The sequence below is a fragment of the Vicia villosa genome, unplaced genomic scaffold, assembly GCF_029867415.1.
Source record: "Vicia villosa cultivar HV-30 ecotype Madison, WI unplaced genomic scaffold, Vvil1.0 ctg.002679F_1_1, whole genome shotgun sequence".
Classification (NCBI taxonomy): Eukaryota; Viridiplantae; Streptophyta; class Magnoliopsida; order Fabales; family Fabaceae; genus Vicia; species Vicia villosa.
In genome coordinates, this window is record NW_026706001.1 from 8,082 (window position 1) to 80,170 (window position 72,089).

Below are 72,089 nucleotides of genomic sequence, written 5' to 3' on the forward strand. Positions count from 1 at the left end.
AGGAACAAATTCTGGGTTTTCGGTTAGGGTTTTAGAAACGACTAAGAAGATTTCAAAAGAGAGTATGCAAGAAGAAGGAGAGACACGGAGCGAAAAAAATATATGAGATGATTTGAAAAGAATATATAGAGACGGATTTGAAAAAAGAAAATAATAAAAAATATAAACTGAACAATTCCAGAATCAAAAGAAATCAATTTTATTAAATGATGAGTGACGTAAGGAGAGAGAACGTGGTAAATGAAATGATTTATAACAGATACCTAGATCGGCGTCTTTTCAACTGCACACTTTGTACTAACCGTACAGACACGTGTTCACCATCAGATAATAGATGACAGCTGTGAATTTCAGAATAGACTTTACACCTTCAGATTCAGATCACTGCTTCTGATCTGATCAACTTTCTCTTCTGGAAACACTCCTTCTGAAGTGTGCTGATATAAATCTAAATGATCTTCTGATCCATTACTTCTGATATACACAGCTTCTGGAGGTTCACTTCTTTGTTTTGCAGCTTCTGATACGACAAAATTGTATCTGCAGAAATTCTTAAGCTGCTTTGTTTCATCAGAAACAAGTTTATCATCAAACCAGATATATATAGATTCGTCCACAATCAATGTTTCAATATTGTATATTCTGTAGCATTTAGAGCATTCAGAATAATCAAGAACGAAACACCATTGCTTTGGAAACAAACAAAACAGATGGTTCCAAGACTAATAAACTTTCTTTTCTGATCTCCTACGAACATAGTTTCTTCAACAGATTTAAGTACCAGAACTTAGAAGACAGTCCTTCTTCCCTTCAAGTGTTGAGACCAACTTGAGTCCAGGTGACATGACATGTTGACTTTTATCTTCTTTGTCGCCAAGAGAATCTGCAAAAGAAATAGTCTTTTTCTTTGGTACCCACATCTTCTTGGGTCCTTTCTTGATAGATTTTCTCAAGTTCTGATTGAACTTGGGTTTAACATTGTAAGCAATAGGAGGAACAGCATGATAATTCTTAATGTGAGTTTCATGATATTTCCTAGGTTGTGTCACATGCTTTTTGGTGTGTGTTATGTGAAAACTTTGAGCATGTGAAGTGTGCCTAATATCATGGGAGTGGCCATACTTGAACTGATCATACAATGGCTTGTATGTGAATTTCATTTCATCAACAGGTTCAAGTTTGTATGGGGTTTCACTCTCAAAACCAATGCCGACTCTTTTGTTTCCAGACACAGCATATATCATAGAAGCTAGCTGACTTCTGCCAATACTTCTAGATAAGAACTTCCTGAAACTTAAATCATATTCTTTCAGAATATGGTTTAGACTAGGAGTGGATTTTTCTGAATCAGAAGGAGATCCAACATTATTGGATAATTTTAAAAGTTTTTCTTTTAATTCAGAATTTTCCAACTCAAGCTTCTTTGTTTCAAATTCAAATAGCTTTTTCAGCTTTTTGTATTTGAGACTAATCTGAGACTTGAATTCCAGAAGTTCTGTTAGGCCGGAAACTAACTCATCTCTAGTAAGTTCAGAAAATACCTCTTCAGAATCTGATTCTGATGTAGATTCTGATCCGTCATCTTCTGTCGCCATCAACGCACAGTTAGCCTGCTCATCTTCAAAGTCTGAATCATCTTCTGACTCATCCCAGGTTGCCATAAGACCTTTCTTCTTATGAAACTTCTTCTTGGGATTTTCCTTCTGAAGTTTTGGACATTCATTCTTGAAGTGTCCAGGCTCATTGCATTCATAGCACATGACCTTCTTCTTGTCAAATCTTCTGTCATCAGAAGATTCTCCACGTTCAAATTTCTTTGAACTTCTGACGCCTCTGAACTTCCTTTGCTTGGTTTTCCAGAGTTGATTTAGCCTTCTGGAGATCAAGGACAGTTCATCTTCTTCTTCAGATTCTGATTCTTCAGGATCTTCTTCTCTAGCCTGAAAAGCGTTAGTGCATTTTTTGATATTGGATTTTAATGCAATAGACTTACCTTTCTTTTGAGGCTCATTTGCGTCCAGCTCTATTTCATGGCTTCTCAAGGCACTGATAAGCTCTTCCAGAGAAACTTCATTCAGATTCTTTGCAATCTTGAATGCAGTCACCATAGGACCCCATCTTCTGGGTAAGGTTCTGATGATCTTCTTTACGTGATCAGCCTTGGTGTATCCCTTGTCAAGAACTCTCAATCCAGCAGTAAGAGTTTGAAATCTTGAAAACATCTTTTCAATGTCTTCATCATCCTCCATCTTGAAGGCTTCATACTTCTGGATTAAAGCGAGAGCTTTAGTCTCCTTGACTTGAGCATTTCCTTCATGAGTCATTTTCAAGGACTCATATATGTCATAGGCCGTTTCCCTGTTAGATATCTTCTCATACTCAGCATGAGAGATAGCATTCAGCAAAACAGTTCTGCATTTATGATGATTCCTGAAGAGCTTCTTCTGATCATCATTCATTTCTGGCCTTTTCAGCTTTACGCCACTGGCATTTACTGGATGTTTGTAACCATCCATCAGAAGATCCCATAGATCACCATCTAGACCAAGAAAGTAACTTTCCAGTTTATCTTTCCAGTATTCAAAGTTTTCACCATCAAATACCGGCGGTCTAGTATAACCATTGTTACCGTTGTGTTGCTCAGCAGAGCCAGATGTAGATGCAGGTGTAGACTTTTCAGTTTCATCAACCATCTTTTACTGAAGCGTTTTTCTCTTCCTGAATCTTTTCTAAACACGGTTAAGTGCTTGCACCTTAGAACCGGCGCTCTGATGCCAATTGAAGGATAGAAAAACACTTAGAAAGGGGGGGTTTGAATAAGTGTAGCTTTAAAAACTTAACAGATAAAAATAAATTGCACAGTTATTTTTATCCTGGTTCGTTGTTAACTAAACTACTCCAGTCCACCCCCGCAGAGATGATTTACCTCAACTGAGGATTTAATCCACTAATCGCACGGATTACAATGGTTTTCCACTTAGTCAGCAACTAAGTCTTCCAGAGTCTTCTGATCACACACTGATCACTCCAGGAACAACTGCTTAGATACCCTCTAAGACTTTTCTAGAGTATTCTGATCCACACGATCACTCTAGTTACAACCTGCTTAGATAACCTCTAAGACTTCCTAGAGTATACTGATCCACACGATCACTCTAGTTCCTTACAACTTAATGTAATCAATTCTAAGAGTATTACAATTGCTTCTTAAAAGCTATAATCACAAACTGTGATATTTCTCTTAACGTTTAAGCTTAATCTCACTAATATATTACAACAGCAATGTAGTGAGCTTTGATGAAGATGAAGATTCTGAGCTTTGAGTAGAACAGAGTTTCAGCAAGTTAATAGGCGTTGTTTTGTGCAGAATCGTTAACCTTGTTTCTCATCAGAACTTCATATTTATAGGCGTTGGAGAAGATGACCGTTGAGTGCATTTAATGCTTTGCGTGTTCCGTACAGCATCGCATTTAATGTTATACGCTTTTGTCAACTACCTCGAGCCTTGTTCACGCTGTGTCTACTGACGTAGCCTTTAATAGCTTTTAACGTTCCTTTTGTCAGTCAGCGTAGCCTGCCACTTGTACTTCCTTCTGATCTGATGTTTGTAAATACAACGTTTGAATATCATCAGAGTCAAACAGCTTGGTGCATAGCATCTTCTGATCTTCTGACCTTGAAGTGCTTCTGTGCGTGATACCATCAGAACTTCAGTGCTTCTGATCTCATGTTCTTCTGATGCTTCCATAGACCCATGTTCTGATTCTGCTTCGACCATCTTCTGATGTCTTGCCAGACCATGTTCTGATGTTGCATGCTGAACCCTTTGAGACAAAGCTTCTGAGCGCTGAATTATGCATACTCTTTATATATTTCCTGAAAAGGAAATTGCATTGGATTAGAGTACCATATTATCTTAAGCAAAATTCATATTATTGTTATCATCAAAACTAAGATAATTGATCAGAACAAATCTTGTTCTAACACATAATACCAAGAAACCTCAAATGGTATGCTTTCGAGTAGAACCCTGTTGATGATGTACATGCATTGCTTCAAATCCCTAAACACTGGAGATATAAGGGAGTGAAACCCTTGTTAACCCCTCTGAGCCTTCGAAGTAGGAGTTTCTTTTCTCAAAATAAAATAAAAAACTCACATTCAACCCAGGGGCGGGTAGTGTTCGGTTGACCTGGTCGAGCGTTCGGAACTCATCAGGAGTACGCATTCAAGGACATAACAATGGTTGTCTTTCAAAAGGTTGAGGAAAGTCAAATCCACAACAGTTATCCCTCGTCTCAAGAGGTCGAGACATCAAGATTATCCCTTACATCAGGATGCCGAACGATGACGATACCACAATGGTAATTCTTCATCTACCAAGAATTTAGGCAGTCACGATCACTTCCAATAAAGCAAAGGTAGTGCGGGATCACACGACTTGTCAAAAAAAAGAAAGAAAGAAAAGAAAAGAAAAAAAAAGAAAAAAGAAAGAAAAAAAGAGAAAGAAAAAAAAAAGGAAAAAAGAGGAAATGATAATGAAATTGTTAATCAAGGACAAAGTCGTGTGATGTTAAATCAGGGGATCAAGAAATGTGAAGTGATTGTCGCGTCTAGAAGACTTCATTGACTCCTCAGTCATTTCCAAACTCCTCTTGAAAGATGAATGCTCGTGTCAAGTTAACTGAACTTAGGACTAGAGAACATCATGAAGGGGGTGGGCACCAAATAATTTGAGCCTAAAAATCTTTTTTTTCTAAAAAAACCGTGAACCTGGACACGTTACAACCCTTAAAAGTCCTAACTGAAGCATGGGTTAATTCGAAAGAAGACTATACACGAGAATACGGTAAACTGACTCCTAGGAGATTTGCTAAAATGCTTGAGTTGGTATCACACCATATTTCCTTTAACAAAAAATCGATGTTACGACATCCTTTCATAAAGTTTCTTTAAACTTCGAGACAAACATACTCTTTGCATTAGAATTATATTTCTCATAATAAACATTCTTTGCATATGAACAAGTGCTCGACATCAAAAAAGTTTCTATCATGAACTTCATATGAAAAGCTGTATCCTCCCAAAGGATGAGTTGTCTTCAGAACTCCGTTGAGCAGAGGCAGCAATGTTTCAAAGTCCGATCACCTTCATGGGCACAAAAGCATTTGATTACTCTATCGAGTAAGTTTTCAATCAATCTGAGGCAATCAGGTCAAGATTCGAAGAATCTCTCAAAGTGCTAAGCAATCAGGGGCATTCACCCAAGCGTAGATGAAGTTACCTCCAACATAGGCCATATAGGGGCATGGATCCAAAGTTCATGATACTGGGGCAAATTGGCTATGATAGCACAAATCTCAAGAAGTCCTTACAAGACCAATTTCTTCAAAGTCCCTACAGACTAGGGCAAGACACTATGCATTGGCATTTTATCTTCACCAGGAGGTGTTCAGTTTAAAGTTCAGGTGTGAGCTAAACAACTTATGAACTTGGGAACCATCAGGGTCGTCATCCCCAACATTGAGCGGAGACTGGAAGTCCAATACTTGTTGGCATCCTTACAATTAGTACGAATCTGCAGAACTGTTTCAAGCCCACTTCCTGGTGGCATTCTCTCAGAAAACTAGCGGTTGTTTTGTCCCTTTAAAGTCAATACTTGCTTGACCCATTAAGTCCAATTCCCGGTGGCACTCTCTCGGAAAATCAATGCCTGTTTGATACTCTGGTCGATACTTGTTTGGTGTTCTAATCACTGCTCGCTTGTCAACTCATTAAATCCATTGCCTGTTTGGAAAGTTTCAAAGCCAGATGTGTGACAACCTGTTTGCTCTTGCATTTGCCTATTGTGGGTGAGCATCACCATCCTCTGTCATGTGAGGAAACCCCGTGAAGAATTCATGCTATATCCTGGGGCATTTTCATCTGTTTATCTCGCAGATACGTCCTTTTGAGTACATCATGACGATGTGTCCGCGGATCTAGCCAAGTGAGAGATCCTTATTCCCTAGCTGAGTGCATCCAGATGAGGTTTTCTTTGTTCCAAGATTCTCATCTCCTCAGCAAAGCACATCTCAATGCAATCTTCGTGCTTCAGAAGTCTTATTCCCCAGTGGAATGCCATCTCCCTAGTTGGATCATGATGGAACGATATATGATTCCCAAACAAGCTCTTAATGAGGTTCCTTTCCCGAGTTCCTCACTTCCCCCAGTAGAGTGTTTCTCTCCCCAACAGATTGACATGTTTTCCCCAAGAGAGTCATCTTATTCCCTAGTGGAGTTGTCTTAACGAGAGGTTCTTATGCCAAGTTCCTTATTCCCAACGGACTTTTCAGCTCATCAGTGGATTAGTATGCAGAAGTATTAATCTTCCCCACTGAGTCTTTCCTCAGTAGAGATTCACATGCATCCTCAGCAGAATCTGTTTCCGTCAAGGATTTCCCCAGTGAAATGCGTCCTACACAAGCAAGTTGATCACTCCCCATCAGAGTTGTCTCCATGACTTGCCCTTATCTCCACATCCCCAGAGTGTCGAGAATTTGCTTCTCCTATGAAGTTGTCAGGGTATTCCCCAAGCAGTCAATTAGGATGTCCTTATTCCAAGCAGGATTTATTCCCCAAACAGAGCTCGCGTCTAGATTTGATCATCTCCAGCAAATTTCTGATCCATCTTTGTCAGCTCGCAATGGTGACCCTTGGTCACTCATCTTGTCCTCCACGTAAAGTTCCATACTCTCTCCAGAACTTCTTCAGCAATTCAGTGCTTCTCCGTTGCCTCCCTGAGCAGCGTCCGAATCATGCATCATTTGCATAGCATTCTCAAAAGCGTATAGCGTCTTCCTTCTCGGGAACGATATTCCGTACACATTCATACATGCATCATGCATAAATCATATCATATCTATTTCTTTCTGCAGGAAGGTTATTAAGATACGAATGCTCCCATAGAGCAATTTGCCTAGTCATTACGGGCACTTTTTCCTGATGTTTCGATTCAGAGAAGGATTGTTTTACTTATTTTCTGACACCACTCATATCAGTTCAAAGACATTCCTATTCCCGATGCCCCCAAATCGGTGGAAGATATTTGTTCCTATCCTGATACTCAGTTCAGTTTTGAAGGAACCGCCTCCGTATCTCTGTCGATCTTCCGAAGGAGCAAGCCCTCTGATGCATCAGATCAGTTGGAAATATCTACTCCCTGACGATTTAGTTCATTCAGAAGAAGAACTCGCCTGCCTAGTCCTGATGCCTAACTATCAGTTGAAGACATTTTCTTTACCCGGCGTACACAGTTCGGAAGAGATATATGTTCCTATCCTAATATTTAGATTCAGATTAGTTGAAGGAACCGCCTCCGGATCTCTGTCGATCTTCAGATGGAGCAAGCCACTGATATCATCAGATCAGATGGAGATGTCTACCTGATCGACTTTGTATTTCAGATGAAGATTGTCCTACTTATTTTCTGGCATCATGTCCAGATCAGTTTAAAGGCATTCTTTCCCCGGTGTACACAGTTCGGAAGATATATTGTTCCTATCATGATTTCCAGTTCAGTTTTGAAGGAACCGCCTCCGGATCCCCGTGGTCTTACGAAGGAGCTAGCCGCTAATTCCCATATTAGTAGGAATATCTACCTAATGATTTAATTGCATCATAAGAGATGTCTGCCCTGATTCCCAGATCATGATTCCCAGATCAAAGATACTTATTACTCGTTGATGTCCAGATCAACCGATGTATCTCCCTCGATTCCTAGATCGACCTAAGACATATGTCCCGATGCAAGTTCGGAGACATCTGCTACGCCTGATGCCTAGATCAGTCGAGATGTTCTTTCTCTTGATGACCATATCATTTGAAGTGTTTCCCCTGCCTGTGGGTGCCCGTTCCTTCTTATCGCAAGTTGGAGCTTATTTAATTATCCAGGTCAATTGAAGTTTTTTCTCTCTGCTTGCGGGGTGGTACATTCTTTCTTATTGCAAGATGGAATCTTCTATTGATCAAGAGCACAAATTTTCGAGTTCATTCTGGTATTCAATCTCCTTCCACCTCAACGGTTCGAAACTTTCATTTCTCACTCGTCAGTTTCAAGAAGTTTGAATAAGGGCAGCTGTTGCACCCCAAAATTTGCCCTCTTTATCGATGCCATAAGTTAGGGATGGCGTTTATTTCGCAATTCAAAATTTAGAAAAATAATAAAACAGTTCTCCTGTGGTTCAAAGCATGTCCTTCGCCTCGGTGCTTATGATTTGTAATGCAAGTTACTTGATCAAAGTTTGGATATTATGTTCATTAAAGTTGATGTGAAGATTGAGGACTTAGAATTATAAAGTTCGGATGTTTGGTTGAATTTATTAGCTTACAAGTTATCATGGTTTCAAGACATCCATTAAAGTGTTTTTAAGTCCTCTTACTCAAAGATCATTTTCAAGGCTTAGTGTGATGCAATTAATTTGGTTTGGGGATCGAATTAGGAATTCATTAAGAGTGCAAGACAATTAGATTTAATGTTGATTCGGGTGTTTCCATAACTTCGAATTTTGTTCAAGATGTGTAAAGTTTTAAACTTGCAAGATTATTGAGTGTTCATAAGAATTTCTACAAGGTTCAATTACAAAAGTTCAAGGCCATTGAATGACCAAATATCCATTACAAAAATTATTACAACATGTAATACAAAAAACAAGTTCAAGCTGAACCATCACCATACGATTTAAGCCGCCCTGCATCCTGCATCTAACAAATAAATCGAACCAGCCTGCATAACAAACCGATACAAAGCTCAGCAGAGGGCAAGAATACAAAGGGACATAACAGAAGTCAGGGGAGGGAGAGAACGGAATCGAAAAAAAGAAAAAGAAACTGAAAAGCAAAAAACATGTAACAAACTGATAACTGAATCGTAACAAACTTGGAAGAGGCTCTCTCTTTCTCGATCCGTCTTCTTCAACCTCCAAAAATCTCTTTAGTTTTCTTCAATTCTCCTCTTGACAAAACCTAAAAACTCTTCCATCTTCACTCGGGAATCTCCAATCTTCACCATAATCAAAACTTCAATCTCAACACTCTTCTTGAATCGAATCTATCACCTCCATAACAAAAAATCAGAAAACTCATAACAAAAGAGGGAACCAATCTTCAATCTTCGTTGATATACATCATCACCAATTCATCTTCTCGGCTGGAACTTGCAAACAACAACAGTATCAATCAGAAATCCATAACCTTCTTCTCTTCACATCACCGTGAATCAATCTCTTGATCATTAAAAGAAAAAGTTAATGGAAAGGAGGAAGAGGATTGAACGAAAAACTCATAGCAGAAGAGGAAAGAAAGGAGATAACAAACCTGTAACAAACTTCTCGAAGAAAATCATCGAACCTTCATCGCATCATCATCTTCATCAAACTTCTGGGAGCTTCAACACTTCCACTTCAATCTCCATCTTCAATCCACTGCAACCTTCATCATCAGCGACCTTATCAATTTTAGAACGCATTGACACCAGCTTCATTTTCAATTGCGACGCGGTCTGCAAACCTCTCCAAGAACAACGTTCATCATCCTCAAACTACAACAAATCAACAGCAATTCAACGCATCCAACATCATCATCTGTTCGACATTCTGCAACATCATCATTGCAAACATCAAGAACCCAAACGAAGTTCAGATTGAAACGCGAGAAGAAGAAGCGAAGAGAGTCAATGGCGATTTAAATTCGAAGCCAAGATGAATTTGAATAGGAGATTAGAAAAGAAGCATAGATGAATTGGAGAAGATGAAAGAGGTTTTGATCCTTGTTTTCACGGTGGCCGCGTGGTGTTCGATTCATCGGAGGGGAAGACTTTCTCCGGCGCCGTCCTTGCTCGAGGAAGAAGAGAATGAGGTTTTCACCTATTTTGACCTAATCCCTTTCCTATTTTTTTTGTTTTAATATTAATGTGGTTTAATCAGTAATAATGTTGTCAATTGATTCATCAATCTACTGTAAATGACATTAACCAGATGTAATTAGCATAGTGATTAACATGAAAATCTGACTCATAGTAAATCTGGTTAAAAAGCTTTGAAGTACTACTAATCTGATGATGGATAAGCTCTTGGGCCTGTTACGAATTGCCAATGCACCTTCCCTTTCTGGCCCGTGTCATATCATTTTTTGGCTGAATTGAAACAAAAAATGCTGTTGGGCTTCACCAGTGGGCCTCAGCGCAAATTCCTTGGCATACCGCTATTTTCAACATCAAACTCCCTCTGTTTCATTTTTATTCATATTGGAATTAGTTGTTTTAACTAGTTTCGTTTCCTATTTCTTTCATGTAATAAAAACATATAAAATCAATTGTTTTGTTAGATTTTTGCTTGATAAAAAAGAATAATAAAAAACACGTAATATGTTCTCTTGTTAGAATTTATTTGTTTTGTTACATAGTTTAGTTCTAATTCTTTGAAAATGCCATGAAAAAAATATGATGTTTGATTAGCTTTCTCGCATTGATAAGAAATAACCAAAAACATGTATTATTTTCTTGTTAGAATTTAGATGCTTTGCTACCTAGTTTCATTCTAATTCTTTGATAAAATGTCATAAAAAACAATTTTCTCTTTTTAGATTTTGTTTTAGGATTTACTTAGAACTTAATTGCTAGTATTTTCTATAGCGTGCTTCCTTGTTGTTGCACCCCAATTTTTGACCTCTGAGATCCCATCATTTTCTAAGTGTTATGATCATTATTATTATACCCCAAAATTTGCCTGCGTTTTTTTTAAAAGAGAAGTCAACAGAATTCTGTCTAAAAATTTGGAGTTTTATACAATCTTGGATTTTTATTTCATAAATATCCTGATTTTATAAATACTCAATTTTTAGAATTTTTTATACAATATTTTGGTTCGCTGTTAAATTTATTCTTACATAAACGCCAAATACTGTTTATCACTTCATACAATGTTTATTTGAGATTTATTTTCAGATAAATAATGCTGACGCAGTTGGTACAGAATTAAAATTTGTAGGCGCGGAGTCCGGGTTTCAGATTATACTGCTAGCTACCAGTCAAACCCGCTATCAGCGCAATTCTCCGTGTTTGTACCATCAGTCAAATCAATCTTTCGCACTTCAAATTTCCAAGATTTTGTTATAGAAGTCTTCTGATAATCACGTGATCAACAGAGACTCAACACTGCATAAAAATCAGGAGAATGAGTTTTTGAGACCTCAAATGGATTTCATGGATCTCAATATGTCTCAAAGTACCACCAGGCAAATTTTCAAACTTCGATTCGCTCGGACGCACAGTCAACAACTCAAATAGTCAACAGACGACCAGTTTGACCAAAAAGTCAACAGACAGTCAAAAATGCAATTTTTTGTCAACATCCATATTTTGTCAAAAGATTCATCATGTGATCAATGGTTGATCATAATTCATCAAGAAAAGTTCAGAAATCGACAAAACTCAAAATTGCAAAATTAGAGTTTTTTACCTAAAAGTCAACTGAACTTTGACCAGCCATAACTCTCTCATAATTTATCAGAAAAATTCCAACCAAAGCTCATTCTAAAGGAAATTCAATTGTCTACAACTTTGATGTTGGGCCCAAAGTCAAGAAATGCTTTCGCCTAATAGATATAAGCCAAAACATTACAGGTCATTTTGAAAGTCAACAAAAAGTAGTTTTTTTGTCAAAGCCCATATCATCAAGATAACTTCTCCAAATGCAAAAACGCTTCCAAAGTGGCTTGTAGAGGGCATCTTGGGCTTTCCAAAAAGTACAATAACACTTTCATAGGATCAAAATTGAGGGAGATATGCCTTGATGAAGTTGACCTTTTTTGGAAAAATGCATGAAACAAGTAATGACCAAAATTTGATTTTTTTTCAAAAAGGCCAATTCTTTTGTGATTCAATCTTGATTCTCATATGTTTAAAGATATTCACAACATATCCATGATTCATGACATTTTTATTTCATTTTAATTAAATTTTATTCATTTAAAGTTTAATTAAAGTGAGATAATTCAAAGATATTATCAAAGATGCTTATGGTTGCCAATCAAGACCAATTCAAGATGCTTAAAGATATTATTGCAAGATTGAAGAGAATAATACTTGAGTGATTAAACTATGGTTAAGTTTTTTAACCTAGCATAAAAGAATATTCCATTCTTTTTCCACAAAATCAATCATGACAATTTCCACTTGCAAGGCTTTATGATCATATCTCTTTGCCTATAAATAGAGCTTCGTTTTCTTCATTCAAAGGAGAGGAAAAAAAGGGGGAGGAACACAAAGAACAACAACAATCACCACAAAGTCATAGCTTAAGTTTATATTTTTCAAAAGTTTCAAGAAACTTGTAAAAATCAAGGCTCATTCAAATAGTCACTTTCAATCAATTCCAATCACTCTATTCCACTCTTGGGACATCATAGAGTAAGTACAATGTAATTTTTAATATGTAGTAGTGTTAGGAGTTCATGAATTGAAAACTCCATATTTATGCATATTTTCAATTTCTCAAAAAAAAAAAGTTTTAATTTTAGTTTTAAGTTGATAAAATGTTTATTTAATTTTTAACATAAAAATATTATATTTCTTTTCATAATTAATTTATTTTGCTTAATTAATTAGTAATTATGTAAATATTGCTTTTTTTAATTATTTTCAACCAATCAAAAAAACTCCAAAATATTTTCCTTTTAGATTTAGGTTTATATTTTTATAATCTAATTCTTAACATAAAAAAGAATATTTTTCTTGTTAAGTTTAGTTATTTGTATAATTATTTGTTTAATTAGCTTGTTAATTAACTTAAAATCAATTCCAAAAAAATCACAAAAAAAAATGAATTAAGTTTAATTTATTTTATACTTATTTTTGTATATTATTTGATATTATTTCTTATCTTTTTCTTTGTCCCGAATTGGAATAAAAGATCAAATATGGCAGAGATTGTATGCAGTTGATTTAAGACTTTTGGAAATTTATCGTGTAGTCGCTATGATTCTATCAAGCTTCTGATAAATTTTCATTAACTTTAAATCCAAGATCATCATTCACTCACCATCGATCTTCACTAACATCGTGGATATACTTGACTAGTTTCAAGATGATTCGCGTGCTAACATACTAACAATTAACTTTAAATTCCGCATTTTATTATATTGTTCTTTATATTTCTTGCTTTATACTTTATTTTATCATTTATAATATTTATGTTTATGCTATTTTCTCTTTGTCCATTTGGACATATTATTTATGTTTCTGTCATTTTTTCTTCGGTTATTTGGACATATTATTTATGTTTCTGCTATTTTTTCTTTGTCCATTTGGACATATTGTTTATATTTCTGCTATTTTTTCTTTGTCCATTTGGACATATTGTTTATATTTCTGCTATTTTTTCTTTGTCCATTTGGACATATTACTTATGTTTCCGCTATTTTCTCTTTGTCCATTTGGACATATTATTTATGTTTCCGCTATTTTTCTTTGTCCATTTGGACATATTATTTATGTTTCCGCTATTTTCTCTTTGTCCATTTGGACATATTATTTATGCTTCCGCTATTTTTTCTTTGTCCATTTGGACGCATTGTTTATGTTTCCGTCATCTTCCTTTTGTCCACTTGGACCATATTTTTACCTTTGAGCTAAAACATTAATAATCAAGATAAAACTTTAAAAAAAAGCACTTTGCACACTTGCACCTCTATGGTTTTCCCTCTTATTACTTTTTTTTTAATCATACCATCATTTAAGAAAAGTATTAAATGCATAGGAAAGGTCTAATAAATTGAGAGTAGATAACTCCTAATTGCTTGCTCAAACACTTTCATTTTCAAACAACGTATTTTGAAAACTTCTCATCTATTTTCCAAACTTTCATCTGGTACTTGAAGGGCATTATTCCCGGTGAAACTCTTCAGAGACCTATGTGACCTATTGTCCATCTTCACTTCTTCTATTTTCAAATCAATAAAGCATTTAAAAAGTGAGCTAAGCAATTAAGAGCCCATGGATAAACATGGATACAAAGGGTGCTTAAAACCTTCCCTTTGTATAACCAACCCCCCGAACCCAAAATCTGTCAAAAGGTCTTTTTTCTGTTCTTTTATGCCTTTCCTAAATATTGGACAAAATAAAAGTCGGTGGCGACTCTTGCAAAAAATAAAAAAAAAAAAAAAAAAAAAAGAGCAAGGAGTCAGTTCGCAAAAAAACGAGTTTACAGAACTGGCGACTCTGCTGGGGAATTGAAAAATCTTTTTTAAAGAGGGGTTACCTTAGAGTTTTAGATCACTTTAATATTTGCTTATACTTGGTTATTTTGTACATACTTGTTATTTCATGCTATTCTTGATATATGTGTGGTTCTGTCACTTGAGATACATTATGGACAAATCCTAACCCAGATTAAGTACACATAAGAATTAGGTGGAGGGTATAGTCATGTATGGCATACAAGGAGTTTAGTCCTTAACAAGCTGTCATGAGAATCCTTTCGCTCAGTGGAGGTTCCTTGCTGGTAGTATATGTTTAGCAAGTTCAGTTGCGAAAACATTATTGCTTTCATTGAACTGTAGAAGCTGAGTTGGCCGTAGAACCCATTATCCCATCTTAACAAGCTGTCATGAGAATCCTTTCGCTCAGTGGAGGTTCCTTGCTGGTAGTATATGTTTAGCAAGTTCAGTTGCGAAAACATTATTGCTTTCATTGAACTGTAGAAGCTGAGTTGGCCGTAGAACCCATTATCCCATCTTGGCCTTTTTAGGTTGTGATGCAGAAACTATTCAGGTGTAGACTTGGATTAGTTGTCATGCGAAGAATCACACGCAGACGAGTTTTTCTTGAGAATATTATTGGCTCACAAGTTCAGTTGTGCAAGCCGATAATATCCGAAAGAAGAATGTGGAATTTGACGTATCAGTAGAACATGTTATGCAGGTGATTAACCCTAGTACTATCCCATATTTGGTTCTTTGACCTCATGCTCATGACGTTGAACTTTGGAACCTACCTTATGTGCACCATGTTTGTGTTACCATTTATGTATATGTGGCATTCATGCATTCATACATTCATAAAAATCTTTTCCTTTGATTTCCAATGAACTCAGAGGTATTTTTTTGTAAACATCGTAAGTTTCATCAAACTCAATGGATCTTGGGTGTTGATGGGGTGAAAACTCTAATCCACCAAAATGGATGATTGATTTTGATGATAACTTGATCAATGCTTTAATCCAATGCTTGAATGTTTGCAAATTAATATCTTAAGTTCTTTGAAACTCAAATAATATAAACAACAATTGCATCATTTGCATACATACATCCAGGTTACCCATGAAACTTATCCTTGTCTGTCTCCATCCTCAGAGTTGTCTGTCTACCGTCAAGTTGATTCCTCCACAGAAGTACGGAACTAGAGCCAACGTCAGATTAAGAATGGAGTATCAAGAGCAACATAACGTAGAGGTCAGAATGGAAATAGAGGATTTGAAGTCAAGTATGACTAAGCTCACTGAAATGCTGCAAGTTTTGATCGCTAGGGGAACCGCCTCAGAAGACTGTCATTGTTGAAGTCCCAAGTGCTGATGTTGACCCTCAACCCACTCAACAACCACCTTCAACATGGCCTGAGTTTGGTTTGCCACCTGATTTTACTCCTCCCTATGAGAAGACTCCTGGTATTGGTCAATCATCACGACCTGTGATGGGTCAAACTTCAAACCCAGTTATTCGTGCTCCTATCATGATTGAATCTCAGCCCATTGTGCATACTGTTGCTCAGCATGCTTATGAGAATCCTTTATTTGAATACCAAGCTGCCAATTCCCAGAATGGAAGCCAAGGGGATGCTGGAGATACTGAAGATGTCAAAGAACAATATCAGACTTTGGAAAAGCGATTGAGAGCCATGGAAGGCAATAATTACTTTGGGGTTGCTGCTAAGAATATGTGTTTGGTTTCTGATGTCGTCATGCCTGCAAAATTCAAGACTCCTGAATTTGAGAAATACAAAGAAAACACCTGTCCAAAAAGCCATTTGATCATGTACTATCGCAAAATGGCTGCTTATACTCAAAATGACAAACTGCTCATCCATTGTTTTCAAGATAGTTTGAGCGGAGTTTCGCTGAAATGGTATATGGGACTCGAGAGGAGTCGTATTCATTGTTTTCAAGACCTAATTGATGCTTTCATGAAGCAATATAAGTATAATTTGGACATGGCACCTGATCGCCGACAACTACAAAGCATGTCCCAGAAAGAGAAAGAGTCTTTCAAGGAATACGCTCAATGCTGGAGAGAGCTTGCTTCTCAAGTAGAGCCACCTTTAGTTGAAAAGGAACTAACAGGCATGTTTATGGATACTCTCTCACCTTTCTTCTGGGAGAAGATGATCGGTAGTGTATCTTCCAATTTCACAGACTTGGTAACCATTGGTCAGAGACTTGAACAAGGAATCAAGAATGAGAAAGTTACTCATGTTGTTGAATCCTCTAGTAGGGCGAGGAAGCCTTATGGAAACTTCCAGAAGAAAAATGAGACGAATGCTGTGTCGGAAGATAGAAGATCTCGTCATAGACCTCATAATGGTGATCAACCTTATGTGGCTGCTGTTTCTCCTGTGCGAGTTCAAGCTCCTCGACCTGAGGTTGCTAACCAAAATCAGATTCGTAATAGGGTTGACTTTGACCCCATCCCTATGACTTATACTGAATTGTATCCTGCATTGGTTCATAAAGGGTTGATCACAACAAGATCTATGCCTCCTCCTCAGAATCCTCTTCCAGAAGGTTTTAGGTCTGATCTTCATTGTCCTTTCCATCAAGGGGCAGCGGGCCATGATTTAGAAAGATGTTTCCCTTTGAAGGCCAGAGTTCAAGAGTTTATTAGATCAAAGATGTTATCTTTTAAGAATGTTGGTCCCAATGTTGTCACTAATCCTTTGCCGAATCAGAATGGCTGAAAACGGGTCAGAGACAATTATCTCCCTAAAGCTAGTGTATCAAGAAAGGACAGCTCATCCTCGTCATTGATTAGTCACTAGGCCCTGTTTCCTTACTGTTTGCATTTCCTCAGTTGTATTGTTTGCTTTTAAACTTTGTTTATTCCTAAATGTTAGTTTTAATGAAATGAGCATCGTATGTTTGAATTCATTTTCATCTACTATGTCTATGTTTATGCTTCTTTTACAAAAAAAAATTCTATTTTGCTTTCTCTATCAAACTTGTGTTTTATGCAAAGATTGGAGGGAGGATGATGACAACGAAATACCCAGGTTGTTGAACTGTATGCTTTCAAATAAAACTTTGCTAACAATGTACAAGCATTGTTTCAATTCCCAAATACTGGAGAAATAAGGAAGTTAATCCCTCGTCAACCCCTTTGAGCCTAGAAGTTGGTGTTTCTTTCTGTACGAAATAACTCACATTTTAACCCGGGGCAGGGTAGTTCCCAGTTAATTTGGTTGTGCATTCTATTTAAAGAGAATCATTCAACGCACCTTTTAACAAGTGTTTTAATCACAAGCTTTCCTCCGCTTACATCAAAGAAATGTTGGAGATGCCGAGCAAAAGTCGATGATGGTTCATTATAATCATTAAGCAAGGTAGTCACTATCTTTCAGAAGAAAAAAAAGTATCAAAAAAAGAAAATCGACGAAAAGCCTGCTAAGTCAAAATCAAAAATGACTTAGGCAAAAATTAAGGCATCCTGCTGACTGTAAGTTCAAAATAAACAGTTCAGGCAAAAGTTAGGGATATCAAAAGAAAGAAAAAAGAAGAGATAAGTCAATAAATTCTTGAACCACAAAATGTTGTGACTATCAAAAGGAAGAAGTGACTGCCATCACTAAGTTTTCTTGGCTTGTGAACTATCATCATTACAACAGATAAAATTGCAGAAGTCTCTTAGAACCTGAATGCATATTTTGAATTAACTGAGTTTAGGACTGAAGATCATCACAGAGATGGGGTGGGTTACAAAAAATTTGAGCCTTATACCTTTTATTTTTTAAACTGTGAACCTGACCACGTTACAACCTTCAAAAGCCTTAATTGAAGCAAGGTTTATTTTGAAAGCATACTACAACAAGGTTGCATAAGCTGACTCCCAAGAGATTTACCAATCATTTATGTTGATACCATATCTTTGCTTTATCTTTTACTTTGGTTGTCTTAACCTTTGTGTTTTGACCAGTGATTCCATTTGCTTTACACATATATAACATCATTCTAAAAGTGACTTTAATTTCAAAAATATGTTTTGAGAATTGCATTAAAATTACCATTCTTGAACGAACATTTTATTTGCAAGTAAGCACTCATCTTCTAGGAAGTTCAAATAGTTGAGAAACTTGATCAGTGATCCTGTTAGGGGCACATTACTTCAAGATCCTGTTGTTCAGATGTTTAATCAAGATTTGTTGATCAGAATATCCTCTGCAAGACTTATACTGGGGCAAGTCTTCCTAACATCCATTTCAAGAGTTGAAGCCATGGTCAGTTCATCCCCAACATAGTTCAACTAAAGCCATGATCAGTTAACTTGCAACAATTATTCAATCAGGGGCAATCTTCTTCAGCAATCCCCAAGCACAATTTATCAGTCCTTCTCAAAGGATCATTTGTTTGATACAGTTATCAGTGTGACAAGAAGTTTGTTCAAGCATCTTCTTTCCAAGCAGAGTTTTCAGAGTTCCCGTGTTGAGGAATCAAAGCCCCAATCTTGTCTCACAAAAGAGTCATTCTCAGTTGTCATAAATAACTACATTGCATTGAGCATTCATCATGCATAGAAAAATTTAACATCATGCATAGAAACAAACTCGTGCTCATTTATATTTTTCCAAGTCTTGTTGTTATCAACATCTTACCTTGAGATCAAAGTCCAACTTACTTAGCATTGACCTTTAATATTATTCAATCACGCTTTACTCTTGATTGATCTTTATTTATATTCAATCATGTTTTACTCTTGATGTTGTTTGATCGTGCTTTACTCTCGGTTGGTGTCTCAATCATGTTTTACTCTTGATGTTGTTTGATCGTGCTTTACTCTCGGTTGGTGTCTCAATCATGTTTTACCCTTGATGTTGTTCAATCATGTTTTACTCTTGATGACCTTTGATGTTATCCAATCATGGCTTACTCTTGATTGCTTTTGATACTATTCAATCATGTTTTAGTCTTGATTGCCTATGATGTTATCCAATCATGGTTTACTCTTTATTGTCCGTTGATGATTATTCAATCATGTTTTAGTCTTGATTGCCTATGGTGATGTTCAATCATGTTTTACTCTTGAATGCCTCTGTCAATTTACACTCTTTTCCAAATTCATTCATGTTTTACTCTTGAATTATTTCTGATGTGGGTTCCAGAAATTTTTCTTTCTGAACGTCTCTGTTGATTTCCTGTCCAAAGTTCCTTTCATGTTTTATTCCTGAAAGCTTCTGTCGACTGTTTCTTTCTTTTGTGAAGTCCGATTCTATTCCTGGATGACTTATACCTTTTCCCCAACGGAGTCTGTTTACTTCTCCCCTGTGGTGTCCTGTTTCCATCTCGTGGAAATCATATGCATTCATAATCATAAGCATTACATTGCATCTCAGGTTCAAAAATTGTGTTTTTATATATATTTAAGTCTCTTCAATCATGTCGAAACGAAGATTTACAATCTTCACATCTCCGGATAGAAGAAACTTAAATAGGGGCATCTGTTGCACCCCAATTTTTGACCTCTGAGATCCCATCATTTTCTAAGTGTTATGATCATTATTGTTATACCCCAAAATTTGCCTGCGTTTTTTTTAAAAGAGAAGTCAACAGAATTCTGTCTAAAAATTTGGAGTTTTATACAATCTTGGATTTTTATTTCATAAATATCCTAATTTTATAAATACTCAATTTTTAGAATTTTTTATACAGTATTTTGGTTCGCTGTTAAATTTATTCTTACATAAACGCCAAATACTGTTTATCACTTCATACAATGTTTATTTGAGATTTATTTTCAGATAAATAATGCTGACGCAGTTGGTACAGAATTAAAATTTGCAGGCGCGGAGTCCGGGTTTCAGATTATACTGCTAGCTACCAGTCAAACCCGCTATCAGCGCAATTCTCCGTGTTTGTACCATCAGTCAAATCAATCTTTCGCACTTCAAATTTCCAAGATTTTGTTATAGAAGTCTTCTGATAATCACGTGATCAACAGAGACTCAACACTGCATAAAAATCAGGAGAATGAGTTTTTGAGACCTCAAATGGATTTCATGGATCTCAATATGTCTCAAAGTACCACCAGGCAAATTTTCAAACTTCGATTCGCTCGGACGCACAGTCAACAACTCAAATAGTCAACAGACGACCAATTTGACCAAAAAGTCAACAGACAGTCAAAAATGCAATTTTTTGTCAACATCCATATTTTGTCAAAAGATTCATCATGTGATCAATGGTTGATCATAATTCATCAAGAAAAGTTCAGAAATCGACAAAACTCAAAATTGCAAAATTAGAGTTTTTTACCTAAAAGTCAACTGAACTTTGACCAGCCATAACTCTCTCATAATTTATCAGAAAAATTCCAACCAAAGCTCATTCTAAAGGAAATTCAATTGTCTACAACTTTGATGTTGGGCCCAAAGTCAAGAAATGCTTTCGCCTAATAGATATAAGCCAAAACATTACAGGTCATTTTGAAAGTCAACAAAAAGCAGTTTTTTGTCAAAGCCCATATCATCAAGATAACTTCTCCAAATGCAAAAACGCTTCCAAAGTGGCTTGTAGAGGACATCTTGGGCTTTCCAAAAAGTACAATAACACTTTCATAGGATCAAAATTGAGGGAGATATGCCTTGATGAAGTTGACCTTTTTTGGAAAAATGCATGAAACAAGTAATGACCAAAATTTGATTTTTTTTCAAAAAGGCCAATTCTTTTGTGATTCAATCTTGATTCTCATATGTTTAAAGATATTCACAACATATCCATGATTCATGACATTTTTATTTCATTTTAATTAAATTTTATTCATTTAAAGTTTAATTAAAGTGAGATAATTCAAAGATAGTATCAAAGATGCTTATGGTTGCCAATCAAGACCAATTCAAGATGCTTAAAGATATTATTGCAAGATTGAAGAGAATAATACTTGAGTGATTAAACTATGGTTAAGTTTTTTAACCTAGCATAAAAGAATATTCCATTCTTTTTCCACAAAATCAATCATGACAATTTCCACTTGCAAGGCTTTATGATCATATCTCTTTGCCTATAAATAGAGCTTCATTTTCTTCATTCAAAGGAGAGGAAAAAAAGGGGGAGGAACACAAAGAACAACAACAATCACCACAAAGTCATAGCTTAAGTTTATATTTTTCAAAAGTTTCAAGAAACTTGTAAAAATCAAGGCTCATTCAAATAGCCACTTTCAATCAATTCCAATCACTCTATTCCACTCTTGGGACATCATAGAGTAAGTACAATGTAATTTTTAATATGTAGTAGTGTTAGGAGTTCATGAATTGAAAACTCCATATTTATGCATATTTTCAATTTCTCAAAAAAAAAAAGTTTTAATTTTAGTTTTAAGTTGATAAAATGTTTATTTAACTTTTAACATAAAAATATTATATTTCTTTTCATAATTAATTTATTTTGCTTAATTAATTAGTAATTATGTAAATATTGCTTTTTTTAATTATTTTCAACCAATCAAAAAAACTCCAAAATATTTTCCTTTTAGATTTAGGTTTATATTTTTATAATCTAATTCTTGACATAAAAAAGAATATTTTTCTTGTTAAGTTTAATTATTTGTATAATTATTTGTTTAATTAGCTTGTTAATTAACTTAAAATCAATTCCAAAAAAATCACAAAAAAAAATGAATTAAGTTTAATTTATTTTATACTTATTTTTGTATATTATTTGATATTATTTCTTATCTTTTTCTTTGTCCCGAATTGGAATAAAAGATCAAATATGGCAGAGATTGTATGCAGTTGATTTAAGACTTTTGGAAATTTATCGTGTAGTCGCTATGATTCTATCAAGCTTCTGATAAATTTTCATTAACTTTAAATCCAAGATCATCATTCACTCACCATCGATCTTCACTAACATCGTGGATATACTTGACTAGTTTCAAGATGATTCGCGTGCTAACATACTAACAATTAACTTTAAATTCCGCATTTTATTATATTGTTCTTTATATTTCTTGCTTTATACTTTATTTTATCATTTATAATATTTATGTTTATGCTATTTTCTCTTTGTCCATTTGGACATATTATTTATGTTTCTGTCATTTTTTCTTCGGTTATTTGGACATATTATTTATGTTTCTGCTATTTTTTTTTGTCCATTTGGACATATTGTTTATATTTCTGCTATTTTTTCTTTGTCCATTTGGACATATTGTTTATATTTCTGCTATTTTTTCTTTGTCCATTTGGACATATTACTTATGTTTCCGCTATTTTCTCTTTGTCCATTTGGACATGTTATTTATGTTTCCGCTATTTTCTCTTTGTCCATTTGGACATATTATTTATGTTTCCGCTATTTTTCTTTGTCCATTTGGACATATTATTTATGTTTCCGCTATTTTCTCTTTGTCCATTTGGACATATTATTTATGCTTCCGCTATTTTTTCTTTGTCCATTTGGACGCATTGTTTATGTTTTCGTCATCTTCCTTTTGTCCACTTGGACCATATTTTTACCTTTGAGCTAAAACATTAATAATCAAGATAAAACTTAAAAAAAAAAGCACTTTGCACACTTGCACCTCTATGATTTTCCCTCTTATTACTTTTTTAAAATCATACCATCATTTAAGAAAAGTATTAAATGCATTGGAAAGGTCTTATAAATTGAGAGTAGATAACTCCTAATTGCTTGCTCAAACACTTTCATTTTCAAACAACGTATTTTCAAAACTTCTCATATATTTTCAAAACTTTCATCTGGTATTTGAAGGGCATTATTCCCGGTGAAACTCTTCAGAGACCTATGTGACCTATTGTCCAACTTCACTTCTTCTATTTTCAAATCAATAAAGCATTTAAAAAGTGAACTAAGCAATTAAGAGCCCATGGATAACCATGGATACAAAGGGTGCTTAAAACCTTCCCTTTGTATAACCAACCCCCCGAACCCAAAATCTGTCAAAAGGTCTTTTTTCTGTTCTTTTATGCCTTTCCTAAATATTGGACAAAATAAAAGTCGGTGGCGACTCTTGCAAAAAATAAAAAAAATAAAAAAAAGAGCAAGGAGTCAGTTCGCAAAAAACCGATTTTACACTTGTCACTACTGATTTGTTTGTTGAGATGTGCGAGGTACTTCGAGAGAGCCTTCGATTGCGATTCGACTTGCTTCGTGTTCCACTTTATTTGTGGGACACGAATTTGCTTCCGATGCGATTGATTTGCGTCGTGTTCCACTTTATTTGTGGGACACGAACCTATTTCCGATGCCAGACAACTGATCTCTCATTCATTGAGATGTATACTCTTGTATTATCTGGATTGTTTCTCTTGCAGGTTGCTCGTGTGGTTATGCTCGACGTGTACCACATGTCGCTCGTGATTTATTTTCACGACGACGCTTTCTGACTCGCTTTGCTTGATGATGGCTTACGCGAAGTATTCCTGACTTCTCTACTTATGCTTGCTAGCTCATTACGGATTTGCCATCCGTTCGATATTGTCTCCTTGTCCCTTTTACCGCTTTCCGCATCATCCTTTAACATGAGAAGTAGGACCTAGACATGCATCTGGCCAAGCCCTCGAAAGAGGCTCTATTTTTGTTGGTGTGTTTACATTTGTGCTTTGCGGCAGGGAGTCACGGTGTAATAAGTCATATATGGCACTCCGTTAAGTCCTCTTGGAAGGTATGCAGAAAGGGTTAGCAATCAACCCTCGCCCAGTCTCATCGAGTCCGTTCAGTATGCGCACGCTACGCGTTGCTCACTTCTGAACCTGCAAAAGATCTTGTTATCGAGTATGTCAGGAAAAGGGTTCATGCAACCGTACCCCCGCCTTTTCTTTAGCTCACGTTGATCGATGTTGACGCTCGGTGTACGCACGCACCGTTTTCCTTTCAGATCCGTGACGGCTTGGTTGCTGAGAGGGACCCGCTCCTCTTGTCTATGGCCCGATCATTTTCGCGAGGTCTAATGCTTGGTTGACTCGGGTGATCCGCTCCCCTTGGCTATGGCGGGACCGCTTTTCTACCATTCGGCCAGTGTCGTTGGTTTGTTTGCTTTACGAGCAGAGCTCGTTTGTGTGATATTATTGTTTGCTTTCACCTTTTTCCCCATAGGTTGTTAGGCTAGCTTAGACTTGTACCCTTTGTATGATAACATTAGGTAGTAAGCTTCCCCCCTTAGCTTAGGTTTTCCTCATGCATCTTTTAAAACACAAACCAAACTCTTTGATTTTCTTTTCTTAAGAGCTTGTTATTTCCGCTCCATTCCTAAGCGTAAGCCTCCAAAGGTCGAGCAGCGGAGTGTGAATGTAACTCGTTCACCTAAAAAAACACAAAACAAACAGAAATTAGTTAGCCGAGCTACGGTAGCTCTGATTCTACAAAATAGATACGTAGGCACCGGGGTAGGGCCCGTGCGAGCACAATCCTTTCTTTTCCCTACATTCTGCATTCATTTTAGTCCAGATTAGCGTAGATTTATTACACACCCATAGTTTTAGACACAAGCGTGGATACCATCGAGTACGATGGGCGCGTGGGGTGCTAACACCTTCCCCTCGCGTAACCGACTCCCTTACCCTCTTCTCTGGTCGTGAGACCGTTGTTTTGTTTCGTGGTTTGCTGGCATTCCCTTCCTTTTTAAGATAAATATGTTAGTGGCGACTCTGTTAATTTTCGCGGTAGCGACAGCTGACGACGCTGCTGGGGACGTCTCGACCTATTGCGGGTCCAGACTTAGCGAGTCGATCCTAGTACTTGTGTGTTTATCTTTGGGTTTTTTATTGCTTTGCATATTTGCCTGTTTGCATTTTATTTGCGCTTTACTTTTCTACATCATATTCTGGACTGTCTGGATTTCTATCTGCGGGTGAATGTTTCAAGAGGTAAAAGACCCAATACCCAGGTCATGAATGATACCTTAAGAACTAGGACTAGAGTGGCCATGATGGACAGAAGGCGTATGCCTGATTGATCTGATCACGTATCCACGGGCAGAGCTTGGTGGAATGAGGCAATATCGTATGATAACGCCTACATTCGATCCCCAGTTGAAGCTCTACCAGAAAATTCACGTAATTTTCCAGGAAGAAAAAGGCTCCAACTGAAATCCTAGAGGCCACTAATCTCAGAACGCCACTCACATTTGAGATAAAGACCAAACCAAAACAAACCCTCATTGGTGATGATAAAAAATACAACATCGCCACTGTGAACCACCAACACCTCGCCGCAAAATAACTATAAAACACCTTAAGCTACCTTAACTGCATGTGTTTCTAAATCAAAGCTAATAAATAGGGTAAAATAGAGGAAACAGGCAGCCAAACTTACTTGAAATGATTACAAGAGAGCTGGAAACGTGAAAGGATGAAGAGCTTGCAGCGGAGACGACGATGGAAGAAGCAACATACGATGAGAATGCAAGAGTGTAGTAAGAGCGTGTAAAAGTCCAAATGAGGGAGGGTTCTAGGTATTTATAGACGCTTAAAACCCTCACATGCCCTGCACGCTCAACTCGGGCAGGGGAAAATCATCATTAAACCCTAAAACCCTAGTCCCTAGGCTAGAAATCATCACGCATTAAATTCTACACAAGGCTCGAGGCGGCCACACACACGCTAACTCTCCACCTTCGTCCATCTGTTCACCTCCCCGTCCAGCCAACCACTACACCTCCGTGTCCCAATTGCCTCGGTCATAACTCTTGCCCCGCTTCGGTTCCCATGGATATCCGTGCAAGACCACTTGAAGTCATTACTTCCATGCCTGGAAGCAACGACTTAGGGGGGGCTCCTGTTCTGGACTGGCCCGAGCACTTTGATTGGACCAACCCACTCATATGATCAGCCCACTCCTCAGGGCACTCCAAGGGCACGTGATCCGTTATGCCCTTCTTCCGATCATAGCTAAGCAGCGGGACTTTTCGGGATAATGTAGTCCGAGCATGCTATCACTCCATGATCGCCAACGACTAGTTCTTATGCCCGAAGGTACTATGACCTAATCCAACAATCTCCTATATTTTGGGCCATGGACTCACGCCCAGACCCACAAATATAGCGTGACCCAAGCTACACTGAAGAGAACACTATAAGTAGCCTTCTACCTCTAGAGGGAAATGTAATCCAAACTTTTCCCAAAATATCATACTTTATGTTGTACCTTTTGTTCTCTTTCTTACTTTGGCATCGAAGTGCCTTGCAAGTACAACCCTTTTTTTTCTCATCTGTCATCGAAGATCAAGCCGTCTGTTGCTGGCCATATATTTTGCACAAACCGAACAAACTCCTTCCTAACTTCCTCACCTTTACCTCCATCATTTTCCAAGTTTTCAATCCTACTAACAAGCTTCCGCCCCTCCGCATCTACCACTTCCAAAGCTACTATTTTTGCAGACCAAAGTTTGCACCTTAATTACTATCCAAGAACTCCCATTGTCTTCCATTATTTCTATAAATATCTGATTCCTCCTTTTGTTCACCATAACAAACCAAAAGGCTCCCGCTAATTTGACGTCTTGTATCCAAATAATTGTTCAACACAAGCTCCTCTTCTTGTTGTCAACCGGTTCCAACCTTGAAGCATTAGGGATCCCACCAACTTTCAACGAAGTCTTTAACTTCCCCCTCACCGTCTTTCCCTTTCCTCATGTTTTTCTTGCAACAAAGCACACCCATCTCTTTCGTATATTTGTACTTTACTTTTTTAGAACTTTTATGATTAGTAGTATTTTCAAGGGAGCATTTCACCATTGTCTGCTTCGAAACAGAAACAGAGGGGTTCAAAGATTGAGGCTATGTTACTACTACACCTGAACCAACATCTTCACCCATCCTAACAATTTCCTTATTGAAATATCCCTTCATTTCGTCCACTATATCCTTGTGCCAGACCTGGGGAACCAAACTCCTCAACTCTGAACCGTTACCTCCTTCTTCCTCCTTGGAAATTCTGGCCGATTGATCTCCTTCTACATTATTTGAGATTCTACTCGACTGTATAGAAATATCCACCGAATCACTGTGGGCAAAAAAAATTACTCAATATTGTCCATATAATTATCACTCTCCAAACCGTCTTCCCATTCATAGAAATCATTAGACCAATCGTCTTCCGAAATGGAAGATTCATTACCAATAATTTGAGATTTAAAATTACCTGATACAATTCGCATAGGGTCGTAAGTATCTTCCCCAAGAGTAAGCATGAACTCCTTTCCGTCAATGTTCGCCTTGAAAATATTCGGAAGTATGAACGAATTAGTCACTTTCACCATAATTCTCGCGACATCGAGAAAAGTTCCTTTTGAAGTGTGGTCATCTATGCAAACAAAGGAGCCCATAGTTTGAGCGAAAGCCATAAAGAAATCAGAATTCCAAGCGTGAGACGGGATGTCGTAAACTGTTAACCACACTACCTTACTGTCATCGATCATCCTATCATCCCACTTCTTGATATCATGAAACCAATTCCTCCACCATGTTTCGCCTTCTCCTATTAGATCTTCAATGAACCCCGCCTCTGATTCTTCGAGCAAACAAAGGTTACCACCCATCTGGGTGACTTTAATTGCAAAGAATCCCTCCATCTCAAAATGAGTCTGAATATTATACCCAAAGCCCGTGATGATAACCTCACTGACATACCCCTTTTTGAGTCTCTCTATTTTTCTCATTTGACTGATTACAGAAGCTTCTTACCTCCTCCACCTTGTTTCCTTCCTTCGAAGTTTCGTTTACAACAACATCACCAAAACTTCTATTATCTCTTCTCGTGTTAACCCGTCCCCTATTACGACTCAGCTCCAAATCAGAATTCAAAGCTAACGCTTCCTTGACATTGGACTTTCCTCCAAACATCTCCTCTCCAACAATCTTACCCCTCTGGAACCTAGGCAAGGTGGCATGGATCTTTTTCCCCGCAATCAGGACATTATCCAGACGAACCGCTAATATTTTTTCATCTTCCGCCTCGACGAACTTGGAAAAACCAAACCGCTTTCCAATCTTGTTCCTCCTTGGAGAAATTGAAATCTCCACCACCTTCCTTAAGCAACCGAAAAGCTCGAATAACTCCTTAGCGTTTGAATCTCAGGGAACTCTGAAAAATAAATTGAGGTCACCGCTAAACTCTGTTGAAATTGGTTTAGATTTCTTCCACCCAAAGAAAAGGTGTCCCAACGAGGCTTCCAATACTTGAACGGTCAATTCTGTTTCACCATCTTCCATTCTTCACTCTACAAATCACTCTGGCGGCCACTCATGCGGTGGTTTCAGTTGAAACCCTAACCCCCTTTTGGAGTGAGGTTAGAGAGAAACGCCCTTTGGAGAGAGAAAAACTTTTTTTGAATAAACACTTGCTAAAAAATTATTAGTAAAAGTTTACATGAAAATCATTTCAACATTATCATATAACCAAAAAAAAATAGCATTTAGTTATTTAAAATAGTTTTAAAAAATTATACTACAAATACTATTAGAAAATTTTCTTGTGTATATGCACACAAACTAATTTTTGTTTATTAATTTAAAAGCATCATGCCATCCAGAAGAAGAAGCTGAACACAAACTGACATTCAATCCTTTCCGGATTATAATTAAAAAAACATATATTTTTTTTTGTGTTAAAAATCATAAGGAAAATTCAAATTTTATTCTATCTAGTAATTTTATTTCTAAAAGACATATTTTTAAAAATAAAATAAAATACATTATATTTAATTTACTCTCTCATCTTCTCAATAATAATAATAAATAAATAAATTGTTTTTAAATCTTCCCAATATTTTAGTTTAAAGACAAAATTATACTTTAAGTTGTTATGTTTAGGTTTTTGTAGTATTATTTTCTTATGAAAAATGCTATTTGTACACTAAAGTGTACACCTACACTGTATGTACGGACGACACTGTTCATGTACGGACGATATTCACCGTCCGTACATGAACAGTGCAATATTATATTAATATTTTTTTTAAGGTTTTTTATATTTTTTTAAATATTATTTTTTTAAAAAATATTTTTTTATGTTTTTTTAAAAAATATTTGACAATACCTGCGGATTTACCGACGGATTTGACAATACCTGCGAATCTACTTACGAATTTACCTACGAATTTGACAATACCTACGGATTTACTTGCGAATTTACCTACGAATTTAGATAAATCCGCAGGTAATGTCAAATGCAGGTAAATCCGGAAGTAAATCTGAAGGTATTGTCAAATATTTTTTTTAAAAACATAAAAAAAATTAAAAATAAATAATATTTAAAAAAAATAAAAAAAAATACGTAAAAAAAAAATTAATATAATATTATACTGTTCATGTAAGGACGGTGAATAGTATCGTCCGTACATACGGTGTAAAATACGGTGTAAATACTTGGGGTGGTGTAAGAATAGCATTGCCGTTTTCTTATTTATCTAGACATAGAGAGTATAATAGTGTATTTCTGAAATTAAATACCCAATTAAACATATGAAGAACAAACTTTAAAATATACAGATTATGTTGATAATTTAATTAATTTTTTTGATGATTGATGTTATTGAAATAAAATAGTATCAATAAATCAAATTACATTACTTGTGACAATGTGATTGTTTTTCTTTTTTCTTACTATGAAGAAAATCAATCATAAAAAGAACCACATCATCATAAGTAATGAAGTTTGAATATTGAATAAATACATGTTAGCAAACTTCTGAAATGAGATTGAGAATGGGTTATCAATTTCTATAAATGGGTAATGAAGTTGTTTGTTTCCTTTAAATTTGAAAAAAGCATATGAATAGGAAGAGATTATATTTATCAATTTTTAAAAAAACTAATCTTGATAATTTTGTTGCCAAGTTCATGGAGCTAGAATAATGGGGTTAGAGAGAATCAAACGCATACTCCCTCGGTGTAAGTTGTAACGTTAAACCAAAGAAATTGAATATTTAGGTAGAAGAGAAAAAAATTAAAATCAATTTAAAAAAAATACTGATTTGTCTCAATAAAAATACGGATAATTAAAAAATACTGATTTTATTTATTTATTTTGGTAGACGTAAAAGTCTATAGAGTAGATAAAATTAAGGAAAGTGTTTTTGAGAAGTTCGCCAGTTGTCTTCTAATAAGAATGTTTATTATTTTAAAAATTATCATTAAGTGGTAAAAAAAAATATCATTAATAGAAATATTTATTTTATTATACTTTATTTAATTTTCAATTAATTCTTTTATTAATTTGTTGATTTATAAATTTCAACATGTTTACATTAATAAATAAATATAAATAAATTCTGTCACAAATAGTTTACATTCATTTAATTTAATTTTTAATTATTTAATTTGTTAATTATTAACAATTATATTTTGCCTTTATTTAAAAAAATTACTATTCTTATTTTTACTTATAAATTTAAATATTTAATGGAACTTTAGGATATATAAATCTATGTATTTCTCATGTATCCATGTTCCAGTTCAATCAACTCTAAATATGATATTTATTTATATTTTTAAAAATACTAAGCAATCCATTTTTACATTAAAAAATGTTCGTGTCTAAAAAAATATAAAAGTATGCTATTAAAGAATTATAATTAAGGAAATGATTTCATTATTTGTTAGTTTTATTTTATTATTATTATTATTATTATTATTATTAAAAATGTTTGTGGTCCTCTAAATATACCAACATTCGTTTTTAGTTCCAAAAATTTTTTCTTCAAATAATGTTCGCATTCTTATATTTTTTCATCCACACTTTTGCACCTCCTATTAACATCTCTTAACTTAAGTTTGTAGAACCTTGTTTTGTAGGTAATAAATTTTTGTTTTGATGATGACAACTGTGAAAGAACAAGATAGATATTCAGCATGATAAAGATGCAACATGATAACAATTATGAAGATTAGAACAAATGATATTCAGCATGACAAAGATGCAATCATAAAAAAAAGTCAACAAATGTACTTAAATCAGTTAAAGATGCAAGTCATAGGTTTGATAAAGGATTGATATATAAAGGATTGACAAAGTTTCAGACGTAGATAAAACTTCAAACATCAACAAAATTTATGACAAAGACAAACAAACATATTATAATTGTGTTTATGTTTATGCTTATTGTCTTTATTGCTTTATCTTTACTCGTCAAAAAACCAAAAATATTTACATATGGAAAAACCATAAAAATCTTAGTTACAAGTTAAAATCATTAATAATAACTAGCGTGATACCCGTGCGTCCGCACGGGTACCCGTTGTGGCCGTGTTATTTTGTTCAATATATATTATTCTAGAGGTAAATGTCATAAAATCAGATGTGTAAAATATATAAATTTCTTTTTAATAGGATGGGGCAAAGTATGGGATATTTTCATAAATAAAAATTATTTTCCCGTTAATTTTCAATATTTCGATCAGTAACTTCATGTTCCCGTAAATATTTAATATGTTTATCAGTAATTCATGTTATTCAGTAACTTCATGTTCCCGTTAATATTCAATATTTTGATCAATAACTTCGTGTTCCCGTTAATATTCAATATTTTGTGAATAACTTTGTGTTCGCGTTAATATTCATTATTTTGATTAGTAACTCCGTGTTCCCGTTAATATTCAATATTTTGATCCGTAACTTCATATTCCCGTTAATATTCAATATTTTGATTAGTAACTTCATGTTTCCGTTAATATTCAATATTTTGATCAGTTACTTCATGTTATTCAATATTTAATATTTTGATTGGTAACTTCATGTTCCCGTCAATATTTAATATTTTTTAATATTTTGATTAGTAACTTCATGTTCCCATTAATATTCACTATTTTTATCATGTTAAATATTTTGTGAAATTACTTCATATTCCCGTCAATATTCAATATTTTGATTACTTTCACGTTACCATTAATATTTTCAGTATTTGAATTAATACATTATTTTTACTTTTATTTTCTTTAATTATACAAAAAATATAATAACTTGTGCGTTCAAAATAATTTTAATATGTTTACTCGTGTGTTCACACGATACTGACGCGTTACCCATGCGTTATTTAGAGTTATTTAATAAATATATAAAGTCAACTTTTTTTTTATAATAACAAATGAAAGGTGTACAATAAAAAACAATAAATTGAAAATACAAAGGCATGATCGTTCCAAATAAAGTATATTGAATAAATTGAGCACGCTTTTAGAGTGTATGCACAAATTGAAATATAAGAGTATATACTTTTTAAATTAATGATAATTTCTAGTGAATCAATATTTATCAACTCTTGTACTCTAAAGAAACAACAACATGGGCAGTAACCATGTAGTGAAATCACTTGTTCTTGGCGGCATCTTTGGTGACCTTGGCTCCAGTTGTTCCTTCCCCACATTCTTGATGATTCCAAAGACAACAGTTTGTCGCGCTAAGAAGCAAAGACGCATGAAACCAAGGAAACCAAGGAAAGTGTGTGTTATGCATTGACTCCGGACTACATGGTTAGTATCTTAAAATAAGATCCCTTTAATAATACTACTGCATGATTGATTCTATATCTCTAAAAGTTGAAAAGGATGAGCAGAAAATGGCCAATGAGGGACTTTATAGACTTGACAACATAATATTATATCTATAATATTATATCTGAAAACAATAGTTGATGTTAACTATTCCATGTTGCATAATATTCTCAATGAAGGACTTTAAGAACTATGAAACGTGTAATAATAAAATATTACAATGCTATCATGAATCATATAATATGTTTGCTCTCTTTTTATAATCCAAAGATGATTGACTTGAAATAGAACCAAACCAAAGGGAATTAAAGAGCCATTGATATAATATTAGTTTCAGTTAGCAAAATAATCATGAGTGGTTTTAAAGTGAAAAGTGTGCATGTATTGGAGTTTATTAAGTTAAGAAGTACATCAGCATGTGTTGAACCCAATATGGAGAAAAAGAACCTGCACTGTTGACGACATGTAAGTATCAACTATGGAAAGAAGATGTTGCGTAAATTACTTTGCAATGTCTCATAGAAAGTCCTCATCATCATTTCTAAAAAACCAAGACAAATGCATGACTATATTTGGTTAAATATTATTATATTATTGCTGGCTATAAAAAGGCTCTGCATGGCTCTGAAATTACAATTCAAGAGTTTTTCCTGTCTTGTGGCATGGATCAGGAGAATTGCTCCATTTCATAGTAATAGTTATCTTCCCAGATATTGCAACCAAACTCAGTCATCAAATTATAAATTATATCTTTTATTAAAATAAAAGAACATGAGAGATTTAAAATAATAGCGACAATGAATAAGCATAACTAATGTCAAGCTAAAGCTAGCCAATACCTTGTGAATTACAGGAGATTGGCATTACATTGAAAAGTTACTAAACATATCTATAAAATACAAACACCAATGTTGTTCAAATATCTAATTTTGAAGAAAGAGAAAGAAGTGAAAACAATAATCTCTATGCGACAATCTTCTCCCTTTTGAATGCCGGCTTCAGAACAGTGTTATGATACTACAGAAAAGTGTAGCTAACCAATACTATAAATAACAAAATCATGTAGGAGTTACAGACTCTTCATTACACTCTTCATTACATAACCATAACCGATGCTGAAGCTGAATGGAAAGAAGCATATAAAGTCCTCATTAAGTTCTTTATGTAACATATAATTATGGAGCATAGAAGATGCATGGACAGAACTACCTTAATGCCAATTATGTAAGACATCAATAGTGGAATATGGAAGAACATACCTTCATAAATCAACAGTACACATGGCGCATCAAGAAGAAACACTTCCTACTCTCAGATTAAGCCACTTGGCAGAACCACATAGAAAGTTCAAAAAGATAGAACTTTCTTATATTATAGATGATAATAATAATAATAATAATAATAATAATAATAATAATAATAATAATAATAAATAGTTAGAAAATTAAATTGTTTGTGTCAATTTTAATTGTGTTGTTTTAATCGGCTTTCTTTTTTTAGAAGTTAATGGCTTTAATAATAATAATAATTCGAGGATGTTATTTGGATAATTATAATTATCATGTGAAAGGGAGGAATGATTGTAAAATTAAGATCACTGATCACATAAATTAATAGCACAGATCAGACGGTGCACTGTGAAGTAAAGGATGTGCAGGGAAAATTCCTTTTCTGGTTGACGGTTATATATGCACACAACAAATTGAACTTCGAAGCAAACTGTGGCAAGATATAGAACATGTTCAACAACTAGGCCCTTGGTGCATTGTAGGAGACTTCAACAATGTACTTCGGACTAAGGACACAATTGGTGGGAGCAAGGTAACAGAAGAAGAATATAATGATCTTCAAAGTATGATGAACATGGTTGGCCTTTTTGAAATGGAGTCTAAGGATAGATAAATTATTGAGAAATATGGCCTGGTTTCAAGCTTATCGAGAAGTCACATTAAGTGTTTTACCTCCCAATATGTCAGATCACTCTATCCTTCACCTCACTACTCGCCAGGAGAAACCATAGTACAGAAAGAGAAAATTCAAATTTCTGAATTGCGTGACCAAGATGGCAGAGTATGGTGATATTGTTGGTCATAGCTGGAACAATCCTGTTTATGGCAGTCCTATCGAGGTGGTATGGAAGAAACTGAAGAGGTTACAAAAAGATCTAGGAAAATTGACCAAACACCTTACATAAACCAGGATTCACCTAGCTAAGGCTAAAGAAAAGCTTACAAACGCGCAACAATCACTTGGTGAGGACAAGATGAATAAAGATAAGATAGAAATGGTAAAAAAATGTACAAAAGATGTCATTACTTGAAATGAGATAGATGAAGATATTTTAAAATTGAGGTAAAAAATTGAGGGGCTAAAATTGGGGGATGGGAATAAGTCTTATTTCCACGTTGCAATTCGAGCCAAACATAATGCAAAAAGTATCGAAAAGTTGCAGCTGGAAGATGGTCCAATCATCTTTGAGCAAAAGGACATCGAGGAAGAAGTTCTTAAATTCTATAGGAACCTAATGGGGAAACAAGCTGAGTCTACCCAAGCAATAGACATTGTGGCAATGAGAGAAGGTTACCAAATTAACTTTGATCAGTGAGATATGCTCACTTCCCAAGTCATGGAACATGAAATTTTGAAAGCTCTACACAACATTGGAGATCTTAAATCTCCCAAAATCGATGGTTATGGTGAAAAATTCTTTAAAGAAAGTTGGAGTATTGTTGGAACAGATGTGATTGCGGCAGTGAAGGAGTTCTTTAAGCAAGAAAAAATCTTTGTGGCAGTGAATTGCACTTTGGTTATGCATATTCTGAAACATGAAGAGGCAAAAGCAAATAGGGAATATAGGCCTATTGTAGGATGTACTACCCTCTACAAAATCATTTCCAAAATTCTCACAGTGAGACTGAGCAAGATCATGCAAGCTATAATTGGTTGTAGCCAAGCGAAATTCGTACCAGGCCAACAAATTCACAATCATATACTTTTGGCATACGAATTCATTAAAGGGTATAGTAGACAGGGAGGACGCCTAGATGTATGATCTAGTTGGATTTCAAAAATCCTACGATATGATGGATTGAAGAGTGTTGGAAACTATTATGAATGAAATTGGTTTACCAACAAAATTTGTTCGTTGGGTTATGCTTGATGTGTCCACAGTCTCCTATGGGTTCAATGTCATTGGGGAGTATAGTAGCATCATGAAGGAAAAAAGAGGTGTGAGGCAAGGGGATCCCATATCCCCTTACTTGTTTGTGATTATAATGGAATATTTGAATAAAGTATTGTATAAGATGCAAAAGAACATTGACTATAATCTTCATGTAAAATGTGAAAAGTTGAGTCTCACCCATTTGACATTTGATGATGATATTCTACTATTTTCTTGGGGGGATCTAAGATCAGTTGAGATTATGATGGATGCCTTCAACAACTTTACGAAGGCCACATGATTAATGCTCAATGCTACCAAAAGTTGTATCTATTTTGGTGGAATGGAAGATACAATAAAGACATAAATCTTGCAGAAGACTTTATTCAATAAAGGATTGCTTCCATTCAAATATTTAGGTATTCTTCTAACGACGAAAAGACTTTCTATTAATCACTATATGATATTGGTTGGTAAAATTGTGGACATGGCAAAACAATAGAGTACTAAGTTATTAAGTTATGATGGTCGCCTCCAACTCTACAAAGTATTACCTTCGCAATTGCAAATTCTTAGTTACAACATCTGCCGTTACTAAAATTTGTAATTAAGAAGATCAGTACAATTTATCGTACGTTTCTATGGACAGGTGGTGCGGAACCAAGTACCAGTTATTTTGCAGTCTATTTTTTTCAATAATTTTTTGATTTTTTTAAATTTATTTGAATTCTCATGATAAACGGATGACATATCCGCGGTCTACACAAGAACCCGTGCGGAGGCCGGGTTTCCCACTAGTTAAAAATTTGTAAGATGAAGCCTAATTTTAGTTGAAGAAATACAATACTTAAAAACAAAGTGCTCTGGTTTGGGATCGAAGGCTGTGTCACTTCACCGGTGACCCCATTCAGAAAAGCTACTTCCGATAGTTCATTCATTCATTCACAGGCAAAACCCGGTGATTTTTTCCACGTTCTATTCTCTTGTAATGCGTTTCTTCCTCTTTCTTCAACCTCAGAAACCTAACGAAATTAGGGTTTCGCACTGTTCTGTTTTAGGTAGGTTGCGTTTCTAGCATTACCGGTGAATTTCTTCAATGACGTCGGTTTACATACCGGTTCAGAATTCCGAAGAGGAAGTTAGGGTTAATCTCGATCAACTTCCCAGGGATGCCTCTGATATTTTAGATATACTTAAAGCTGAGCAAGCGCCTCTGGATCTTTGGCTCATTATCGCGGTTTGTTACTCGCTTTTATTCCTTTTTCTGAGTTTCTTTTTGTATACATAGTATAATGCTCACGTTAGAATTTCTAGTTGCAGCTTATTGTGATTTGCGCTTTTTGTGCAAATGTGCTGTTATGGCAGCTTATTGTACTACTGTTTTTCTGATTCTAGTGTGATGATTTTTCACTCTCCACTTAGGGTCTGTTTTTGGATTAGCTTATTCGAGCTTATATACTGACATAATTATATAGCTTACACACCAGACATGTGAGTTTGTTTTGAAGAGTTTACAAAATCATCTTATGACATGTTCATGAGCTATTTTCAGCTTACTTCCATTAGTTTTCAAGGTAGCTTATGAAAACATCTAGTTTATACAACAACCAAGCCTTATCCCACTAAGTGGAGTCGGCTACATGAATCAACTTTTGCTATAATGTTCTATCCAGGACCATGCTTCTATCAAAATCGTTAATTACAAAATCTTTCTTAATAATTTCTCTTCCAGTCTTTCTAGGTCTTCCTCTTCTTCTAGTTGTTTGATTTCTCTCCATCTGGTTTACTCTCCTTGCCACAAAATCTATAGGTTTTCTCTCTACATACCCAAATCACTTAAGTCTATTTTCTACAAAACATCTTATAGTTTATATGAAGACAATTATGTTTTGCTATAAAAATAACTTAGAAATATTCCTTCATACATGACCTTATTCTTTCTAGAACAGCTTGCCAAGGACAAGAAAGACAATGTTCAACACATAATTTTCCTTATTTAAACACAAATGTCCATTTGCCAAATTTCCTTTTATTTGTTTGGTTTTGAATTTTGGTTATAACTATTGTCAACCTTTCTTCTCAAGTTATTTATATTTACTTGTTATGGTGCTGCAGAGGGAGTACTTTAAGCAGGGAAAAGTTGATCAGTTTCGCCAGATTTTGGAGGAAGGATCCAGTCCAGGTATACTTCCTTTACAGATTTTGGTGTGCGTGCTTTTAAGTTTTAACTTTAATTGTTTACACACTGGCTCTGGAATTGATGGGTTGGTCTATCAAGCTGTTTGTATTTGCTATTTAGTGTAATGAATCCAACAGTGTTGACTTTTTCTGGACTCTTTATGCAGAAATTGATGATTATTATGCTGATATAAGATATGAGAGGATTGCTATCTTAAATGCCCTTGGGGCTTACTATAGCTACCTTGGAAAAATAGAGACAAAGCAAAGAGAGAAGGAAGAGCATTTCATTCTGGCAACACAATATTACAATAAAGCATCAAGGATAGACATGCATGAACCCTCTACTTGGGTTGGAAAAGGTGAGTTACATTTTCTTATGTATTGTGGAATATGTGTTGGGTAGCACCTATAGTAGAAAAGATGGTGGAAAATAGACTTAGGTGGCTTGGGCATGTAGAGAGAAGATGTAGATTTTGTGGTAAGGTGAGTAGATCATATTGAAAGGAGTCAAACAGTTAATGGTAGAGAAAATCTAGAAAAATGATAAGAGAAATTATTAAGAAAGAAAGATCTCGAGATTAAAGATTTGGATAGAAGCATGACCCTGAATAGAATATTATGGCGGAAGTTGATCTATGTAGTCGACTCCACTTAGTAGGATAAGACTTGGTTGTTGTTGTTGTTGTATTTGTAGAATATGTGTAGATTTTAATATGATTTTGGGTAGGACTTGCACAATGAGCAACATAGTGCCCGCTAGATTTATCTTGGATTGGGTTATAGCAATAGCAACAACTTTAGGTATCCTGTAGACAGCCTAACTTAACTTGGAAAATCTCTCTTCTGACACAACACCTATAGAACCCATGTTTTAAAATTTGTTTTTTTCTGTGGTATTTTGAAAGAATTCCATTAGATTTCATCATTTGTTTGATCCCATGTTTAATTTTGCTTATGTATTTGTGGAATATGTATTAATACGACTGATAATAGGATTTTCACAATGAGCAACATAATTCTTTTTAGATTTATCTTGGATTGGTCAATAGCAATAGGTTTAGGCATTCAGTAGACATCCCGTTGTCAAATAGCGGTTATAGCAGCGCTTTAGGGTAGCAGAATTTGGACAAATCTGAAATCACTATTGTCCTGCATTACACTATTTAGTACAAAACATTGTCTAATAGCAGCATACAGCTTTGTTGCATAGCAAAATTTGAACAGACTGCTATTTCTGTGAACCAAGATTGACAACACTCTCACTGAGATAAATTCAGGGTGTATTCTGTTGTTTTTGTGAAAGCTAGTTGTTATATTTGTTGTTGATTTTGATGTCTTGTAAGTTAGCAGAATTTTGCTGCCAGAATGTGTCATGCACTAGTTATACTCAATAAAATTAATTCTGGTTAATTCTTACAGGTCAGCTTTTGTTAGCAAAGGGTGAAGTTGAACAGGCATCTGCTGCATTTAAGATTGTGTTAGATGGAGACCGTGACAATGTTCCGGCCCTTTTAGGCCAGGTATAGTAGTAGATAAGTCATTAAAATTTGTGTACTTACCAAAGATTTTAGCATCTGCAATTTAAAAAACCACAGTCCTCGGTGTTGAGTTGTGAAATGCTTAGAAGTTGTATTATTCTCTTTATTCAGTTATTATATGAACGAAAAAGTTTAGTGATTGAACAGACTCAACATTGATTACATGTTATTATTTCCTTATAGTATATACATCTGTGGATGATTTGCAACAAAGAATACATTATTTAATATTATTTTTGAGGTGAGAAGAAATCAAATAGAGCAAGAGGACGTCCTCTCTTTCATTCCTTTGTGAACCACTCCCATGATTTTTCACTGCCAGGAAGGTCTTGCCACTTAATTTACTCCGCTTATCCCTATACATTATTTTGTAAATCCAAAACATCCTGTTGCTTAGGTTGCTTAGGTTGTGCTGTATAGCCTTCAGAAAGAAAACATGAACGACTGGTGCACTCTGCTGTGCCCTGGCAATTTTGATCTATAGGCTAAGCGTCCTATCCTCTCCTCTATCTTGAGAATCCCATAAAATCATCTTAATCGAGCTTCATGTTAAATTAAGGTTCCCCTATCAATATTTCTCTCTGGTAATTTTCTCCAATTCTTGTTATAGCACGTTAACACTATTAAGCAACTATCTGTGTATTACCAGGTCACTACTATATTTCAAATGCGTTCGTTTCCTCTCGGGTTTTGAAAATTTCTTGTTTCCATCCATTGTGTATCTGTTTTTCTTAATATGTATTCTAAAGCCTGAAGCTAGTTTTAGGTACCTGTGTAACAAAAATGTTCTACATTTATTGTACAACCTTTAACTTTGTTTCTACAGGCATGTGTTGAGTTCAACCGTGGAAGATATTCTGATTCCCTCGAGCTGTATAAGGTTGGTAATGTAGCGCCTCTTTTACTATTAAAATGATGTACGACTAACAATTTATGTATCCGCGTGCTTATCTTATATACAACTACATCTATATATATTGAGGAATATGATCAAAATCAAATGCCAGCACTTTTAAATTAATTCAGCACTGTATCACTCACCAACTTTTATAGGATTTAATTTCTTTGAAACCATTCTAGGAATGAGTAACTTTAATGACACCATTGACATGCATGCCAAATTTTAAGTGGGCTGGACCCCATCCTATTGATTGTTCATTGTTTTCATGTGAATGACTAACAAGGGACTCTATGGATTAGATTAAAGATATGAAATTCAATGATATATATTTATTTTTTTGTGAATTTTCTTAAGCCATGCAAATTTTTTCTTTAAAAGATATGAATGTTCATTAAGGGTTCAGAAACCTCATGTATCATGCCAGGAAAATTACTTGAATTGTGACAGTTCTAACATGCTATAAACACTACCGATACTAGTTTTTTATTTCATTTCATTTTATTTCGACATGGCAACCTAAAGAGGGCATTGCAAGTGTATCCCAATTGAAAGACTAACAAGGGACTCTATGGATTAGATTAAAGATATGAAATTCAATGATAGATATTTATTTTTTTGTGAATTTTCTTAAGCCATGCAAATTTTCTCTTTAAATGATATGAATGTTCATTAAGGGTTCAGAAACCTGATGTATCATGCCAGGCAAATTACTTGAATTTTGACAGTTCTAACATGCTATAAACACTACCGATACTAGTTCTTTATTCCATTTCATTTTATTTCGACATGGCAACCTAAAGAGGGCATTGCAAGTGTATCCCAATTGCCCTGCAGCTGTTAGACTTGGCATAGGTCTATGTCGCTACAAATTGGGTCAATTTGAAAAGGCTCGGCAGGCATTTGAGCGAGTTTTGCAGGCAAGTGAATCTCTTAATGTCTAGTGGCTTAATCATTCATCATATTTGCTGGTACTGATTTGTGTTTGCTTCATGATTTATTTTTTTCAGCTTGATCCGGAAAGTGTTGAGGCTCTTGTTGCACTTGCAATAATGGACTTGCGCTCTAACGAAGGTTTGCCTTTTATGCCTTTATCATGTTCTGGTGCTTATATGTTTATGATCTATTTAGCTATATTAGCTTCTAATTTAATGGACTATATTTATACTGTGACATCTTTCAGCTGTTGGAATTAGGAAAGGAATGGTAAAAATGCAGAGGGCATTTGAGATATACCCATACTGTGCAATGGCTCTAAATTATCTTGCAAATCATTTCTTCTTCACTGGTCAACATTTTTTGGTTGAGCAACTGACTGAAACTGCATTATCTGTTACCAATCATGGTCCAACAAAGTCTCACTCTTATTACAATTTAGCACGCTCTTACCATAGCAAGGTCGGACACTTCTCTTTTTTTCCTGCTCTTTTGACATTTTGAAATTTAGCTGTGTATCTTTGGTTGATTTGACTTTGTTAGAGGTTGAAGGAGAATAAGTTACAGGGTCAAAGATTCTCTGGTCTGCCATGTTTCTCAGATGGCTTTCTTAAAAAAGTTTATGCATCTATTAGTGTGGTAGATATTTTACAATGTCCATCTTCCACCTGTTTTTCCAACTTCTATTATGCTCTCTTGTAAAATAGCTGTGTTAGTATTATCATTATCTATGTGTGCAGTGATAATTTCCTTGAGGCCAGATATTTTCCAACATGTTGGTCAATTTGACAGTTTTAGTTATTGGCAATCCCTATATCTGACGTATCTCTCATAGTTGACATATTTTATGTACTTTGATTTTAATAAACTGCTTTAAGATGCATATATTTTCAAGCCTTTTTTTGCTATCCTCTTGATGTCCTAGTGTTCTAATGTTGATTCCGAAAATGTTTATAAATCTCTATGTTTGATATAGTTTTGATACTATGAAAATTGAACCTTTGGCTTTTTAAATGGCCAATTTTTAGGAAGGTTGAAATATCCAACCTTTGGCTTAGCATTGCTGGTGGCACTAAATTTTTTCTTCATCACAGGGGGACTATGATAAAGCTGGGGTTTATTACATGGCATCTGTCAAGGAAATTAGCAAGCCCCATGAATTTGTGTTTCCTTATTATGGTCAGTTGCTGATCAAATTTTAAATTCTTCACTGTTTCTGTAACTTTATGATATGCCTGCAAATGGATTAAATTTTATTAGCTATGGAACTAATGATGCTTTAAACATTGTATGGCTTCTGTGATTAGGAGATGTACCAGACTTAATTTTAGCATTTGGTCTTAAAACATACAATTATCTTTTACTATTGCGATTTGATTAGCTCTGTTAGTGTGTTTCATTGGTATGAAAATGTATCATGATCAATGTTGTCGGGATCGCGAGGCAACTCAAATTAAATGATTCTATGATCCTATCCCCTATTTCCGTGCTGGCACTAATGGGATCAAAAGCTCGAAAGGTCGCCATTGGTTTGCGATGAAAACTGTGGGATCAAATGCCTCCCTATTCCTTGCAATTTTTGTGTAGTTTTCCGGGCTGGGTTTTGAAGTGTGATCCAATTTCAGAAAAACAATTTTTTCTTTGCTTTAGGATTATTTTGCAACCATGACCTCATTTGTAAATGCTACCACGACCCATTTTTCTTTCCTCTCCCACTGCAACTGCAACACACCTCTTCCATGCAACACCCTTTTTGAGGAATCTTCCTCTGCTTCTCGTATCTGCGACTGCAACAAGACGGGGGACAGGGCAGCACTTGTGATGTGTGAAATTCTCCATGTAGTGTCTACAGCTATGTTTTTTTCTTCTAACTGGGCCATGCAGGCCTATTCCTCATCTATCTCACTTCTTATTTTTTTATTATTTTGCTGAGGGAACTATGGTCCGAACTAAGTTTTTTCCCTCTAGTCTTTACCACTCTTCTTAATTTCTTTCTGTATCTTTGTTATCCTTTTTCACTTCTAAGTTAATGTTACTAATCACAAATATATCCTTGGTTGGATCTTGAGTTTGACAATATTGATCATGATTGTGATAGCAACTAGTACCAAAATACAAATTAACTGCAGAACCTGACTTTTATATATGGCAGAATATGTTTACAACATTCACATAATTACAATCAATATAGAGAATACATACTTCACACATAAACTAATCCAAGAAATTTGAGAGTCTTGGTCTCTCCCTCGAAGAAGTGGAAATCTTGATCTCTCCCTCCCAAAACTATTCAACAAAAAACTATTCCATAATCAGTTTCTCCTTTCCCTTCTTTATTTTTTCTAAAACAGAAACACACATAACCCATAAATGCTACGCATAACTGACATCAATAAAAATAACTACCCATTGCTATCATTAAAAGAAGGCTTACAGATTGTTACTAGTTGCTATAGCTTTTTCATTATTATGATATTAATATCATCTCAATGACATTTTCATAGGATAGGGATATCTTACCTGTTTCACTGTCTTAACTTTTTAATGCTGTTTCCAGGTTTGGGACAAGTACAAATTAAGTTGGGAGACTTTAGAAGTGCACTCTCAAACTTTGAAAAGGTTTTGGAGGTTTACCCGGATAATTGTGAGACATTGAAAGTGAGTACTAAAATTGAAAGGATAATATCTTTCACCCTTTTATATAATTTCTTAAGCGTGCTGTAACTTAAGGTGCGTGATTGAAAAATATATTTTAATCAAGTGTATTTTTGTTTGGAGAAATTGGTTTAGATTCCATAAAATGTAGAGCAATCACCGCAAATTTCATGACTATCTATATCTCCATAGTGGAAACTAATAACAGGTGGCCCAACGGATTTTGGATAAGCTCTTAAGATAGGAACCCTCGAGTTCTCGTAAACATTAAAAGAAAAAAAGTTTCTCTTTCTAATATGGAAAAAATTTGCTTGATAAAAAATATGGCAAAAAGGTTTGTTACTCTTCTCTTTCTTTTTTGCTCGGAAGTTGCCAATCTCCTTAAAAAACTTCAACTGACATGTATAATTAGATTTTATTTTTCCCTTTCGAATTACTTAATAATAAAATGAAATAATTTGAAAATAGAATAGAGTAGTTACACTCTAACAAGGTTGGGGCTAGCTCAGCCTTACTAAGCAGGTTTTGTAAGCTTGTGTTAGACCCAATTCAAATTCTTAGATGGTATCAGAGCCTATTCTAGATAAGTTGTTGGGATTCACACATAATCCACGCTTCAAGCTCTTTTGGAACCGAGCGTGAGGGTGTGTTGGAAATTCCACCTTTATTGCGGTCCGTCCCTAGCCACCTAGTTGTGGCATTTGGGTTGTCTTCATTGCAGCCTCCGACACCTTCATTGTATGGGGTGTGAATGTGTGGATTTAGTCCCCACATTGCTTAGAGATATGACCTCAATAGTGTTTATAAAGCTTGGACAGCCCTTATCTTACAAGCTGGTTTTGTAAAGTTGAGTTAGACCCAACTCAAATTCAATAAGTAATGCACATAAAAGTTTGAATACTCATGAGGGTGGAATTAGGTCCAACTCAAATTCTAAGAAACAATGTACATAGAAGTTTAAATATCCATGTTAAAGATATTAATTAGTAGACTCAATCTTGTTTATTTATGTAGCAAAAGGTTGTCAGAGCGACTGAATTATCTTTATTTTATATATGGCACTGGATGTTATTTCTCCCTTCCCCCTTATTTGTGTGTTTTTTTGTCTTTTCTTATAGGCGCTTGCGTACATATATGTTCAGCTTGGACAGACTGACAAGGGCCTTGAATTTATTAGGAAAGCTACAAAAATTGATCCCCGTGATGCCCAGGTAAAGCTTCTGATATAATTTTTTGAACTACTTTCTGCAAACATAATTTTTAAATTCTGCTAGTCTCCCAAGTGTTTTACTTATAGGCCCAAATATAACAAGTCTATAATAGAAGGAATAAAAGAGGGAGGGAGGGGGGGAGTGAGCGAGGGGACGGGTCACAAGGCTGCTATTTCAACCCTACCTTGAGGAGCTCAACGGGCCAAGAAGAGCGGGTCAGCAGGTCGATTCAAGAAGAAAAAAAGCAATTAAAAGCAGCTATAAAAATTGGAAGGAGAGAAAACAGTTAGAGGAGGGAGCAACAGAAATGATAGGTGGCAATTGAAAAATTGAGGAGAGATGGAGTCATTTCCATATAGTGGAGAGGAGGGGGGCGGGTTAAGGGCATGTGAGAATATTGGGTAGTGGTGGTAGATAAGGCTTTACCTTCGTGAGGATTGCTTCTCCAGGTGGAAAGCAGCCTAGTTATCTTAAGTTTTATTCCGTAGACTATTCAATGGTTCTGTAAGAAGCATTGCTTCCTTATTTAAAAATTTTGTGGTTCTGTAAGTTTTATTCTGTTCCAGCTTTCATTTCTATTCTAGAATTTTATTTTCTAGGTTTCTTAGTATCTGTTCTATCATGTACCATGTGTTTGTTGCTAGGCTTGTTTGATCTTCTCTGAACTATCTGCCTTGTTGTGCATAAAACATTTTTAGTTTCCAAGTTGTTATTTATGCCTTTTTATTGTAAATGGAAATTGATATTTAATATTTTTTCGTTGAAAATACAAAAATTGATATTTGAGAATAAATATTCATTGTTTTGGGATAGTTAATCTCAAGAACACCTAATAAGAAACATTTAATATTAAGGGACATAAAATTAGGCTTAATTACTCTTTTTGGGGTTTCCTTTGCGCCTCTACTTTTCATTTAATGTTGATCAAGTTTTTACTTTGAAAACATGCAATGTGGTCATACTGTCAATTGTCTTCTTTACATAAAAGGTCAATTATTTTTTTTTTGTATTTATTTATCTTGTATACGTAACTATTAGCATATTCTTGTGAATTGGAAGTATTGCAGATTGTGTCTGTTGGTGTTTGGTGAGGTGTTGTTACATTAATGTTTTGTGAACTCCTCTTTTTTCTGACATGGTTCTGTTTTAAATCTTATTAATTAATAATTGATTACTAATTGATCCAAATCTTTTCATGTCTCTAAAAGTGAAGTTTATGATGCAACCAAGATTCTTCATCGAGTTCTTTTTCATAGAATCTTAGAACTTTCTCTCTGTCTTACAGGCATTTCTTGAGCTAGGAGAATTGTTAATTTTGTCCGACACAGGAGCTGCACTAGATGCATTCAAAACTGTAAGGGGGCTAAGAACTTAACATCTGCTGTTCTTTTGTGGTTAGCAAATGTTATCCTTATGAAATTTTAGAAAACACTTAATTGTTGAATTTTCAGAATCTTTGTTGTAATTGAGATTTTGCAAACCTGGTACAGGCCCGCACTCTTTTTAAGAAGGGAGACCAGGAAGTACCAGTTGAACTACTCAATAATGTTGGTGTCCTTCAGTTTGAAAGAGGAGAATTTGAGGTTTGTACTGCTATTTCACATGCAGCATTGCTCATGTTATGGCCCCTTGCCACAGTTAAGCTCTGAAAGCTCTGATTTATTTTATTTTTCAGCTTGCTAAACAAACTTTTAAGGAAGCTCTTGGTGATGGAATTTGGCTTTCTTTCTTTAGCGAGGCAAATAAGTCTTCCATTGATGCTGCTACTTCTACTCTTCAATTCAAGGACATGCAATTATTTCACGACCTTGAAAGTAACGGTCAATTTGTTGAAGTACCATGGGATAAAGTCACAGTACTGTTTAATCTGGCCAGATTACTAGAGCAGTTAAATGAGTCTGGAACTGCAAGCTTGTTATATCGCCTAATCTTGTTCAAGGTATGACTTGAAAATTGATATGTGAGTTGTTTGAGAGGTAAACTCAGTACTTGGATTCACATTTTTTACTTTTTATGAAAATACTTGGATTCATTTTCACAAAACAAATAGTTTTATATGTTTTACTTGCTGATGTTATTATTAGTAGTACTACTATGATGTTTGAAAATTATTAAAATGTTGAATGAATAATGAAGCAAATAATTTTAATATGGTACGAGCCGTTAAAAGTTTACAGTGTTGTTAGTCCTTCATTGGGATTAACGAAAGATTTAAAAAAAATTCTTTTAGATTGTTGTAAGTTGTCAGATTATTCACTTGAAGCTTGATATGTCATCAATTCATTGTAGATCTCTTTTTAAAAGTTTTTATTTGTATCCTTGCTCTCAAGTCCTCTATTTTCCCTAACTTTTACATTCCTTTGTTTTCTTCTCTTTACCAATACAAGCAGTGCCTTCCCTGCCACCTAGCATCCCCTGCTTTTATCACAGTACCGATGAAATCTGCACCACCTATGTTGCTGGATCCCTGCAACCACCTTTTTTTTTGTTATTTCAACTTCTGTTATCATTTTCTTCATCAATTATCATGGCCAGTGCCACCTTTTCTTTAAATGATTTAAAATTAGGTCACAGCTTTCAGTCATGATAAATTAGCACATATATTTCTTACATTTTTTTAATCAAATAATCATCTAATTTTAATTTATACATATTTCTCTTAATCATACTCGATTCACTATTTGACTAGGTTTGTTTGTCCTTGCTGATTTTATTTGAAGATTTCATTTTGAATAATGTTTGTTATTGGCCTGCTCTCAATCTGAAGGATGGTATGCCTTTGTGGCTATATTATTGCTGTGCATAATCAATGTTGTTCTTCTTATGCATAGTTGTTCAATTAAAGAGTACATCTATTTGTGAAACTGTTCCGTTGGGTGATTCTTCAATTCTATTTCATGAAGTCTATATTTTTATTACATAGGGTTTGATTTATGACTGTTTTTTCTTTTTGTATCTCCAGTACCCAGACTACATTGATGCGAATCTGAGGCTAGCTGCTATTGCAAAGGCTCGGAACAACATTTTATTAAGCATTGAACTGGTTACTATTATCCTCTTGAGCTCCTTGTTTTCCTTTGTTATTGTAGATATGGTTTGCTAATATTACTGATCTGACATCCCATGTAAATAGGAATTGAATACAACTAGAATGAGAAAATATTAATATAATGAGAAAATATTAATTAGTAAATATTTCACCGCTGTAAAATAATGTGCTAAGAGGGTTTCTTTTAATCAATCCAAGATATTCAAGTTTTGTTTATAATAATAATGCTAACAGCACACTCCTTATTGGTTGAAATTCACACTAGTCTCATCAAATATATACAGGCCCACATAGTTTAGCGGGACCCAGTTAGTTTAACTATTTGAACAAAGTATGCTGGAAGTGTTTGTTAGAGAGCGTGTTGCTAGTAGTTCTCTCTTTATAAGTTTTATAACTAAACAAGTTAATGTTCTCTTTCATAGGTTAATGATGCCCTGAAGGTGAATGACAAGTGTCCTAATGCATTATCTATGCTGGGTGAGCTGGAGTTGAAAAATGATGATTGGGTTAAGGCAAAAGAAACTCTCCGGGCTGCTAGTGATGCCACTGACGGGAAGGATTCATATGCTACACTTTCTCTAGTAAGTCTACTCTTCAGTGCACATTTCACTTCATAGTTTATGTATGCTAAATCATTTTAATCCTGTTGCTACAGCATTTTGTAGAATATCAATGGAAAATACATACATCTATCATTATTTTGTTACTGTAATAATTCTTTTGTCACACTGGTTGTGGAATGAATATAGGGAAACTGGAACTACTTTGCTGCAGTTCGCAATGAAAAGAGAAATCCAAAGCTAGAAGCTACTCATTTGGAAAAGGCCAAGGAACTTTATACAAGAGTGAGCTTTCTCATTTTTCTTACTTCTATAAGAGTAAAACCACTTTTCAATGTCTGGTCCCTTCTAAGCTTTTGATCCCTAGACTTATGGATTTGGTTTAAGAAATTCATCGATCTTTGCATTTCATCAACTTGATATGCATAGAAATAGAATCTGTTTGATATACAGCATTGTGTAGTTTCTACAAAGCAGCTTATGCTCCTGGGAGAGTACAACCACTATTCTGAACTTTTATAAATGTTAAATCATTAATACTATATGTATATATAAATGCTGAAAATTAAATAATACTAAGTATTCATGATTAGTCTTAACCAAAACATAAAAGTAAATACCAAAAACATTTAGAAAACAAACAGGTTTAATCATCTAAGGCTTAAAGTAACCAAATTTGTGTATTATCTCTGTTTAAGCCAAAAGGCTGAAACATAAGGAGGTTGTTACTTGTTAACGGAATATACCATTTCTAGTTCTCCGCCTGTTTGCTTAAGCTTTTTTGTGAGATAAGTCCGGACCAAAATAAATGAATTTGTCAATTTCACTGTGTTTCTTTTCTCTATTTGGGGAAGATAGTATTTATCAACACGGTATATACTGAGTTTGTTTGTATATTCTACCTTGATTTAATACGCGTGCTTTATTTACTTTTTCCCCAAGTATTGCATATTTTATGTTGAGATATTTTCTACATCATTTAGACCCTGTCCTGACAAAAGAATTATATTATTTGACATGATCTGTTTATTTTCAAATATTTGTAGGTTATGATTCAGCATTCTTCTAATTTATATGCTGCCAATGGTGCTGCAGTTGTTTTTGCGGAAAAAGGCCATTTTGAAGTTTCAAAAGATATCTTTACACAGGTTTCTGTGATGTCAGCTTTATTTTGAGTATATAAGGCACAAACTTTTATCTGTTAGAATTAATTCAGTTTATTACTTGGATATGATAGGTTCAAGAAGCTGCCAGTGGTAGTGTTTTTGTCCAGATGCCTGACGTTTGGATAAATCTGGCTCATGTTTATTTTGCTCAGGGAAATTTTGCTTTGGCTGTCAAAATGGTGAGCTTGCCTTACTTTTATTTTGTATCCTATAATCCCTTTAAGCTCCTACTTCAGTCTTTATGACAGCAATTATATGCTGTTGACCTTGCTTAATATGCAGTATCAGAATTGCTTGCGGAAGTTTTATCATAACACAGATTCACAAATACTTCTATACTTGGCTCGTACCTATTATGAAGCCGAGCAGTGGCAAGACTGCATTAAAACTCTGCAGAGAGCCATCCATTTGGCACCCTCAAACTACACATTAAGGTTTGATGCAGGGGTTGCAATGCAAAAGTTTTCAGCATCAACCCTTCAAAAGGCAAAGAGGACTGCAGATGAGGTTGTTTTCTTTATCCAATATTTTTTAAAACTTTATCGTAATGTAGTACTACCTCATTTCCTAAATATAGGTCCCCATTAAGTAAATCACAGGAAGTAAGGGAAGTAAGAAAATTGGTTGTTGTATTAGGTTTTTTGCAATTGGTATTTCTTTTACTAGTTTATCCTTTTGGAGAGAGAATTAGTTAATGTTTTCTGTAGAGTATTTATTACAGGTTGCAGAAGTAGATATAAAATAAGGGTAATGCTAACTTGTGCCCCAAAGGCACAAGTTAAGAAACCCACATATAGAAAGTAGAAACTTTGTCTTAAAAAAAGTAATAAAAAAGTTAATTTTATATTTCATTAAAATCAGTGCACAATTTCCAAGATATTATTACTTCAATTAGTTCTTAACTTCTGCCCCTAGGGCACAAGTTAGCATTACGCATAAAATGTGGTAAAGAAATATTTAATTCAATTGCAACTTTAAAAGGGGTTTTATATAGTGTTGTCAAATATCGGTTATATCGCCGATATACCGGTTTTTCATATCGGAATTCGCCTTTCCGATACGAGATCCGATATCCCGTTTCAATTTCGCGACGCTCCGCATTTCGGCCGTTTTCTCGTATACCGGTATACCGGTTTTGAATTTCATATCAGAATTTATATTTTTCTGATTATTTTTTTAATAAGTTATATTAAAAAATTATTGAAATATTGAATGTGAAGAGGTGGAAGGTAAAAGTAGGCTACTAAGAGGTGAAGAGGTGGACAGTAATAGGTGGACAGTAATAATTAGTAATGGGTTGTGAAGAGGTAAGAGGTGAAGAGACTACACAATTTGGTGTATATCAAATATAATCAAGCCTTGCTCCGAATATACAACTATAGGGAAGAAATTGATCCAATTTCGCTTGGCGACATCGAAGACTCGTGTAATGAGTGGATGGTTGGGATGATGGATGGTGATGAAGTTGATGCTGGGAATGAAAGGGTTTTTGAGGATGAGAATGATGAGGATGCCCTTAATTGGGAAGCTGTTTATAGAGCTTCAGGTGTTGGAGAGCCTACAAGATGTACTAAACAAACAACTAAAAAGAGAAAAGCAACTCCAAACCCCAATGTTGTTGGTACTTCATCTAAAACAAAGAAGTCGGCTGGAGGTTCGTCATCTAGGAAAGGAAAAGCAACATGTGGTTGAAGAGCAAGAACCTGTTTTTGTAGAATCAAAAGAAGAATTTGAGGATATTATTTCAGATGATTCAATTGAAGAAGCTGAAGGATATGCCTCACTATTGGAAAATGAGCACAATGATTATGTTGGGGAATAATTAGACCTTTATCACTAGTTATGCTTAGAAGAACTATTAGTTATTACTTATTTTAAAGTTTGAACTATTTAATTTTAAGTTTTAAGTCATTTCGATTTTGAAGTTTGACCTACTTGGTTGTTAGAACTTGACATTTTCAGTTTAATCTTAAGTAAACTTATTTAAAAATTGTTTATGTTATTAGCTTTTATATGTGTTTCATGTTTTATTTTATATATAATTATTAATTTTAATCGCCTTTGTGGTTTCCGCTATTTGCCCGTTACGATATCTGATATTTCTCGTATCGGATTTTTGGTGATCCGATATTTTCCGCGATCCGATATTAACACTTTTATAAAAAGGAACGGAGAAAAAACTCTAGAGGGTCTTAGTTTTAGGGATGGAGGTAGTATATCATAAGAATTTATGTGAAGTCTCCTGTAATTTCAGCAGTGTTATTTGATGTAGAAGTAGAATTCTAGTCCTTATTTAATTAAATAAACAGATCATAAAAAATATGAAAACCAATTCTAAGAGTTAATCTAAAATCCTCTAAAATTTAAATAACCAAGATGTTATAAAATATTCTTCATATGTTTTATTCTTAGTATCTTACACACCCTTCATTCTGATGATTATCAAAGGGAAACTCAATAAACTAACTATACTGATAGGTAAGGAAAGTTTAACTTTCTCACTAATCTTTTGTATTTTCATGGGTTAGGATAAGGCTCCTCTTGTATCGGTAGAGGTTTCAAATTTGGTTTAGTAACTTAGTAGGAGTATCAACAAATTTATAGTCAAACATCCCTTTGTATTGCATGATATGAAGGGAATATTACTTTTGAAAAATGGAATTTTTATCTTTGATTAAAGCACCTCAGACCCAACTCCCAAGGAAATAGCGAAACCGAGTTAAGCCATTGGCTTGGAAATGTGTGCAACAAATGTTGCTTCTTGTCGCAAAGACACATCATCTTTATACACAGCGAGATAAATATGTTGATTCAATGGCAAGCATCTGAAGAAAAGACATAACAGTCTACCTCAAAAGGAATCATACAGAATAAGACCTCCCTTGATTAGCCAGAAGTTTCACATTTAGGTTGATAGGAGTATCAACAAATTTATGTCCAAGCATTTTCTTATCTCTCTTGCAGGATATTCAAAAACAACGATCAATCATATATTTCTTTTCAAAAGTAACAGTACTCATCTTTGATTAGGTCACCTCAATCCCAAGAATTTAGTGCAATGGACATCACTAGTTGGTTTCGAAGTGTTTGAACAAATCCTTCTTCGTGTCTTAAATGCCTTCTGATTGTTCCTAATCATGTAAGGGTTTTTGTAACCTGTGTAAAAGACTAGTCTCCCCTTGAGCAACAAAGCTAGGTGATTATAGAGATTTGTCTCGAATCTATCCATCCCGCCATGTTTTCTCATTGAGATTTGTGGAACATATTCTGATATGTTTCCTATCTTTGGATAGAGTACAAACACTAATTTTTTTATACAGACTATTCAAAACCTAACGGGCATTATTAAGGGGCCGAATACAATTATTACAAATAATCATAAAATATGCTCTTTATACAACAAGATTGATTAAGCTGTGAAGTTATTATGGCTTGTTTTGTAGTGGATAGTTCTTCTGTCGTACATTTGTTTATTGTCGAGTCCCTCTCTACCTTTTTTTTTTTTTAAAATAGCAAACTAATCTAATGCAGGACCTAGTTTGATCACTACTTTCTAACCTATATTGATTTATTAATGTTAGGTGAGAGCAACGGTTGCAGGGCTGCAAAATGCTGTTCGTATATTTAGTCAGTTGTCTGCTGCTTCCAACCTACATATCCATGGATTTGATGAGAAGAAGATTGACACTCATGTTGGATACTGCAGCCACTTACTTTCGGCTGCAAAAGTTCATCTTGAAGCAGCTGAGCGTGAGGAACAACAAATACGCCAGAGACAGGAAGTTGCTCGTCAGGTTGCTTTGGCTGAGGAAGCCAGGCGCAAGGCTGAAGAGCAAAGGAAAATTCAGGTATATTTTTCTTAATTTCTCGGTATCTGCTACATCACCTTAGTTGAGATCTAAAGCTCTGCTTATAAATTGCTTTATTTTTATTTTAATTTGAAATAGATGGAAAGAAGAAAGCATGAGGACGAGCTAAAACAAGTGCAAAAACAGGAGGAACATTTTAATCGTGTTAAGGTAAGAAGAGTTCATTTGTGGTCTTTCGAAAGTTACTTGGAGTTAATATATCGATGTTGAGAGTCCGGCAATGAATAAGAAGTGACTTGGAAATGAATTATGTTTTGAGATATCCCTCCCCTTTATAATGACATACACTATGAGGGGAGTTAATTCTGCTCCCTTATAGTGGCACATACAATACTCTAATTAAAGAAGTACTTCTCCTTTCAAATGAAATAATATGCATATCATAGAATGTCCTTTGTGAATTCTGCTCCTTTGTCGTACATTTTATCCAAAACAAAAAATCAACTATGCTTTGGAAACTCTAAGTTTCTGTTTGCATTTCTAGGAACAATGGAAGAGCAGCACACACTCAAAACGGAGGGATAGGTCAGATGACGAAGATGGTGGGACCGGTGAGAAAAAGAGAAGAAAAGGTGGAAAGAGGAGGAAGAAGGATAAGCACTCGAAATCACGAAATGACACAGAAGAAGCAGAGGCTGATATGATGGATGAACAGGAAGTGGAGGATGAAGATGCTGACATGAATTCCAGAGAGGAACCTCAAACCATGAATGATGATACTGAGGAAAATCCCCACGGTCTTCTTGCAGCAGCTGGACTTGAGGATTCTGATGCAGAAGATGAGCCGGTAACTTATTGTTTAATTGGAATTTTGACTTTTAAAATCTTGTTACCGACACACTATCCCTTGGTTCTTCCTATAATTCAGCTTGCTATTTAGTATTGGGCAACAACCATAACTTCAATTTTTGGTCAGTTTTTGGCTGGTTGAAATAATTCTCTTCTTATTTTTGTTCAAGGCTGGACCTTCCTCAACCGTTAGCAGACGGAGGCAGGCACTATCAGAATCGGATGACGATGAACCAATAATTAAGCAATCAAGTCCTGTAAGAGAAAATTCTGTTGATATGCAGGAGAGTGATGGAGAAATTAGGGACGAGAAGACATATGGTGATGAAGCCAGTGATGAGGAGAAATAATTTTGAACTTTTTATCCCAGTGTAATACATCTATCTATTTATGTCAAATGATTTCTTCTAGATAACATTTTCACATTTTTGTGATTCTTCTTGGTTGACAATATTATGTATATACATACTAGAAAAGGCTTCATTTAGTACGGCTAACTATTTTTTCATATAGATCTGGCTTTATTTTCATGTCCAAATGTAATGTAAAGTAACATTTTAGCCCATTAACATTTCCTTATTTATCCTATAAATTTATAACTAACGAGTATTAATTATCAAGTTGGTTTCCATATAATTTAACTAAAATAGAGGCTTACATTTAACTCAAAGATTGTGAATGTCTAGTCCTACCTCTATTAAGCACTTTGTAAAATAGGTACTGTATTCTATTATGGTGCCAGAAAAACAGGTTCCTTTAGATATGAATGTTCTTTTTAAGCGCTTTCTTTCCCATCATTTGCGATTTTTTTTCTCTTACAATCCTTTCTTCCCCCACACCAAATTCCCACCTTATCACACTTTCCCTCATTATTCTGCCAATTGCTTTGATGTGGCTCCCCTTTTTCCTTTATTTTTTTAGTCGTAACTATTTATATATTTTATTATTTAATTGTGATTACATATATATTTTTAATAAATTAAATAAATACTAGATAGTTATTTAAGATAAATTTTATTTGATTGTAATTACATATATTTGATTTAATTTGTCATTACATATAAATTATATTAAATAATTGTAATTACACCAAAAAAGTTTCTGCATAATTTTTATTCTATAAGAACAGGAATGCAATAGCTAATGACGGCTGCACAAATTTTCTTATTATAGGATTGCTAATTGTATTAGTGTGCTTATGTGACGAATTTTATATTTAGAGGTCTTTTGTCAATATTTTTTTTTTGTACATTTTATGAAGATTACTTACAAAGAGATGACAAAATAGTTAAAGTAAGTAAATGCTAATAAATACATAAGATATAGTTTAACATATAAAAATTTATTCACATTAAAAGCCTTTATAAAGAGTTAATATAATTAACTTAAGAAAATGACAAAAGAGGATAAAATGCCAGATGAACAAGTGTGGTGGTTCTATGCGTTATGTCACTTGTCTCATCCACACAATCTCTTGCAAGTGTCACCATTGGCTGTGGGATCGGGTCCGAGGGCGTGGGCATAAAGGCGCTAGTGATGGTTTGTAGGCGGCACGCATTGGAGCAATCAGGCTATTCACGGTGTAAATGAGGCGGTGCCAGCATTGCTCTGACGGCCTTCGGTCGACTTATTACCGTTGTTCTTATTTTGGTCGCTGCTTGTGTTTTGAATTCGAAAAATGACAATACTTCATGAAATGTTGCAGGATGAAACCATGCAACTCTTGGTATATGTTGTAGTAGACCAAACATTGTAACTTTTGGTAAAAAGGAATTGTTTCACCAAGGATCACTACATTAACATTGTAAAACAATACTAATGTGGCATATAAATACCTCATTCAGGATTAAAAAATTCACAACAAAAAGTTATATCCTCTTGAATAAATTCCAGACACTCTTCGTTGCATTCGAATTTTCATCAGTCTTTTGCAAACTTGAGAAGGATGAATTATCCTGGGTATTCCCACATCGAAACTCTAAGACTTTCGACAGTGCTTGAATTACTATAAAAAAAAGTGTTTCGTTCACGATTCAAGCCTGGATCCATTCAATTTCGAAGCGTTATCTAATAGTCTGATAGTATCTCAAGCATTAAACTTATGAACCAGGACCTTGATAAGTTGGATCGTTTCGATGGAATAAACTACACCCGTTGGCAAGAAAAAATAACATTTCTCTTGACTGCCCTTAAAATTCAATGTCTTAGATCTTGATGTGGAACCAATTCTAGAACCAACAGAAATGACACCGTTGAAGTAAAAAAGGAACTAAAGAAACGAAAGGTAGATGAATTGCTCTGTCGTGGACGTACTCTAAACACATTATTTGATCGTCTTTATGATCTATACACCAATACTGCATCTGCAAAAGAAACGTGGAAAACACTCGAATTCAAATTCAAGGCCGAAGAAGAAGGTACAAAAAAGTTTTTAATATCTAAATACTTTAGATGCTCATACTGCCTTATTAGCTCAAATTGAATTGTTGAATAAAAGGCTAGCTGAAAGTAGCTTGAACAAGCTAATATAAGTCAAGTACAAGCATTAAAGTTTGATGTTTGTGGAGAGGGACATGCAAACTGAATGTGTTCTACAAAAGGCTCTAGTGAAGAAGTACAGTTTGCAAATTTCTAGAAAAACAATCTGTATTCAAATACTTACAATCCTGGTTGGAAGTATTATCCTAACTTCAAATGGAGCAATCATCAAACCGTGAATACAAATCAAGGTGCTCAACATACTATATTCCATAGGAAACCATCACCTCTTGAAGAGACGCTCAATAAGTTCATTCAAGCAACTCAAAGCAGTTTTGAACAGGTAAGCATACAACATGAAACTATGAGTAAAAATCATGATGCATCCATAAAAAATTTAGAGATGCAAATTGGTCGACTATCCCGCCAGGTGGCTGATTGACCTGGTTCTAGTGGAGGATTCATTGGTAACAGAGGTTAAAATACTAAGAATGAAACCTATAAAGCTTTAGAGTCAGGGTTCGAAGTGAACACCAATTTGAAAGAGGACAAAATTATGGAAGAATGAGAAGTCAGGAATGAGAAAGAGGTGAGTGAAAACAATGGTGATTACTCTGAGAGAGGGGTCACAATTGGTCAACTTATAGTTAGAAAATCACCCATGAGAAGGACTAAGAAACAAATTTTAAACGAACTCAATCCTGAACTACCCTACTATATCAAGCCACCTTATCCTATCCTCAAGAAGAAACCAAAGGAGGAAGAGGAAGCAGATCTATTTAAATTTTTTAACGAGATGCTTGCTAAGCTTCAGGTAGGTATTTGTTTTAATGAAATTTTGGAGCTAATGCCTAAATATGCTAAGTTTATGAAGGAGTTTCTGTGTAGTAAAAAGAAAGAAAAGGAAGGTGAACAAGTGGATGTACCAGAGAATTGCAATTCCATATTGCACAAAAATATCCCATCTAAGCTAAAGGATCCAGGTAAGTTCATTATTCCTTGTAATATCGGGGAATTTAAATTTCCACATGCTTTATGTGATTTAGGATCAAGCATCATTCTAATGCCTATGAAAATAGATAAGGTATTAAATTTGGGAGATCCAAAACCTATTGCTATGACTCTCATGTTAGTCTATCATTCCATTACTTACCCTTATGGAATTTTAGAACACGTTCTAGTATGTGTGGATGATTTAGTTTTTCCTACATATTTTGTAGTGATAGACATGAAAGGAGACACTGAGAATTCTTTAATTCTAGGAAGGCCATTATCGACCACTATTAAGGCACCGATTGATAGGGAATCTGGTGAGCTCATGTTACAATTTAACAGTGAGTATGTCATTTTTAATGCGTGTGAATGGTCCCTGTATCGCCCGTTTATTTTATTCAATTATTTAATTATTTGATGAATTTGTGATGTATTTGCGAATTATTGGTATTTATACTATTTTAGTATACAGTTGAATAATAATAATAATAATAATAATAATAATAATAATAATAATAATAATAATAATGGAATAATGAGTAAATAGATAGTCTGGTCTATTTTGTGTTAGCATTAGAATTAGTGAGGGTGTGTAGGTTAAGCCCATTAGTGAGGAAGAATTAGTGAAGGGTTCACTAAAAAGAGAGAAAAGAGAATTGAGAAAATAGGGAAGATAGAGAATTTTGGAGAGAACATGAAAGAGGAGAAGAGACACAAAGAGTCTAGGGCAAGGATTCCATTGAAAGAGTAGAGCACCTTCAATCCAAAGTTAAGGGTGAGGTTTTGACTCTATAAGGTTGGGTATGATGATTTGTATGTAGGAATGAAATTTTGGGGTTTATGTTGATAACTTAGGTTTTGAAGAGGAATTCTATGCAGTTGATGAAATTGATGCATTTTTGATGATGATTCTTGTTGCTAAGTGTTATATGTGTATTGTATGACTTATATTGTATGATAATTGGTGTTGTTGTGTTTCATGGAATTTCGATTTTTTACCGTAAATTCAGTGTCGAAAGTGACATTGTAGAACTGTGTTTTAAAGGTCCCAATAGATGTTAGATGATTAGAGGAGCATGAATATATAATTCTTTCGTAAAACCGGACTGTCTAAGATGGATTTTTGGTGGAATTAGCGGCTGTGGCAGTAGCGAACAGTTGTAGAATTTTTTTGCATAATCGACAGTGCGCTTAGCAAGCTCTGTCATAAAAAGTTTTATTTTTGCAAAATTGAATTTGGTCATGGACAATAGTGATTTATCAAGAATTTAAGTGAAATTTCTAGAATTTACTGGAGCTGTTTGAATGGTTTTTGAAACGATTTTTGATGAAAACCTTTTACTTGAATTTCTAAGTTTTCGCTTTGGAACAGATGATTGCTTGATAAATACTTTCTAATCTTGTTTGATAACTGTTGTTTATGATTGTGTGATGTAATTTTGCGATGACGAATAAGCGATGGCCTATGCTGGCGTTTGTTGAAGGCTTATGCCTTAAAGTTGCATAATTGTGATGTTGCATGTTATGTCGCATACATTGCATTCATGATGGGGGCTTATGCTCTGTAAGATGGTCTAAATTGGAAAATTAAGATGAAGGCTTATGCCTTATTGCTGCTTCTATTTATTGACAATTCAGATGGGGACTTATGTCCTGTTGGTACCACATGCATTTGCATAGTTATTGGTCTCATTGCATGTTAAATTGTGATGAACGATGATGATTTATTTGATGATGAATCTTTGTATACCTGATGATGTGATGATGTGATGTTGTTGTTAAATACTTGTTTACTACTTGTTGATTAATGATATTGATGCTTTGTGAAGTGGTATTGTGTATGACTTTATTCTTCATATACTTGTTATCATACGATTCTTTATATTGTTATGATATCTCACCCCTTCTGTTTGAATGTTACCCCTATGTTGGTAATCTGCAGATGAGCAGAGGATATTTCCTTCTGTTAGTTTAAGTCGGTGTCGTCGCTCTGATACGTAACACTATAGGGGAGATGAACGCTCTTTATTTTCGGTGTTGCATTTTATATGATTGTGGAAGTATCTTTAAATATTGATGTTGACTATTTGTCGAACTAAGATGCTATGTTGGCTTTTACTTGAATTATGAATAATTTCCGTTGCGTAATAAAAGATGTTTTTAAAGACTATATGGTTTTGATTGGTTCATCCGACTTAAATATGTTATGTATCTGCTATTAATTGCGAGAAAGTGTTTGTATTATGAAGAAATGTGACATCCTGGTTTGTGATGAATGTTTCGAATGACATTTAATTACTCTGATTTTATTAATATTCAACATGGCAAATTGGGGTGTTACATTAGTGGTATCAGAGCAGGTCGGTCCGTCCGACCAAGTTGTCTAACGTTGTTTGTCCCTTAGTACGCGTCAAGTGTATAGAACACTGTCGGTACTTGTTTGTTTTTCTAACTACTTGGTTACTGATCGGAAAAATAGCAAGTGTACTATTTTCACCGATGTAGTAATAATAGATGATGTTCCCCAAGTATCGATCTCGAGGACTGCATAGGAAATACAAGTTCTTATATTGATTCAAATGAACAAAATAGCATGGGGGTTTTGTGATTGTTTAGAAATAATGATTAAAACAAAAGAGTAAAATTGTCTTTTAAACGATATGAGAAGTTATGCTAGGGTCAAGTGTATGAATTGACTTGCAACAACCTTTGATCCTTATTTACGAAATATCAGTGTATATGAACTATTACCGAATTTCAATAGTTATTTTCCCTAATTCCTTACCGGAAAACCTTTTGATACCTATCTTGTATCCTAATTCCTTAGCAATTCACGAGGTTGTCAAGCACAATGTAACTTATCAAGAATATTACGGTTACTACGGAGAATCCTTATTCCTAAACAATAAACAACCGTATTATTCTTGTGCAAACAGCGATAAGGCGGTTTGTCCGACCTAAACTTTAACCGTAAATCAAAATCTATTTGTCCGATAGAAAAAGCATTAAGCACGTTGCACAATCAAATAAGTTCACACTGACACAATGAATTCATAAAAAAAGGGAATTAGGTTCATTACAATAGCAATTCAGGGACACCCCTAGCATTGGGGGGTTTAGCCGCTCATAATATTAAAAGAAAATACAATAAGGAGATTAGACATTACAAAAATAGGATTGTTTAGATCTTCAATCGCGATTGCTCTTGAAGATCTCTGTTCTCCGAAACCCTTGAGAGCTCTATTCTTTCTTCGGAAATTCTTTCGTACGTTAAAAAGTGTCTTTCTCTTTCTCTAAAAGTAGCCTAAATAGCCTAAAATCACTTAAAGTTGTAGCAAATACCAAAATCACCCTCTGGGATCACAAACCTAACAAGTCACAAAAACTCAACAAAAACAGCGCGCTAGCCAACACAGGCCGTGTCAGCTGACACAAGCACCCGTGTTGGCTCCCTGACATGGGCGCTCAAAATAAATCTCCCAGAATTTCTGACACGGGAACCCGTGTCAGTCCTCTTCCAAATCTCCAAACATTCACAAAGCTTCTCTTCAACCTTCTCCTGACACGGACCGTGTCAGGTGACACGGGCACCCGTGTGAGGCCTCTGTGTTGCTCAATATCATTTTATTAAAACTCAGGAATCTGATTCTTCTCACATCAATCCTTTATTGGGATTTTGGATGGACCTGGAAACATGTAGAACTACCATAGAAACGTATAAAATGTGACAAAAAGAGATAAACCACGAAAAACACTAACACACAAATGGAAATACGGAACACTACAATAACTTGAAAAACAATAAAAGACAAGACAAAGTGTTACCAATTTTTGCAGATTCATGCCGAATAAATGATGAAACACTACTAGAAATGGTGACAGATTACAACCCCAAACTTATCTCATTGCTTGTCCTCAAGTGATGCTAGAGACAACAAACATGTCACCCTCAAATACATCAAATTATCTTACCACAGTACTGCTGAGATATTTCGCGACTTTCCTTCTATTTTCCTTTCAATGTTTTCTTCTTCCCCAATTTTTGAGATTCCGTTACACTTCTACCTTAAGGTATTTCTTCACCTGTCAACTTTTCACACTCTCACCATATCTCTCTGGGTTAAAGTGTTTACGCTAAAAAATCAAAGCATGTCAAGTTAACTCATAGGTTTGAATAACATTTATTTTCATTTCATACGCACACAACACACCCTTTTTTAGGTCTTTTTCGGTTGTAACGGGGCTTAGGGACACGGTGGGATAAACAAACAAAAGGGAAAACGGGGGGTTTTTGGCTTAGAGTCAATATCAGGGGTGGACAGAAATCAACCACCCGGCAGAATCCGACCGGTCCGATGGAGGATTCTTGAAGCGGATCGGGTTTATTCGGTTTGCGGGTACTGGCGGAAGGAAGAAAAGGGTTGAGGCGGGTGTACACGGTCGGATTCGGAGATTGGTTTTGGGCCCGTCGGAAACCGAATCCGACCGAAGATAATAGTTGGTAATGGCTAGGCCCAACGTATTCCAAGCCCAATCTGATCTTGATGCTTCCAATTTTGCAAACCTAATCCATCCCTTAGCCCAAATCTGAAGTTCTATATATTGATTCTTCATGTTACAAACCCTAATCCATTCTTCCCAGCGGCCGCCGATCCTTCCTTCTTTAAGGTAACCTTCTTTCTCTCTTCTTCTAACTCTATAATCTTCAATCTCAACTTCATTTTTCAGTTTTTCCTCTATTGCTTTTAACACTGAAACTGAAACCACTGTATTTTCTCTTATTTGTTTACAGTTATGCGTTGTTGTGCTATGAAACACTGTCTCCCATCACCATCTCCGCTGCCGCCTTTGCAATCAACTCAGATTAGATAATGATTAAGGGTGGTTGTTATTGATTTATAATGAAATTTATTGTTTGTGATTAAGGTTAGAGTTTTTTTTTTAAAATGATATAGTGTTGTTGATCATGTTTATTGTTTATATATTTTCGGTTCAGATCTTGATTCAAAATTGCATAAGAACGGATTAAAGTAAAAAAGGTAACTATTTTGAATCAAGATAATTTTGTAAACTTCAATTTATGATTATGTTTTGTGTTTAGACGGATTTATCAAAATCTCTTATGTTGGAAACTAAGTTATGGTCATAAGCTTTCATTTAAAATCTTGTTTGGTTGTGTATTTTGTATGTTATATTTGTGTTTGAGAAGCTTGAACTTGGAATTACAGTTGCGAATGTGTATGAAGTAAGTCTAAGACCTTGTGTATATGCTTGTTTTGTTTCAGGTTTTGGTGGAAATGGTGCTACCATAATCTTCTAAATCAATTTTTAGGTGAAAATCACATCTGAGCCTGGAGGAGTGGCAATTTAACATCTGCGCCGGAGTTGCATCAGTTGTTACTTGGGTTGTTACTGCTCTAGCAATGGGGTATATTACTGAACATTCTTTTAGCAATTTGTGTTTCTTTTAAATTATTAATGTATGCTGAACTGTTAGATTTAGTATTGAATGATTGAGATTAAAGTATGTTGAACTGTTATGAAATCAAATGATTTGGTGAAAATATATTAAAGCATGTTTGAGATTTAGTATTAAATGACTTGGTGAAATATATTAAATGATTTGAATTTTCTTTTTAAATTAGTGAAGTATGTTTGACTGTTATGAAATCAAATGATTTGGTGAAATAAGTTTGAGATGAAAGTTACTTGATTTCTCCTCTAATGTGTATAAGAAAGGAATTTGAATGAATGATTTGTTGAAATAAATTTGAGATGAAAGTTACTTGATTTCTCTTCCATGTGTATATGAAAGGAATTTGTATGATACTACATTTGATTTTTTTGTTGATGGCAGACTTGAAGCACCTTTTTGAGTTATAATATGTACAAAAAAATTTATTAGAATATCTCTACAAAAATGCACAAAGTTACTGCTATGCTATTCATGAACTGGTGTTTAAATTTATAAAAATATATGTTTGTTGATTTTGACAATTAAGTGTTATTTTTGAAGTTGTAGTTATTGTTACTATTTATCATTTTTGGATTATACTTATCTGATTTATTATCAGTAGAATTGTTGCAGGTTGAAGGCACAAGTGTTTGGGAGAATGTCAAATACAAAGTTCTCATAATTTTAGAATTTGTTTAAATGTAACTTGAACTTTAATTTTTATTGGTGATGTAAATTAATTGAGTCCTCTGTGTTTGTGTTGAGAGAGTCAATAATTAATTATTTAAATTTTGGAAGGATTTAGGTAACATGCTTTAAATGAGAAGTTGGCCAAATTAAAAAATAAATTATATTGGTCGAAATAAACTAATTTCTTTAATAATAAAAATAATTAAGCAATTTAATCTCAATTTATTTAATAAAATGTTAAAATTGATAATAATTTTTTCTTGGGCTTAAATTTTGGATGTTTCAAATTTTAGTCTAATTCATGGTATGATTACTTTATTGGGCCTTAATTCAAAACAACCCCTTATAAAATTAAAAAATTCCAGTCATTTTAAAATTGGGCTGAAATTTGGGACAGGCCCAAGTATTTTAAATAACCGAAAAAATCCGATCATGCTAACCGATCCGATTCAAACCGAACCCGAGTTAACCGAAGTTGAATTCGGTCGGGAATTGGGCCCATATTATTCACCCGACGGGTAGTTCGGTTTGGGTTTTTGGGCCCGAACCCGAACCGGTCCGAATCGATGTCCAGCCCTAGTCAATATTGTCAATCGGCACTGATTCATTTGCATTGTACAGAATCGTGAGTATTGGTCACCGTTCTTATTAGGACTTTCAGTTCCTACTCAAGTTTTTCTTTAAGCTTTTGTATTCTTTTTCAAACTAAATCCTCCTCTAGATAAGTGCTTTATTCTCCTTTTCAACACTTTTTCTTCATCTTTTTTTCTTTTTCATTAACTTTTCTTTTCTTTTTTTTTGTCATGCACTTATCTAGTTTTTGAACCGGTTTCGCAACCCCAAACTTATGATTTTTCATAGATTAAAGTTCAACAACACTGATCTAAGCAGGGAGATGGAGTGTTTGGGCTAATGATTTAAATGATGCGATTCATAAACAAACAACAGGGAAAAAGCTCGAGATGGATTAACAAAGGATAACATAAATACATATTGGCTGGAAAGGCTCGGGGTTGAAAACAAACAAGTGCCTTCGTGTGTATACGTGTGCATTGAAATTCCAACAAATACTTACGCAAACCAAGAGTGACAGAGACATACTTGACGAACTCCCATGAAGAAATTGTGTTGGATTTTTAGGATCCTCACCATAGACATACGCTGAGTGTTACGTCCCAAAAATTGAGTGTTACGTCCCAAAAATTGAAAATTTCAAGTTCGTAACTGGTTATGCTGTTTCTGTAACCGGTTACAGACTGTTTAGAATAATAGCGAATAGAGTTACATTGTAGCTTTTTAGAAAGATATTTTATTTTCTAAAATTCGTAACTTTCAAACCATTTATCCGTTTTAAGTGTCATTTTGAGCACAATGAAGATAATTAAATAATCTATGTGATAAAATAATGAAATGGTCAGAGGCTCGATTTTATTTAAAACTCGGGTTTAATTATCTTGGTGAAATTATACATTGTGCGCACGTATTATTGATCTTCAATCTTTTAAATTGAAAGATGTGTTTCTTGTTCGCGGTATATTAAACAACTTCACCTCTTTTCCTAAGCTTATAGAGAGTAGAAATTATGCTATTATATTTTATTCTCATTGTATTTTCCAGGTTCATGCAACGGGGAAGACAATTGGAGTTTCTAAGAAACATATAAGATTATATTATCTTTCGGATAAATTAATTATTCAAAAGATGTTGTCTGTTTCATTTTATTCTCCAACCTTCCAAGTATGAGTTCACCATAAGAGTCTTTGGTCATCATTCTTTTCCATTAATGACATGCATGTTTCCTTTATTATTTTCAAAAGAATCTTTTGACTCTTTTAAATGTGACATGTCAATTTTCTACACATAACCATACTAATGTTTCTTTGAGTCTGTAAAAGTGATGAATCATTTAATTTTATTCAATATTATGTTGTTGACGCAGTAAAGCGACAAGTAAAAGATTTGTATGTATTACTTCGAGAATTATCGTGTCCACAGATAATGGTTGATTAGAATGTCGTTCAACGGGTTCTACGTTTTTGAGCTCGAGTTTGAATGAACGGAAAGTAAAAAGATATAAACAGAAAAATAAATACATTCTTCGGAGAGAATAACTTATCAAGCATTAATATACACTACTCGTCACAAACTTAAACCAATCGATCAGTTGCATTAAACCTACGATACTCGTCATTACCATCACGTATCTCTCACATCAGTGTTCATCTTGGAAGCACCAACGAGATAAATCACAACCGATGTTATCTTTAACGCAAAGTTGCGAGAACATCCGTATTCTCGCATTGGCGATCTCTCTCGCGCAGCTCAAACACGAAAAATATTAAGCTTCGACACACAAGTGATTGTCAGCTCTAAGTCCATCTCTAGAGTTTAGAAACTAACAAAAATTTATTTCTAACCAGAATTCAAGAAGTATATCTCTATAGCAACCCAAATCCAATTATAAATGTAAAAAAATTAAGGAAGATAACAATAACGATTTGTAAAGCACATTTTATACAACTCTATGAGCAATAAATATACATAAGATTCGAGTAAATATACGTGCAAACCCAACACAAAGGAAACATACAAAGAGGAGAAGAGATAAACCAAACATATCGCGATATGTCCGCTACGATTGATGAGCAAGCCACCTCCCATCATCCAAGTGCACGATCCAATGTTATTTTCTAAGCTAATCCTAACCTTAGAATGAAAATGATGGAATCGGGACAAAAACCTTCCAAAACCATAACCTAGAAAATGGAAAGAATGAAGAATATAAACACAAAATTTTACGCATGTGCGCTAAGCGAGCTCACTGGGCTTAGCGCGCTTGCCTTTATTGACAAAATATCTAGCACAGGAAAAGAGACCGTGCTAAGCGAGCTTAGGAAAACAATTCTGCCTCAGTTCTGAAAACTCTAAGCACGCTACAGCTGGGCTCAGCGCGCTTCTGCAGAATTTTCTCCTTATTTCTCCAAAACTGCGTATCTAAAACCGTGCCTTCGACACTTTATTGCTCGAGGCGCCGATATACAACAAACACCTATAAAACGAAGGAAAAGTTATCAAACGGTACATAAATGAATTAAAACTTAAATATACGAATATTTACACAAAAGTGGGAATTTTATTATAAAAATAAAAAGAATAAAATTGATAAGTGTCACAAACATATACTCAAAATAACAATATTTTGACACTTATCAGATGTTTGCGGACATGCCCATGCTTATAACAATTGTTATTTAGTTTTATAATATGGTAAAAACAGTGTGAGAAATGTATTAAAAAATTTATTACGACAATAATAAAGAACATGTCAGTCATAGTTTTTCCTACTTAACAATAAATAAGGCATCATCTATGAATTCAGATGTGTTGACACTCCACAAAAAGTGGTGTCATAGAAAGAATAAACCATCATTTACTTAAAGTCGTTCTACCTTTTTACTTCCAGGTGAAGTAGTTTTGACTGTTTACTATCTAATTAATCATGCGGCATCTTGAATTTCAGGTAATGTAAGTAGCCCTGTTCACTTAATGATCTCTCATTTTATTCAAAATTTATATTGTAGGGTATCGAGTATTTAAGAGTGTTTATGTTATCCATGTTCATAAGCATCACTGATCTAAGTTGAATTTACATGCACTTAGATATGTCTTTTAGGTTATCCTGATAACAAAAAAGGATACACATATTATCATCTTATCAATCGTAAGTACTTTGATTATAATGATTCTATCTTTCACAAAAAATGTGTCTTATTTCTCCCGCCTTCAACCTAAGCGGGAGAACATGAGTGACTCTCGCTCTAAGTTAGAGTTTAAGATCCTTGGTCTTAGCTTCCCTAAAACACATGTCTATGTTAATATTTTGAGTGAATATACTCTTAGGCCTTCTTTAGTCTACTCTTATTCTCGTGTTTATTCATAATTTTGAGTCTACTTATGAACCCGAGTTGTCACCTATTTTAGTGAACATATTCCTAGGCTTAGTATTGAGTCTACTTCTAGTCCTAGTCTCAAGTATACTCATATTCCTATTTAGATTTCTCCATTGTTTTCTACTTTGCAGGAATCAACATATTCAACACCAATTTTTAGTGTGTGCGAGAAAAATTAAATGAGATCTTCTCTAGAAATAACTTCAATCACTTGAGTCAGAAGTAAGTATTGAAATTGATTTTTTTTATTGGGGATTCTCAAATTTCAGATACTTGGGACATTGATCTGAATGATTTGCTCATTGCTTTGAGAATTAAGATAAGAGAAAAAATTGTGTCCTTCCATATATAGATATCTTATTTCTCAAATGTCACCTCTAAGCATCTTTTCATATAGTATCATAGTTTACTCTGTTAATTATGTGTGAAATCCATCATTAATTGAAGAAGTATTGAAAAGTAAAAACTAAGTCCAATATATGAGTGAGAAAATGAAAGCACTGGAAAGAAACAGTATCTTTGAAATTTTTGAGAGACATGTAGACAAGAAGCTAATTGATTGTAGATCTATATATATACTTAAACATAAATCATATTAAATCCTTGATTTTTACAAGACAAAGCTAGAAGCAAAAAGTTATATTAAAACATATGACATTGATTGCAAGGAAACATTTGCAATTGTAGAAAAAATGTTAATAATGCGTTGTTAAAAATACGTTGTTGTATATTTCTTGACGCTTACTCTAGATGAGAATTACAACAATTTAATGTTAAAAATACGTTGTTGCATGAAAACTTAAAGGAGAAAGTGTATATAGAGATTCCACCTGATTTTAGTTCTATAGTAGAGCCAATGTGTGTCGATCAAAGAAGGCCTCATATAAATTAAATAGTCCCGCCATACATAATTTGGAAAATTCACAAAGGAAATGTGGTGTTTGAGAAATAGGAAAAAGCAAAGAGATCACATTTTGTTTACTAAACATACATAATAAGGAGGAAAATAAACTATATTTCTTATTCATGTTGACAATATTATTGATATATGAGATGGTTTATTCGTGTTGACAATATTATTGATATATGAGATGATTTGACTAAGACAACTGCTAAAAACGACAAGGTTCATAAATGAAGGTTAGTGATAAAGTTGATTTACTTGGGATACACTAGGCCCAGTTTGACATATGCAATCAATATAGTGAGCCAATTCATGCATGATTCGGAAAATCCGATTTATTTTGATCACACTAAGTTGGATTTGAGATATGTAATAAGTATAGTGACCTAATTCTACAATATCTCGAAGTCATTATAAGGAGATGACTCTTGTTTAAAAGAGAAAGTCTAACTAAGGAGACTTACACTTGTGTTGATTATTCAAGTTTAGTGAATAATATAAAATCTACTTCAAACATTTGTATCTTCTTGTATGAAAACCTTGTTAAATGTGTGTTTTAAGGAGTTTGTAATATTAAAAATTTAAGTGGATGTGTGGTCCAGAACCAAATGTAACAAACTAACAAATCCTGGGTCCATGATATACCCAATTTTATAGTTCCAAGGAAACATAAAAAACAATAAAACATTTGTGCTAGTGAATATTAATCCAGCCATTAACATGGTTAGGTGTTGTCACAAAGAGAGTTTAATACTATTTATGGAAGTAAGAAATAACTGAACAAAGAAACTATATTAGCACACACCACACTACACATTGTCATTGTATCTTCTCATCAACACACAAATCCATTGCAACTTCCTTTATTCAGGTACATATGGAGACACATTTTTAGAAAACTTTGCTCAACCATCTACAAAAAACAATACCAATGTTTTAGAGATACAATTTTGATATTTGAACAACCATGAATGATTAGCCGTCTTAAGTTTTCAGAGGATCCATATAAATTTGTCACGAGTTTAACTGTGACAAAATAAATAGAAGCTCTACTGACAAATATTTTATAAGTCCTATTAAATTATAGTTTAACTGTGTCAGATTTTGAACACTGTAAAGTAGTCCGCGTTGCATGCTCTCAGACTAAGCATGAAACTATGGACAAAACTATTAAAGAAATTGAAATGAATGGATATGAATGAAGTTCAATTACTCACCATGGTGATTTCTTGAAGTGAAAGTAGGAAAATCATGAGCAGAAGAAGGAATAGAAATCGAGAGTTGAGTAGTAGACGATTTATCATCCAAATCAAGCCATTGGTCTCTCCCTTTGTGTGGCAATTCATCGAAGAAGCGATGAACAATTTTCTGAGGCTCTTCTTGTTCTTGCTGTTTTGACTGTTCATTCAAGCTCTGAAGTTGCAAGCAAGAGTAATCATTGGACAGAGAAGAGAAACTCCTCTGTCTCAAAGATGAAGAGGAGGAGGATGAACTCATAGTGAGTGGTGTTAGTTGCCATGGATCATGTTCCATTGATGAAGCAGAGAAGCTTTTCATAGTAGTGCTGCCAGAAGGTTCTTTGAAAAATGCATACTCATCTACCTCTTCTTTTTGTCCATACACATACCTGTTCCTTTTATAACCAAATGAGAACAAAAAAATCAAAAACAATCACAATTCACCATAAGTAAGTAATACATAGCAAGTTTTTAAATATAGGGTGGCAAAAACCGAATCCGATCTGTCGGGCATTCACATTCATGTTTTTCCTGCATTTTTTTCTGGGTCAAGCCAATGTTTTAGTCCCGCACCCTTCATAATGAATGTCCCATCCCGTTTTTTTGGGTCTGCGCATTAACATGTACTTTTGCAACACTTAAGTTTTAGGGGTGCAGAGTTCTCCTGCTCTCATTTTTTCGCAAGGCAAGTCAAAGGTTTAGACACGCACTCCTATGTTTGATACACTTCTTTTTTTTCGAAATTTTTGCGGGACAGATCTAAACCAAAAAAAAACAAGATAGATATGTTTGTTTGCCACTCCCTCAGTGGTACTATAGTCCCCCAATATAGCAAAATTACAAAAGTATCCCTAAACATGTATTTTAATTATAACTTCATAAATCAAATTGACAAAAGAAGAAAAATCCAAAGAACAAACTAAACAACAAAAGACACAAACCAAAATAATTAACAAAATCCACATTTTAGCATGCCTTTCTAATTTTGTCACACATAGGAACTATAATGACATGACAGCAAGCTACGCACTCAAAAAACTAAAATGACCATTTCCTCCAAAATCACTTTTTATTAAAGGCCTAATTAAAATTTCAAACACTAAGAAAAATCATGGTTTAAAGAAGAACCTGTAATCTCCATTATTCTGAGAGCAAGAGTTACTGTCAAGAAACAAGGAACCATTATTGTCTTCAAACGACAAACCTATCCCAGAAGATGCTGATGCCCTTGATGTTGTCTGAGGATACATAAAGGAATGTTGCAAATTGGAACCATAGCAAGAATTTTGAGGGTAGTTTTGGTGTTGTTGTGTATCAAAAGACAAAGAAGAACTATTCTTGGTGATTGACGAGCTTGCAAATGATGAAGCATTATTTGTTGATGTTGTTTTCAGAACTTCCACAGGCTTTCTTGAACGGTTTTTCCCTCTATGCATATGTCTCTCACAGTATTTAGAATCTGGATATGCTTCTTTTGAGCATCTCCATTTTTTTCCATCTGTTCTTCTGCATCTACCTGGCTCAGGATCTATCTTTCTTCCCAAACCCATCTGCAGATAGTTCCATCCAACTTGAAAAACAAAAAAAATTGGTCAGAGAGAATAATTTCATCAACCTCTA

The 72,089-nt window shown here is 34.7% G+C and overlaps 2 protein-coding genes across 4 annotated transcripts in view; one reads left to right on the top strand and one right to left on the bottom strand.

The window, feature by feature from the left end:
• Positions 1-36,710: 36,710 nt before the first annotated feature.
• Positions 36,711-55,326, top strand: LOC131639519 (protein CTR9 homolog). Of its 2 annotated transcripts, none has more exons than XM_058910006.1 (25): positions 36,711-36,867; positions 36,968-37,146; positions 38,025-38,091; positions 38,255-38,449; positions 39,510-39,610; positions 40,455-40,508; positions 41,330-41,446; positions 41,537-41,600; positions 41,710-41,924; positions 42,557-42,641; positions 44,020-44,120; positions 45,236-45,328; positions 46,614-46,682; positions 46,819-46,911; positions 47,004-47,267; positions 48,291-48,371; positions 48,800-48,958; positions 49,127-49,222; positions 49,984-50,085; positions 50,175-50,282; positions 50,386-50,610; positions 53,685-53,951; positions 54,051-54,122; positions 54,457-54,759; positions 54,932-55,326. In XM_058910006.1, exons 2-25 carry the CDS (start codon positions 37,006-37,008, stop codon positions 55,109-55,111), a joined length of 3,252 nt encoding a protein of 1,083 aa, XP_058765989.1. In that variant the 5' UTR covers positions 36,711-36,867; positions 36,968-37,005; the 3' UTR covers positions 55,112-55,326. The 2 variants fall into 2 exon arrangements, with proteins under 2 accessions (XP_058765989.1, XP_058765990.1); XM_058910007.1 differs by having other exon boundaries at positions 36,734-36,867; positions 36,972-37,146.
• A 14,516-nt stretch (positions 55,327-69,842) lies between these two features.
• LOC131639520 (growth-regulating factor 1-like) overlaps positions 69,843-72,089 on the bottom strand; it is a 3,000-nt gene continuing 753 nt past the window's right edge. Inside the window, exons 2-4 of one of the 2 annotated variants that reach the window (XM_058910009.1) lie at positions 71,598-72,039; positions 70,449-70,858; positions 69,843-70,144 (exon numbers count right to left, since the gene is read on the bottom strand). In XM_058910009.1, coding sequence (XP_058765992.1) covers positions 70,137-70,144; positions 70,449-70,858; positions 71,598-72,039 — 860 coding nt within the window. In that variant the 3' untranslated portion in view covers positions 69,843-70,136. Of the gene's footprint in view, positions 70,145-70,448; positions 70,865-71,597; positions 72,040-72,089 lie in introns of both variants that reach the window. The other variant, XM_058910008.1, reaches the window with a different exon arrangement.

What these genes read in the sequence shown, in the direction of transcription:
- LOC131639519 (XM_058910006.1), top strand. Translation starts at nt 37,006, where the DNA reads ATGACGTCGGTTTACATACCGGTTCAGAATTCCGAAGAGGAAGTTAGG. An exon ending in ATCTTTGGCTCATTATCGCG is followed by an intron (nt 37,147 to 38,024) that starts GTTTGTTACTCG and finishes ATGGTGCTGCAG; the next exon opens with AGGGAGTACTTTAAGCAGGG. An exon ending in TTGCTTTGGCTGTCAAAATG is followed by an intron (nt 50,283 to 50,385) that starts GTGAGCTTGCCT and finishes CTTAATATGCAG; the next exon opens with TATCAGAATTGCTTGCGGAA.